At 46.2% G+C, this 51,753-nt stretch overlaps 1 long non-coding RNA gene across 1 annotated transcript; it reads right to left on the bottom strand.

Annotated features, from left to right (window-relative positions):
• Positions 1 to 26,056: 26,056 nt before the first annotated feature.
• LOC148430762 (uncharacterized) lies at positions 26,057 to 49,161 on the bottom strand. The gene is made up of 2 exons (XR_015877358.1): positions 49,073 to 49,161; positions 26,057 to 26,306 (listed from the first exon to the last, which is right to left on the bottom strand). It is a non-coding gene; the product is annotated as an uncharacterized LOC148430762 (long non-coding RNA).
• Between the last annotated feature and the right edge of the window lie 2,592 nt (positions 49,162 to 51,753).

The following is a 51,753-nucleotide window of genomic DNA, read 5'->3' as shown; positions in this document are numbered from 1 at the left end:
CTATACTATGTACCACTATACAGCTCTACACCATATTCTATACTATGTACCACTATACACCATATTCTATACAATGTACCACTATACACCACATTCTATACTATGTACCACTATACACCATATTCTATACTATGTACCTCTATACACCATATTCTATACTATGTACCACTATACACCATATTCTATACAATGTACCACTATACAACACATTCTATACTATGGACCACTGTACACCACATTCGATACTATGTACCACTATACACCACATTGTATAATATTTACCACTTTACAGCTATACACCACATTCTATACTATGTACCACTATATAGCTCTACACCACATTCTATACTATGTACCACTATACACCATTTTCTATACTATGTACCACTATACACCATATTCTATACTATGTACCACTATACACCATATTCTATACTATGTACCACTATACACCATATTCTATACATGTACCACTATACACCATATTCTATACTATGTACCACTATACACCATATTCTATACTATGTACCACTATACACCATATTCTATACTATGTACCTCTATACACCATATTCTATACTATGTACCACTATACACCATATTCTATACTATGTTCCACTATACAACATATTCTATTCTATGTACCACTATACACCATATTCTATACTATGCATCACTATACAGCTCTACACCATATTCTATACTATGTACCACTATACACCATATTCTATATTATGTACCACTATACACCACATTCTATACTATATACCAATATACACCACATTCTATACTATGTACCACTATACACCACATTCTATACTATGTACCTCTATACACCATATTCTATATTATGTACCTTTATACACCACATTCTATACTATGTACCGCTATACACCATATTCTATACTATGTACCGCTATACACCAGATTCTATACTATGTACCGCTATACACCACATTCTATACTATGTACCGCTATATACCACAATCTATACTATGTACCATTATACACCGCATTCTATACTATGTACCACTATACACCACATTCTATACTATGTACCACTATGCACCACATTCTATACTATGTACCTCTATACACCATATTCTATACTATGTACCTCTATACACCATATTCTATATTATGTACCACTATACATCATATTCTATACTATGTACCACTATACAGCTCTACACCATATTCTATACTATGTACCATTATACACCACATTCTATACTATGTACCTCTATACACCACATTCTATACTATGTACCGCTATACACCATATTCTATACTATGTACCACTATACACCATATTCTATACTATGTACCACTATACACCACAATCTATACTATGTACCACTATGCACCACATTCTATACTATGTACCACTATACACCATATTCTATAATATGTACCACTATACACCACATTCTATACTATGTACCACTATACACCACATTCTATACTATGTACCACTATACACCATATTCTATACTATGTACCACTATACACCATATTCTATACTGTGTACCACTTTACACCATATTCTATACTGTGTACCACTATACAGCTCTACACCATATTCTATACTATGTACCTCTATACACCATATTCTATACTATGTACCACTATACACCATATTCTATACTATGTACCACTATACACCATATTCTACACTATGTACCACTATACACCATATTCTATACTATGTACCACTATACACCATATTCTATACTATGTTCCACTATACAACATATTCTATACTATGTACCACTATACACCACATTCTATACTATGTACCACTATACACCATATTCTATACTGTGTACCACTATAAAGCTCTACGCCGTATTCTATACTATGTACCACTATACACCATCTTCTATACTATGTACCTCTATATACCATATTCTATACTATTTACCACTATACACCATATTCTATACTATGTACCACATTCTATACTATGTACCACTATACACCCCTACACCAGGTTCTATACTATGTACCACTATTCACCATATTCTATAGTATATACCACTATACACCATATTCTATACTATATACCACTATACACCCCTACACCACATTCTATACTATGTACCACTATACACCACATTCTATACTATGTACCACTATACACCATATTCTACACTATGTACCTCTATATACCATATTCTATACTATGTACCACTATGCACCATATTCTATACTATATACCACTATACACCACAATCTATACTATGTACCACTATACACCACATTGTATACTATGTACCTCTATACACCACAATCTATACTATATACCACTATACACCATATTCTATACTATGTACCACTATACACCATATTCTATGCTATGTACCACTATACACCATATTCTATACTATGTACCACTATACAAGCTCTACTCCATATTCTATACTATGTACCACTATACACCATATTCTATACTATGTACCACTATACACCATATTCTATACTATGTACCACTATACACCATATTCTACACTATGTACCACTATACACCATATTCTATACTATGTACCACTATACACCATATTCTATACTATATACCACTATACACCACAATCTATACTATGTACCACTATACACCACATTCTATACTATGTACCTCTATACACCACAATCTATACTATATACCACTATACACCATATTCTATACTATGTACCACTATACACCATATTCTATACTATGTACCACTATACAGCTCTACTCCATATTCTATACTATGTACCACTATACACCATATTCTATACTATGTACCACTATACACCATATTCTATACTATGTACCACTATACACCATATTCTACACCATGTACCACTATACACCATATTCTATACTATGTACCACTATACACCATATTCTATACTATGTACCTCTATACACCATATTCTATACTCTGTACCAGCATTGGAGTTACTGCTAACTGACATCTGTTACACAAACTTTAATACCTTAAAAGCAAATAAAAACATTTGATAGACAGAGAATCAGTAATGTAATATATATAGTTATATACATAGTAATATAGTAATATACACAGCAATATACACAGCAATATACATGGCAGAACACCTATATAATAATCCATCTCCAACATGTGTAATGGGAACCAACTCCCCCAACATCTCCCACCGCAGCAATGGGACAGACCACCCAGAGATGAAAGAACCATTGCACCAGGAACAGGGGGGTAATTACACTTTATAAAACTCACGGGCACACTTAAAACTTTACTACCACCAAGTAAATGTTTTTGAAATCGATGTACAGTCAGGTCCATAAATATTGGGACATTGACAGAATTTTCAGATTTTGGCCTCTTGTCACCACCACAATGGTTTTGAAATGAAACAAACAAGATGTGCTTTACCTGCAGACTTTCAGATTTAATTTGAGGGTAATTACATCCAAATCGGGTGAATGGTGTAGGAATTACAACAGTTTCAATATGTGCCTCCCACTTTTTAAGGGGCCAAAAGCAATGGGACTATCAACTCAAAAGCTATTTCATGGACAGGTGTGAGCTATTCCCTCGTTATTTCATTATCAATTAAGCAGGTAAAAGGTCTGGAGTTGATTCTAGGTGTGACATTTGCATTTGGAATCAGTTGCTATCAACTCTCAATATGAGATCCAAAGAGCTGTCACTATCAGTGAAGCAAGCCATCATTAGGCTGAAAAATCTAAAAAAAACCATCAAAGAGATAGCAAAAACATTAGGTGTGGCCAAATCAACTGTTTGGAACATTCTTAAAAAGAAAGAACGCACCAGAGAGCTCAGCAACACCAAAAGACCCGGAAGACCATGGAAAACAACTGTAGTGGATGACAAAATAATTATTTCCCTGGTGAAGAAAAACCCCTTCACAACAGTTGGCCAAATCAAGAACACTCTCCAGGAGGTAGATGTATATGTGTCAAAGTCAACAATCAAGAGAAGACTTCACAAGAGTGAATATAGAGGGTTCACCACAAGATGCAAACCATTGGTGAGCCACATAAACAGGAAGACCAGATTAGAGTTTGCCAAATAACATCTAAAAAAGCCATTACAGTTCTGGAACAACATCCTATGGACAGATGAGACAAAGATCAACTTGTACCAGAGTGATGGGAAGAGAAGAGAAGGAAAGGAACTGCTCATGATCCAAAACATACCACCTCATCAGTGAAGCATGGTGGTGGTAGTGTCATGGCGTGGGCATGTATGGCTGCCAATGGAACTGGTTCCCTTGTATTTATTGATGATGTGACTGCTGACAAAAGCAGCAGAATGAATTCTGAAGTGTTTCGGACAATATTATATGCTCATATTCAGTCAAATATTTCAGAACTCATTGGACGGCGCTTCACAGTGCAGATGGACAATGACCCGAAGAATACTGCAAAAGCAACCAAAGAGTTTTTTAAGGCTAAAAAGTGGAATGTTATGCAATGGCCAAGCCAATCCCCTGACCTGAATCTGATTGAGCATGCATTTCACTTGATGAAGACAAAACTGAAGGGAAAATGCCCCAAGAACAAGCAGGAACTGAAGACATTTGCAGTAGAGGCCTGGCAGAGCATCACCAGGGATGAAACCCAGCATCTGGTGATGTCTATGCGTTCCAGACTTCAGGCTGTAATTGCCTGCAAAGGATTTGCAACAAAGTATTAAAAAGTGAAAGTTAGATTTAGGATTGTTTAGTTTGTCCCATTACTTTTGGCCCCTTAAAAAGTGGGAGGCACATATAGAAACCGCTGTAATTCCTACACCGTTCACCTGATTTGGATGTAATTACCCTCAAATTAAATCTGAAAGTCTGCAGGTAAAGTACATCTTGTTTGTTTCATTTCAAAACCATTGTGGTGGTGAATAGAGGCCAAAATATGAAGATTCTGTCAATGTCCCAATATTTATGGACCTGACTATATAAACCTGTACTAATCGTATAGTAATAATTGTGCTTTTATATATATTATACATACAGGGCCGGCCCTAGCCCAATTTTTTTGGAAAGCGAGTACATTTTTTGGCGACCCCCTATGCAGTGCCCTTTTTACAGTGCCCCAGTAGTGGTCCCCCCTGTGCAGTGCCCCTTGTGCCCCCAGTTGTACGCCCCTTATATAGTGCCCCCAGTAGTACTCCCCCCTATGCAGTGCCCCCAATAGTGGAACCGCTTATGCAGGGCCCCAGTTGTAGTTCCCTCCCCCATGCAGTAACCCCAATATTGCCCTTTATATAGAGCCCCAGTAGATGCAGTGCCCCCAGTGGTACTCCCCCCCCCCCTTGCAGTGTCCCCAGTGGTAGTCCCCACCCTTGTAGTGGTCCCCCCCTTTGTAGTGCCCCCAGTGGACTTCCCCCCCCCCCCTATGCAGTGCAACAGTAGTAACAACCTTGTCACAGACAGGGCCGGTTCTACCATTATGCATGGTACACAGCTGAGTAGGGCACCACATAGTGGAGGGCGCCTCACCTGTGACCATGTGGCCCGCGGGCAGTTTGTGTGTTTGTTTTGATTAGCAGCCAATGAGAGTCAGTCAGGCTGCAGGAGGACGGACTGAGGAGCGGATGGCGGCAGCCGGAGAAGGGATTCAGGTAAGTGTTTTTATTTCTTTTACATGTGTGTCTACTCGAGGTAGGGTTGTTACTACTGGGGCACTGCACGGGGGGGAACCTCCACTGGGGGCACAAGGGGGAGGGGGCTGCTACAAGGGGGGGGGGGACTACTACTAGGAGCACTACAAGGGGGGGGGAGAGCACCACTGGGGGCACTATATAAAGGGCAATACTGGGGGTACTGCATAGGGGGGGAACTACACTGGGGCCCTGTTTCAAGTTCACTGCATAAGGGGTACCACTATTGGGGGCACTGCATAGGGGGGGGAACTACAACTGGGGGCACTATGTAGGGGGCACTGCACAGGGGGGACCACTACTTGGGGCACTATATAAGGGGCACTATATAAAGGGCTTACAACTGGGGGCACTACACAGGGGGGACCACTACTGGGGGTCTGTAAAAGGGGGCGCCAAAAAATATACTCGCTTACCAAAAAGGGCTGGCACTGGTCACAGCAGGGCCGAAACTAGGATATCTGTCATCTGATGCAAGGCTGGATTTTGTACTTGCTCCTCCATAAGGCAGTGCAGAAGTTAAATGTCCCTGGTACTGTATAGTGACTTACATTATTCCACACATCATAATGCCCATTACACATTATGCCAGACGCTGTAATGCTTATTTACCAAAGTGCCACTTACATATTTGCCCGACACCATTTAATGCCCCACAGTAAGGCTTCTAAATACTTTAAAATTACCTGCTCATTGTCATAGGTTTCATGCTCCTTGCCAGGGGGTTTCATGCTCCTTGCCAGGGGGTTTCATGCTCCTTGCCAGGGGGTTTCATGCTCCTTGCCAGGGGGTTTCATGCTCCTTGCCAGGGGGTTTCATGCTCCTTGCCAGGGGGTTTCATGCTCCTTGCCAGGGGGTTTCAAGCTCCTTGCTATGGGGTTGATGCTCAGGGGGTTTCACGGGAGAAGATGCAGCTTTCAGCATCTTCTCCCAGCACTTGCACTGACCTAACAGACACTAAAGGTCCAGTAGGCCCTCTAGTATCTGTCTCTTCATTGGCGATGGCCATTTTTGGATGGCTGTTTTCAGCAAAATCTGCTGAAAATGGCCATCCAAAAATGGATGACCTCTAGCATCTGTCTCCTCCTTGGCGGTGGCCATTTTTGGATGGCCGTTTTCTGAATCTGCAGCCCCCAAGCAACCGTAAGCCAGCCCTTTTTCAACCCCTGCATTCCGGCACCCGATGCATGTGCACCTCTAGCCCCCCCTAGTTGCGGCCCTGGTCACAGAGACACAGTCTGCCCACGGCCCGTATGGTCACAGCTGAGGCACCCTCCACTATGTGGTGCCCTACTCAGCTGCGCAACGTGCGTTATGGTAGAACTGGCCCTGTATACATAAATCGTGCATTAGCCTGGTGCCAGCCTCATGTATACCCAGATGATGGCGAATCTCCCTCACAGACCAGTTGGCTCCTCTAAAGCGACCTTCAGAGTTCTTCACAAGGTTTAGCAGAATCTTCGTAATTCACCCTTAAGCTATAATCGCTGGCAGGGTGCCACTTTATTTTTATCTTAAGGGTCCCATACACCAGGCGGCCATTTCCCCCAATTGACCGGAAACGCCCATTCATAATATCTGATCCATCTGGAAATCGGGGAAATTCTTCATGTTAAAAATGCCTGATTTGCCGATTCAGATAATTTAGCCGGCAAATCTGAGAAATAAAACATGTTGGATTTTACTGATGCCCCAACCTCAGCGTCTGGAGATCGAGTTATTGCAACAATCCAGTGCCAATGTTTGAGGGCCTTTAGTTTGGAGGCCGCACAAGTATCCTGTGTGTGTATACATACATACATACAAATATATAAAATACACACACACACACGTGTGTGAGAGAGAAACTGTGTCCAACATATTGGGATTATTGTGCTGCCTCCTACTGGTCAGAGCCACTTGTTCACACTAAATTTCTCCTTCAGTCCTTTGCGTCCCAGTAATATTTAGACATTAGGGAATGACTGTGTATAGGAATCTGCTCATCTATAGGTCATTACTATAATTAGACATTAGGGAATGATGGTGTATAGGTCATTACTATAATTAGACATTGGGGAATGACTGTGTATAGGAATCTGCTCATCTATAGGTCATTACTATAACTAGACATTAGGGAATGACGGTGTATAGGTCATTACTATAATTAGACATTGGGGAATGACGGTGTATAGGAATCTGCTCATCTATAGGTCATTACTATAATTAGACATTGGGGAATGACTGTGTATAGGAATCTGCTCATCTATAGGTCATTACTATAATTAGACATTAGGGAATGACGGTGTATAGGAATCTGCTCATCTATAGGTCATTACTATAATTAGACATTAGGGAATGACTGTGTATAGGAATCTGCTCATCTATAGGTCATTACTATACTTAGACATTAGGCAATGACTGTGTATAGGAATCTGCTCATCTATAGGTCATTACTATAATTAGACATTGGGGAATGACGGTGTATAGGAATCTGCTCATCTATAGGTCATTACTATAATTAGACATTAGGGAATGACTGTGTATAGGAATCTGCTCATCTATAGGTCATTACTATAATTAGACATTAGGCAATGACTGTGTATAGGAATCTGCTCATCTACAGGTCATTACTATAATTAGACATTGGGGAATGACGGTGTATAGGAATCTGCTCATCTATAGGTCATTACTATAATTAGACATTAGGGAATGACTGTGTATAGGAATCTGCTCATCTATAGGTCATTACTATAATTAGACATTAGGGAATGACGGTGTATAGGTCATTACTATAATTAGACATTGGGGAATGACGGTGTATAGGAATCTGCTCATCTATAGGTCATTACTATAATTAGACATTAGGGAATGACGGTGTATAGGAATCTGCTCATCTATAGGTCATTACTATAATTAGACATTAGGGAATGACGGTGTATAGGTCATTACTATAATTAGACATTAGGGAATGACTGTGTATAGGAATCTGCTCATCTATAGGTCATTACTATAACTAGACATTAGGGAATGACGGTGTATAGGTCATTACTATAATTAGACATTGGGGAATGACGGTGTATAGGTCATTACTATAATTAGACATTGGGGAATGACGGTGTATAGGAATCTGCTCATCTATAGGTCATTACTATAATTAGACATTGGGGAATGACGGTGTATAGGAATCTGCTCATCTATAGGTCATTACTATAATTAGACATTGGGGAATGACGGTGTATAGGAATCTGCTCATCTATAGGTCATTACTATAATTAGACATTGGGGAATGACGGTGTATAGGTCATTACTATAATTAGACATTGGGGAATGACGGTGTATAGGAATCTGCTCATCTATAGGTCATTACTATAATTAGACATTAGGGAATGACGGTGTATAGGTCATTACTATAATTAGACATTGGGGAATGACGGTGTATAGGAATCTGCTCATCTATAGGTCATTACTATAATTAGACATTGGGGAATGACGGTGTATAGGAATCTGCTCATCTATAGGTCATTACTATAATTAGACATTGGGGAATGACTGTGTATAGGAATCTGCTCATCTATAGGTCATTACTATAATTAGACATTGGGGAATGACTGTGTATAGGTCATTACTATAATTAGACATTGGGGAATGACTGTGTATAGGAATCTGCTCATCTATAGGTCATTACTATAATTAGACATTGGGGAATGACTGTGTATAGGAATCTGCTCATCTATAGGTCATTACTATAATTAGACATTGGGGAATGACGGTGTATAGGAATCTGCTCATCTATAGGTCATTACTATAATTAGACATTAGGGAATGACTAATTATAGTAATGACCTATAGATGAGCAGATTCCTATACACAGACATTAGGGAATGACTGTGTATAGGAATCTGCTCATCTATAGGTCATTACTATAATTAGACATTAGGGAATGATGGTGTATAGGTCATTACTATAATTAGACATTGGGGAATGACTGTGTATAGGAATCTGCTCATCTATAGGTCATTACTATAACTAGACATTAGGGAATGACGGTGTATAGGTCATTACTATAATTAGACATTGGGGAATGACGGTGTATAGGAATCTGCTCATCTATAGGTCATTACTATACTTAGACATTAGGGAATGACGGTGTATAGGAATCTGCTCATCTATAGGTCATTACTATAATTAGACATTAGGGAATGACTGTGTATAGGAATCTGCTCATCTATAGGTCATTACTATACTTAGACATTAGGCAATGACTGTGTATAGGAATCTGCTCATCTATAGGTCATTACTATAATTAGACATTGGGGAATGACGGTGTATAGGAATCTGCTCATCTATAGGTCATTACTATAATTAGACATTAGGGAATGACTGTGTATAGGAATCTGCTCATCTATAGGTCATTACTATAATTAGACATTAGGCAATGACTGTGTATAGGAATCTGCTCATCTACAGGTCATTACTATAATTAGACATTGGGGAATGACGGTGTATAGGAATCTGCTCATCTATAGGTCATTACTATAATTAGACATTAGGGAATGACTGTGTATAGGAATCTGCTCATCTATAGGTCATTACTATAATTAGACATTAGGGAATGACGGTGTATAGGTCATTACTATAATTAGACATTGGGGAATGACGGTGTATAGGAATCTGCTCATCTATAGGTCATTACTATAATTAGACATTAGGGAATGACGGTGTATAGGAATCTGCTCATCTATAGGTCATTACTATAATTAGACATTAGGGAATGACGGTGTATAGGTCATTACTATAATTAGACATTAGGGAATGACTGTGTATAGGAATCTGCTCATCTATAGGTCATTACTATAACTAGACATTAGGGAATGACGGTGTATAGGTCATTACTATAATTAGACATTGGGGAATGACGGTGTATAGGAATCTGCTCATCTATAGGTCATTACTATAATTAGACATTGGGGAATGACGGTGTATAGGAATCTGCTCATCTATAGGTCATTACTATAATTAGACATTAGGGAATGACGGTGTATAGGAATCTGCTCATCTATAGGTCATTACTATAATTAGACATTAGGGAATGACTGTGTATAGGAATCTGCTCATCTATAGGTCATTACTATAATTAGACATTGGGGAATGACTGTGTATAGGTCATTACTATAATTAGACATTGGGGAATGACTGTGTATAGGAATCTGCTCATCTATAGGTCATTACTATAATTAGACATTGGGGAATGACGGTGTATAGGAATCTGCTCATCTATAGGTCATTACTATAATTAGACATTAGGGAATGACTGTGTATAGGAATCTGCTCATCTATAGGTCATTACTATAATTAGACATTAGGTAATGACTGTGTATAGGAATCTGCTCATCTACAGGTCATTACTATAACTAGACATTAGGGAATGACGGTGTATAGGTCATTACTATAATTAGACATTGGGGAATGACGGTGTATAGGAATCTGCTCATCTATAGGTCATTACTATAATTAGACATTAGGGAATGACTGTGTATAGGAATCTGCTCATCTATAGGTCATTACTATAATTAGACATTGGGGAATGACTGTGTATAGGTCATTACTATAATTAGACATTAGGGAATGACGGTGTATAGGAATCTGCTCATCTATAGGTCATTACTATAATTAGACATTAGGTAATGACTGTGTATAGGAATCTGCTCATCTACAGGTCATTACTATAACTAGACATTAGGGAATGACGGTGTATAGGTCATTACTATAATTAGACATTAGGGAATGACGGTGTATAGGAATCTGCTCATCTATAGGTCATTACTATAATTAGACATTGGGGAATGACTGTGTATAGGTCATTACTATAATTAGACATTAGGGAATGATAGTGTATAGGAATCTGCTTATTACACTGATTTTGAGTTTACAAGCCCCTGATCTTTATCCAGCCATGAGGACTGAAGCCTCCCAGCCTCATATTTATCACTCTGTGCATCACGTTTGTGGCCTTAGAATCTCACTATTACTGCACCTTTTCCTTCATTAATAGCAGCCTACAAATGTTACCAGAAATCCACGAGGTGCAGTAACTGAGCCTCTGCCAGGACTACTTCAAACTTCTCCTCATCAACCTGGAGCACCATCTTCAAGATTCAACCAACCCTGTAGCTGTTCCGCTGAGGGGGGCACAATGAGCTGCAGTATCTAATACTCTCCTAATCTATAACCTCACTCACCATATGTCACCATATGTCACCATATGTCAAGCCTAAACAGTTTCACTAAGTCTCAGGCCTCCACCCTGGTAATCTCACCCAGCCGGACACCAGCCTAAGGGGCCTGTGTGCTGGGGGCAGGCCGCGACCGGGAGGGGGCAGGGGGCAGGCCGCGACCGGGAGGGGGCAGGGGGCAGGCCGCGACCGGGAGGGGGCAGGGGGCAGGCCGCGACCGGGAGGGGGCAGGGGGCAGGCCGCGACCGGGAGGGGGCAGGGGGCAGGCCGCGACCGGGAGGGGGCAGGGGGCAGGCCGCGACCGGGAGGGGGCAGGGGGCAGGCCGCGACCGGGAGGGGGCAGGCCGCGACCGGGAGGGGGCAGGCCGCAGGCCGCGACCGGGAGGGGGCAGGGGGCAGGCCGCGACCGTGAGGGGGCTGTAAGAGCGGACACTGGAACCAGACGGAGGCTGCAGGAGAGGGTTCGGAAGATCTCTCTCCTGTGAGTAAAGCTTCCATAGGATGGTGTAAACTAAAGGGGCCAAATTCTGAAAAGCTCGGCCTTTTGGTGGTACATAGGGGTGAGAGTCTTGTCCTCATTGATAATGGAGACTGATCGGCAGCGCTAATGAGCCTTTTGCAGGAGATTTCTGTGAAATGTTTTTGCATTCGGCAAGTAGTTCCCAAACTGAGAATTACTGACCCAGCTATACAAGATTATCACCTGTGCATGATTACAGACATCCAGAAGACATGGCCTGCTGATAGCGGAGTATATGATATTGGGTACAGTGAGGAGATTGCGGTGCTACGCTGCAGGGTTTGCAATGCTCCCATTTTGCTCTATAAACCCTTTGTCATATTGGCGATATGCTTGAAATAAAAAATATAAAACGATAATCCCAAATTGGCAACAAATCACAACCAGAGGCAAAGACTGACAATAGCATCATTTCCCTCTACACTGGGCATGTAATACCCCCTCCCCATAAATCTAGATACAGCGTCATACAGGTTACTGTGGTCTCATTATGGAGAAAGCGGAAAAGTTTGTGTAATACTTACTCAGACAGCAAATACAGAGCGCTCTGCCCAGCAGCATCTCTGACCATGGAGCGAAAGGTCCGTAACCCCAATATTAATGTACAGTATGTACTAACAACGCCCTCCTCTTCCTGCTCCTGTATAGAATGTGTAGTCCCAATATTAATGTACAGTATGTACTAACAACGCTCTCCTCTTCCTGCTCCTGTATAGGATGTGTAGTCCCAATGTGCGTGACAAAACCCTTTCCTACATCATTCACCATCCTACTTTGCATAACAAATCACTGGGAGGCCTGGTAACCAAATAGGGAGCAAGACTTCATGCACCTGAGTACACACATACACACACCGACTACACACACACACACCGACACACACACTACACACACACCGACTACACACACACACACACCGACACACACACTACACACACACCGACTACACACACACCGACTACACACACACACACACCGACTACACACACACACACACCGACTACACACACACACACACCGACTACACACACACACACACCGACTACACACACACACACCGACTACACACACACACCGACTACACACACCGGCTACACACACACACCGACTACACACACACACCGACTACACACACACCATGGTGAGGGGGGAGATGGCAGCACAGGAGTATAATACAGAATTACATAGCCCCCTAGTACACACACCATGGTGAGGGGGAGATGGCAGCACAGGAGTATAATACAGTATTACATAGCCCCCTAGTACACACCTACTGAGTACACACACCATGGTGAGGGGGGAGATGGCAGCACAGGGGTATAATACAGAATTACATAGCCCCCCTAGTACACACCTACTGAGTACACACACCATGGTGAGGGGGGAGATGGCAGCACAGGGGTATAATACAGAATTACATAGCCCCCCTAGTACACACCTACTGAGTACACACACCATGGTGAGGGGGAGATGGCAGCACAGGAGTATAATACAGAATTACATAGCCCCCTAGTACACACCTACTGAGTACACACATCATGGTGAGGGGGAGATGGCAGCACAGGGGTATAATACAGAATTACATAGCCCCCCTAGTACACACCTACTGAGTACACACATCATGGTGAGGGGAGATGGCAGCACAGGGGTATAATACAGAATTACATAGCCCCCTAGTACACACCTACTGAGTACACACACCATGGTGAGGGGGAGATGGCAGCACAGGAGTATAATACAGAATTACATAGCCCCCCTAGTACACAACTACTGAGTACACACACCATGGTGAGGGGGAGATGGCAGCACAGGAGTATAATACAGAATTACATAGCCCCCTAGTACACACCTACTGAGTACACACACCATGGTGAGGGGGGAGATGGCAGCACAGGAGTATAATACAGAATTACATAGCCCCCTAGTACACACCTACTGAGTACACACATCATGGTGAGGGGAAGATGGCAGCACAGGAGTATAATACAGAATTACATAGCCCCCCTAGTACACACCTACTGAGTACACACATCATGGTGAGGGGAGATGGCAGCACAGGGGTATAATACAGTATTACATAGCCCCCTAGTACACACCTACTGAGTACACACACCATGGTGAGGGGAGATGGCAGCACAGGAGTATAATACAGAATTACATATCCCCCCTAGTACACACCTACTGAGTACACACACCATGGTGAGGGGGAGATGGCAGCACAGGGGTATAATACAGAATTACATAGCCCCCTAGTACACACCTACTGAGTACACACACCATGGTGAGGGGGGAGATGGCAGCACAGGAGTATAATACAGAATTACATAGCCCCCCTAGTACACACCTACTGAGTACACACACCATGGTGAGGGGGAGATGGCAGCACAGGAGTATAATACAGAATTACATAGCCCCCCTAGTACACACCTACTGAGTACACACACCATGGTGAGGGGGGAGATGGCAGCACAGGAGTATAATACAGAATTACATAGCCCCCTAGTACACACATCATGGTGAGGGGGAGATGGCAGCACAGGAGTATAATATAGAATTACATAGCCCCCTAGCACACACCTACTGAGTACACATACCATGGTGAGGGGGAGATGGCAGCACAGGGGTATTATACAGAATTACATAGCCCCCCCTAGTACACACCTACTGAGTACACACACCATGGTGAGGGGAGATGGCAGCACAGGGGTATAATACAGTATTACATAGCCCCCCTAGTACACACCTACTGAGTACACACACCATGGTGAGGGGGAGATGGTAGTATAGGAGTATAATACAGAATTACATAGCCCCCTAGTACACATCTACTGAGTACACACACCATGGTGAGGAGGAGATGGCAGCACAGGGGTATAATACAGAATTACATAGCCCCCCAAGTACACACCTACTGAGTACATACACCATGGTGAGGGGGAGATGGCAGCACAGGGATATAATACAGTATTACATATCCCCCCTGGTACACACCTACTGAGTACACACACCATGGTGAGGGGGAGATGGCAGCACAGGGGTATAATACAGAATTACATATCCCCCATAGTACACACCTACTGAGTAAACACACTATGGGGAGGGGGAGATGGCAGAACAGGGGTATAATACAGAATTACATAGCCCCCCTAGTACACACCTACTGAGTACACACACCATGGTGAGGGGGAGATGGCAGCACAGGGGTATAATACAGAATTACATAGCCCCCCTAGTACACACCTACTGAGTACACACACCATGGTGAGGGGGAGATGGCAGCACAGGAGTATAATACAGAATTACATAGCCCCCCTAGTACACACCTACTGAGTACACACACCATGGTGAGGGGGGAGATGGCAGCACAGGAGTATAATACAGAATTACATAGCCCCCTAGTACACACCTACTGAGTACACACACCATGGTGAGGGGGAGATGGCAGCACAGGAGTATAATACAGAATTACATAGCCCCCCTAGTACACACCTACTGAGTACACACACCATGGTGAGGGGGAGATGGCAGCACAGGAGTATAATACAGAATTACATAGCCCCCCCTAGTACACACACCATGGTGAGGGGGAGATGGCAGAACAGGGGTATAATACAGAATTACATAGCCCCCCTAGTACACACCTACTGAGTACACACACCATGGTGATGGGGAGATGGCAGCACAGGGGTATAATACAGAATTACATAGCCCCCCTAGTACACCATGGTGAGGGGGAGATGGCAGCACAGGGGTATAATACAGAATTACATAGCCCCCCTAGTACACCATGGTGAGGGGGAGATGGCAGCACAGGGGTATAATACAGAATTACATAACCCCCTAGCACACACCTACTGAGTACACACACCATGGTGAGGAGGAGATGGCAACACAGGGATATAATACAGAATTACATAGTCCCCCCTAGTACACACCTACTGAGTACACACACCATGGAGAGGGGGAGATGGCAGAACAGGGGTATAATACAGTATTACATAGCCCCCTAGTACACACCTACTGAGTACACACATCATGGTGAGGGGGAGATGGCAGCACAGGGATATAATACAGTATTACATAGCCCCCCCCCCCCCTAGTACACACCTACTGAGTACACACACCATGGTGAAGGGGAGATGGCAGCACAGGGATATAATACAGTATTACATATCCCCCCTAGTACACACCTACTGAGTACACACACCATGGTGAGGGGAGATGGCAGCACAGGAGTATAATACAGAATTACATAGCCCCCCTAGTACACACCTACTGAGTACACACACCATGGTGAGGGGGAGATGGCAGAACAGGGGTATAATACAGTATTACATAGCCCCCCCCCTAGTACACACCTACTGAGTACACACACCATGGTGAGGGGGAGATGGCAGCACAGGAGTTTAATACAGAATTACATAGCGCCCCCTAGTACACACCTACTGAGTACACACACCATGGTGAGGGGGAGATGGTAGCATAGGAGTATAATACAGAATTACATAGCTCCCTAGTACACACCTACTGAGTACACACACCATGGTGAGGGGAGATGGCAGCACAGGGGTATAATACAGAATTACATAGCCCCCTAGTACACACCTACTGAGTACACACACCATGGTGAGGGGGAGATGGCAGCACAGGAGTATAATACAGAATTACATAGCCCCCTAGTACACACCTACTGAGTACACACACCATGGTGAGGGGGAGATGGCAGCACAGGGGTATAATACAGAATTACATAGCCCCCCTGGTACACACCTACTGAGTACACACATCATGGTGAGGGGAAGATGGCAGCACAGGAGTATAATACAGAATTACATAGCCCCCTAGTACACACCTACTGAGTACACACATCATGGTGAGGGGGAGATGGCAGCACAGGAGTATAATACAGAATTACATAGCCCCCTAGTACACACCTACTGAGTACACACACCATGGTGAGGGGGAGATGGCAGCACAGGGATATAATGCAGAATTACATAGCCCCCTAGCACACACCTACTGAGTACACACACCATGGTGAGGGGGAGATGGCAGCACAGGGGTATAATGCAGAATTACATAGCCCCCCAAGTACACACCTACTGAGTACATACACCATGGTGAGGGGGAGATGGCAGCACAGGGATATAATACAGTATTACATATCCCCCCTAGTACACACCTACTGAGTACACACACCATGGTGAGGGGGAGATGGCAGCACAGGGGTATAATACAGAATTACATAGCCCCATAGTACACACCTACTGAGTAAACACACTATGGTGAGGGGGAGATGGCAGCACAGGGGTATAATACAGAATTACATAGCCCCCCTAGTACACATCTACTGAGTACACACACCATGGTGAGGAGGAGATGGCAGCACAGAAGTATAATACAGAATTACATAGCCCCCCTAGTACACACCTACTGAGTACACACACCATGGTGAGGTGGAGATGGTAGCATAGGAGTATAATACAGTATTACATAGCCCCCTAGTACACACCTACTGAGTACACACACCATGGTGAGGGGGAGATGGCAGCACAGGAGTATAATACAGAATTACATAGCCCCCCTAGTACACACCTACTGAGTACACACACCATGGTGAGGGGGAGATGGCAGCACAGGAGTATAATACAGAATTACATAGCCCCCCCTAGTACACACACCATGGTGAGGGTGAGATGGCAGAACAGGGGTATAATACAGAATTACATAGCCCCCCTAGTACACACCTACTGAGTACACACACCATGGTGATGGGGAGATGGCAGCACAGGGGTATAATACAGAATTACATAGCCCCCCTAGTACACCATGGTGAGGGGGAGATGGCAGCACAGGGGTATAATACAGAATTACATAGCCCCCCTAGTACACCATGGTGAGGGGGAGATGGCAGCACAGGGGTATAATACAGAATTACATAACCCCCTAGCACACACCTACTGAGTACACACACCATGGTGAGGAGGAGATGGCAACACAGGGATATAATACAGAATTACATAGTCCCCCCTAGTACACACCTACTGAGTACACACACCATGGAGAGGGGGAGATGGCAGAACAGGGGTATAATACAGTATTACATAGCCCCCCCCCTAGTACACACCTACTGAGTACACACACCATGGTGAGGGGGAGATGGCAGCACAGGGATATAATACAGTATTACATATCCCCCCTAGTACACACCTACTGAGTACACACACCATGGTGAGGGGAGATGGCAGCACAGGAGTATAATACAGAATTACATAGCCCCCCTAGTACACACCTACTGAGTACATACACCATGGTGAGGGGGAGATGGCAGCACAGGGATATAATACAGTATTACATATCCCCCCTAGTACACACCTACTGAGTACACACACCATGGTGAGGGGAGATGGCAGCACAGGGGTATAATACAGAATTACATAGCTCCCTAGTACACACCTACTGAGTACACACACCATGGTGAGGGGGAGATGGCAGCACAGGAGTATAATACAGAATTACATAGCCCCCCTAGTACACACCTACTGAGTACACACATCATGGTGAGGGGGAGATGGCAGCACAGGGGTATAATACAGAATTACATAGCCCCCCTAGTACACACCTACTGAGTACACACACCATGGTGAGGGGGAGATGGCAGCACAGGGATATAATACAGTATTACATATCCCCCCTAGTACACACCTACTGAGTACACACACCATGGTGAGGGGAGATGGCAGCACAGGGGTATAATACAGAATTACATAGCCCCCTAGTACACACCTACTGAGTACACACACCATGGTGAGGGGAGATGGCAGCACAGGGGTATAATACAGAATTACATAGCTCCCTAGTACACACCTACTGAGTACACACATCATGGTGAGGGGGGAGATGGCAGCACAGGAGTATAATACAGAATTACATAGCCCCCTAGTACACACCTACTGAGTACACACATCATGGTGAGGGGGAGATGGCAGCACAGGAGTATAATACAGAATTACATAGCCCCCTAGTACACACCTACTGAGTACACACATCATGGTGAGGGGGAGATGGCAGAACAGGGGTATAATACAGTATTACATAGCCCCCTAGCACACACCTACTGAGTACACACATCATGGTGAGGGGGAGATGGCAGCACAGGAGTATAATACAGTATTACATATCCCCCCTAGTACACACCTACTGAGTACACACATCATGGTGAGGGGGAGATGGCAGCACAGGGGTATAATGCAGAATTACATAGCCCCCTAGCACACACCTACTGAGTACACACATCATGGTGAGGGGGAGATGGCAGCACAGGGGTATAATGCAGAATTACATAGCCCCCTAGCACACACCTACTGAGTACACACACCATGGTGAGGGGGAGATGGCAGCACAGGGGTATAATACAGAATTACATAGCCCCCCTAGTACACACCTACTGAGTACACACACCATGGTGAGGGGGAGATGGCAGCACAGGAGTATAATACAGAATTACATAGGCCCCTAGTACACACCTACTGAGTACACACACCATGGTGAGGGGAGATGGCAGCACAGGGGTATAATACAGAATTACATAGGCCCCTAGTACACACCTACTGAGTACACACACCATGGTGAGGGGGAGATGGCAGCACAGGGGTATAATACAGAATTACATAGCCCCCCCTAGTACACACCTACTGAGTATACACATCATGGTGAGGGGGAGATGGCAGCACAGGGGTATAATACAGAATTACATAGCCCCCTAGTACACACCTACTGAGTACACACACCATGGTGAGGGGGAGATGGCAGCACTGGAGTATAATACAGAATTACATAGCACCCTAGTACACACCTACTGAGTACACACACCATGATGAGGGGAGATGGCAGCACAGGGGTATAATACAGAATTACATAGCCCCCTAGTACACACCTACTGAGTACACACACCATGGTGAGGAGGAGATGGCAGCACAGGAGTATAATACAGAATTACATAGCCCCCCTAGTACACACCTACTGAGTACACACATCATGGTGAGGGGAGATGGCAGCACAGGAGTATAATACAGAATTACATAGCCCCCCCTAGTACACACCTACTGAGTACACACACCATGGTGAGGGGGAGATGGCAGCACAGGGGTATAATACAGAATTACATAGCCCCCCTAGTACACACACCATGGTGAGGGGGAGATGGCAGCACAGGGGTATAATACAGAATTACATAGCCCCCTAGTACACACCTACTGAGTATACACATCATGGTGAGGGGGAGATGGCAGCACAGGGGTATAATACAGAATTACATAGCCCCCCTAGTACACACACCATGGTGAGGGGAGATGGCAGCACAGGGGTATAATACAGATATAGATATAGTAGTTTCTTCATGTCCATTCATTTAAGTTATATCTCGGATATTTACTTTCTGCAACAAGGTCCTGATGTAAGTAGCTATGGGGACGACTTTCCGGTCTGACTGTGGGATGACGTCAGAGCCGTAAATAGACTTTTTGGTGCACTGTGCTAGAAAGAACATTGGCGCCCCCTCATTTTTCAAAGGGACATAACGCACCCAAAAAAGGGCTATGACTTCATGGGGAAGGGCCAGGGAAGAGATAGGAGAGGCCAGGAGATGCTGGCCATACATAGGGACATAATATAGCGCACCTGAGAGAGGGCCATGGCCTCATGGGGAAGGGCCAGGGAAGAGATAGGGGAGGCCAGGAGATGCTGGGGATAAATAGGGACATAATATAGCGCACCTGAGAGAGGGCCATGGCCTCATGGGGAAGGGCCAGGGTAGAGATAGGGGAGGCCAGGAGATGCCGGGGATAAATAGGGACATAATATAGTGCACCTGAGAGAGGGCCATGGCCTCATGGGGAAGGGCCAGGGAAGAGATAGGGGAGGCCAGGAGATGCTGGGGATAAATAGGGACATAATATAGCGCACCTGAGAGAGGGCCATGGCCTCATGGGGAAGGGCCAGGGAAGAGATAGGGGAGGCCAGGAGATGCCGGGGATAAATAGGGACATAATATAGTGCACCTGAGAGAGGGCCATGGCCTCATGGGGAAGGGCCAGGGATGAGATAGGGGAGGCCAGGAGATGACGGGGATAAATAGGGACATGATATATTGCACCTGAGAGAGGGCCATGGCCTCATGGGGAAGGGCCAGTGAAGAGATAGGGGGGGCCAGGAGATGCTGGGGATAAATAGGGACATGATATATTGCACCTGAGAGAGGGCCATGGCCTCATGGGGAAGGGCCAGGGAAGAGATAGGGGAGGCCAGGAGATGCTGGGGATAAATAGGGACATAGTATAGTGCACCTGAGAGAGGACCACGGCCTCATGAGGAAGGGCCAGGAAAGAGATAGGGGAGGCCAGGAGATGCTGGGGATATAGTGCACCTGAGAGAGGACCGTGGCCTCATGGGGAAGGGCCAGGGAAGAGATAGGGGAGGCCAGGAGATGCTGGGGATAAATAGGGACATATTATAGTGCACCTGAGAGAGGGCCGTGGCCTCATGGGGAAAGGCCAGGGAAGAGATAGGAGAGGCCAGCAGATGCTGGGGATAAATAGGGACATAATATAGTGCACCTGAGAGAGGGCCATGGCCTCATGGGGAAGGGCCAGGGAAGAGATAGGGGAGGCCAGGAGATGCTGGGGATAAATAGGGACATAATATAGTGCACCTGAGAGAGGACCATGGCCTCATGAGGAAGGGCCAGGAAAGAGATAGGGGAGGCCAGGAGATGCTGGGGATATAGTGCACCTGAGAGAGGACCGTGGCCTCATGGGGAAGGGCCAGGGAAGAGATAGGGGAGGCCAGGAGATGCTGGGGATAAATAGGGACATAATATAGTGCACCTGAGAGAGGGCCATGGCCTCATGGGGAAGGGCCAGGGAAGAGATAGGGGAGACCAGGAGATGCTGGGGATAAATAGGGACATAATATAGTGCACCTGAGAGAGGGCCATGGCCTCATGGGGAAGGGCCAGTGAAGAGATAGGGGAGGCCAGGAGATGCTGGGGATAAATAGGGACATGATATATTGCACCTGAGAGAGGGCCATGGCCTCATGGGGAAGGGCCAGGGAAGAGATAGGGGAGGCCAGGAGATGCTGGGTATAAATAGGGACATAGTATAGTGCACCTGAGAGAGGACCATGGCCTCATGGGGAAGGGCCAGGGAAGAGATAGGGGAGACCAGGAGATGCTGGGGATAAATAGGGACATAATATAGTGCACCTGAGAGAGGACCACGGCCTCATGAGGAAGGGCCAGGAAAGAGATAGGGGAGGCCAGGAGATGCTGGGGATATAGTGCACCTGAGAGAGGACCGTGGCCTCATGGGGAAGGGCCAGGGAAGAGATAGGGGAGGCCAGGAGATGCTGGGGATAAATAGGGACATAATATAGTGCACCTGAGGGCCATGGCCTCATGGGGAAGGGCCAGGGAAGAGATAGGGGAGGCCAGGAGATGCTGGGGATAAATAGGGACATAATATAGTGCACCTGAGAGAGGGCCATGGCCTCATGGGGAAGGGCCAGGGAAGAGATAGGGGAGACCAGGAGATGCTGGGGATGAAATAAGAGGAAGCTACAAGCAAGAATGATAATAAATAGAAATGTGACAGCCCAAACAGCGCCCCCTAACCTGTGGTGCCCTGTGCGATGGCACCGGCCGCACTACCCTAGCTACGGCCCTGGATGACGTTACCGGGCTGAGCCCCACATGAAGGATCTCCGGATTGCATTCTGCGTTACTCGCTGTACGTTTGTGTACCGTGACGCCTGTGCCGGACTAGACCAGCAGTGTTAGGGGTGACAGTGGGGTGCTAAGATGCATAGAGGCTTTCGGATGCAGAATGATGATTTGCACTAAGTATGATGTCATCGTGGGCGCTGTGATTATACTACTCCACTACAGTGACCCCACAGGTGATGACCCATTCATCAGAGACCGGGGTCATTGCTTGTGTAGGAAATTTACCAAATGGGTATCCGCAGAGTGATCACATTTCTCATGCAGATCCGTCACCATGGCGTCTATTTAGCAATAAATAGCGGCTTACACGTAGCGCACACATCTGAGACCCCACACAGCGTTGTTGTAGCGTTCAGCTGGGTCTCTGCAGGACAAGTTTTCTGATTGCATAATGCGCTCTCTCCATTTCCCTGTAACACATTAATCCCATGCATCAGTAATGCGATCGTTGGGCACAATGACTCCACAATACCACTGAATGCAATGTACGGCCCCCTCATCCCTATGCAGAGGGTGGGGGGGCCTAATGTTCTTTGGTCTTTCGATGCGATTATTACTGTACATGACTATTGGTTGTAGTAGATAGCTGGTCAGTACTGACTCTTTCCTGGGACTGACTTTCACAGAAATATGGAATTGTGCAATCTACGATCAGTGAAAGAACAAGAGAAAATCTCCAGTATAACAGATTGGGATATTATATAGGGGTCAGCTCACCTGCTATATAACAGATTGGGATATTATATAGGGGTCAGCTCACCTGCTATATAACAGATTGGGATATTATATAGGGGTCAGCTCACCTGCTATATAACCAGTATAACAGATTGGGATATTATATAGGGGTCAGCTCACCTGCTATATAACCAGTATATATTGTATAGGGGTCTGCTCACCTGCTATATAACCAGTATAACAGATTGGGATATTATATAGGGATCAGCTCACCTGCTATATAACAGATTGGGATATTATATAGGGGTCAGCTCACCTGCTATATAACAGATTGGGATATTATATAGGGGTCAGCTCACCTGCGATATAACCAGTATAACAGATTGGGATATTATATAGGGTTCAGCTCACCTGCTATATAACAGATTGGGATATTATGTAGGGTTCAGCTCACCTGCGATATAACCAGTATAACAGATTGGGATATTATATAGGGTTCAGCTCACCTGCTATATAACAGATTGGGATATTATGTAGGGTTCAGCTCACCTGCGATATAACCAGTATAACAGATTGGGATATTATATAGGATTCAGCTCACCTGCTATATAACCAGTATATATATTATATAGGGGTCAGCTCCCCTGCTATATAACCAGTATATATATTATATAGGGGTCAGCTCCCCTGCTATATAACCAGTATATATATTATATAGGGGTCAGCTCACCTGCTATATAACCAGTATATATTATATAGGGGCCAGCTCACCTGCTATATAACCAGTATATATTATATAGGGGCCAGCTCACCTGCTATATAACCAGTATATAGTATATAGGGGCCAGCTCCCCTGCTATATAACCAGTATATATTATACAGGGGTCAGCTCACCTGCTATATAACCAGTATATATTATATAGGGGCCAGCTCACCTGCTATATAACCAGTATATATTATATAGGGGCCAGCTCACCTGCTATATAACCAGTATATATATTATATAGGGGTCAGCTCCCCTGCTATATAACCAGTATATTATATAGGGGCCAGCTCACCTGCTATATAACCAGTATATATTACATAGGGGCCAGCTCACCTGCTATATAACCAGTATATAGTATATAGGGGCCAGCTCACCTGCTATATAACCAGTATATAGTATATAGGGGCCAGCTCACCTGCTATATAACCAGTATATAGTATATAGGGGCCAGCTCACCTGCTATATAACCAGTATATAGTATATAGGGGCCAGCTCACCTGCTATATAACCAGTATATATTATATAGGGGTCAGCTCCCCTGCTATATAACCAGTATATATATTATATAGGGGTCAGCTCCCCTGCTATGTAACCAGTATATATATTATATAGGGGTCAGCTCACCTGCTATATAACCAGTATATATATTATATAGGGGCCAGCTCCCCTGCTATATAACCAGTATATATTATATAGGGGCCAGCTCCCCTGCTATATAACCAGTATATATTATATAGGGGCCAGCTCCCCTGCTATATAACCAGTATATATATTATATAGGGGTCAGCTCCCCTGCTATATAACCAGTATATATATTATATAGGGGTCAACTCCCCTGCTATATAACCAGTATATATATTATATAGGGGTCAGCTCACCTGCTATATAACCAGTATATATTATATAGGGGCCAGCTCACCTGCTATATAACCAGTATATATTATATAGGGGCCAGCTCACCTGCTATATAACCAGTATATAGTATATAGGGGCCAGCTCCCCTGCTATATAACCAGTATATATTATACAGGGGTCAGCTCACCTGCTATATAACCAGTATATATTATATAGGGGCCAGCTCACCTGCTATATAACCAGTATATATTATATAGGGGCCAGCTCACCTGCTATATATCCAGTATATATTATATAGGGGCCAGCTCACCTGCTATATAACCATTTTATATTCTATAGGGGCCAGCTCCCCTGCTATATAACCAGTATATATTATACAGGGGTCAGCTCACCTGCTATATAACCAGTATATATTATACAGGGGCCAGCTCACCTGCTATATAACCAGTATATATTATATAGGGGCCAGCTCACCTGCTATATAACCAGTATATATTGTATAGGGTACAGTATAACCAGTATATATTATAAGGGGTACAGTATAACAGATTGGGATATTATATAGGGTACAGTATAACCAGTATAGACACAGAATTAAAGAGAACATTTTTATTAAAAAAAAAGAAAGAAAAAGAGGGTAGATTAATGGCAGTGATTGTTAGAAATGCTGGGCGGGCGAGGGGGCGAGCAGGCGGGCGTGCTGGGGCTGAAGCAGGTGAGATATGAAGAGACTGGCCTATTTATTGGGCCTTATTCTTATTCAGAGTCCAGCTCGTCTTTCACCAGCAGCTTCTTCCCTTTCTTGGGCTTAATCTCATCGCGGCATTTCCGGCATTTCAGAGTCCTGTAGGGGATAAAGAACCAGATAAAGACAATGAGTGGTCTGCGCAGGCTGAATGATGTACGAGACAGAGGACCCCCAGGGAGGTTAGACCACAGGGGATTATAGGACTCCAGGGGATATAGGACCCCTGGGGAGGTTAGATAACAGGGGATTATAGGACTCCGGAGAGTGTGGGAGAGGAAAGGGATATAGGACCCCCGGGGAGGTTAGATAACAGGGGATTATAGGACTCCGGAGAGTGTGGGAGAGGAAAGGGATATAGGACCCCCGGGGAGGTTAGATAACAGGGGATTATAGGACTCCGGAGAGTGTGGGAGAGGAAAGGGATATAGGACCCCCGGGGAGGTTAGATAACAGGGGATTATAGGACTCCGGAGAGTGTGGGAGAGGAAAGGGATATAGGACCCCCGGGGAGGTTAGATAACAGGGGATTATAGGACTCCGGAGAGTGTGGGAGAGGAAAGGGATATAGGACCCCCGGGGAGGTTAGATAACAGGGGATTATAGGACTCCGGAGAGTGTGGGAGAGGAAAGGGATATAGGACCCCTGGGGAGGTTAGATAACAGGGGATTATAGGACTCCGGGGAGTGTGGGAGGGGAAAGGGATATAGGACCCCTGGGGAGGTTAGATAACAGGGGATTATAGGACTCCGGGGAGTCCCAATAGTCTGAAATATCTCCCATCACCGCAGCAGGAACTGCATCCAGACTCTCCCCAAATCACCATCCAGCACCTCACAGACAGTCAGTCAGGATTTCCAATGTACCAGCACATCCCAATGACTTCATTACTAGATATATCTGACTACAACAGGAAAAGTCTGATAGGGATGTACAAGAATGGGAAACGTAGTGGCATAGTGGTTAGTATTCTGGCCTCACAGTACTAAGGTTATGAGCTCAATTCCCAGTCATGGTCAATCTGTTCAGAGTTTGTATATGCTCCCAGTGTACATGTGATATAGTCTGAAGTGAACTAATGAAATATTCTCTGCAGAATACGGGCGCTAAAATATAAGTTCATAAACCAATAAAAAAATGGCCGGAAATTCTCACCGCGAGACATTAATATTAACAGTTGTCACCGTCATTACACAGATACAGTACATTAGTAACACTGGCACACGTACAGTCATTACACAGATACAGTACATCAGTAACACTGGCACACGTACAGTCATTACACAGATACAGTACATCAGTAACACTGGCACACGTAAAGTCATTACACAGATACAGGATACTCATAACACTGGCACACGTACAGTCATTACACAGATACAGGACATTAGTAACACTGGCACACGTACAGTCATTACACAGATACAGGACATCAGTAACACTGGCACACGTACAGTCATTACACAGATACAGGATACTCATAACACTGGCACACGTACAGTCATTACACAGATACAGTACATCAGTAACACTGGCACACGTAAAGTCATTACACAGATACAGGATACTCATAACACTGGCACACGTACAGTCATTACACAGATACAGTACATCAGTAACACTGGCACACGTAAAGTCATTACACAGATACAGGACATCAGTAACACTGGCAAACGTACAGTCATTACACAGATACAGTACATCAGTAACACTGGCACACGTAAAGTCATTACACAGATACAGGATACTCATAACACTGGCACACGTACAGTCATTACACAGATACAGGACATTAGTAACACTGGCACACGTACAGTCATTACACAGATACAGTACATCAGTAACACTGGCACACGTAAAGTCATTACACAGATACAGGATACTCATAACACTGGCACACGTACAGTCATTACACAGATACAGGACATTAGTAACACTGGCACACGTACAGTCATTACACAGATACAGGACATCAGTAACACTGGCACACGTACAGTCATTACACAGATACAGGATACTCATAACACTGGCACACGTACAGTCATTACACAGATACAGTACATCAGTAACACTGGCACACGTAAAGTCATTACACAGATACAGGATACTCATAACACTGGCACACGTACAGTCATTACACAGATACAGTACATCAGTAACACTGGCACACGTAAAGTCATTACACAGATACAGGACATCAGTAACACTGGCACACGTACAGTCATTACACAGATACAGTACATCAGTAACACTGGCACACGTAAAGTCATTACACAGATACAGGATACTCATAACACTGGCACACGTACAGTCATTACACAGATACAGGACATTAGTAACACTAGCACACGTACAGTCATTACACAGATACAGTACATCAGTAACACTGGCACACGTACAGTCATTACACAGATACAGTACATCAGTAACACTGGCACACGTACAGTCATTACACACATACAGTACATCAGTAACACTGGCACACGTACAGTCATTACACAGATACAGTACATTAGTAACACTGGCACACGTACAGTCATTACACAGATACAGTACATCAGTAACACTGGCACACGTACAGTCATTACACAGATACAGTACATCAGTAACACTGGCAAACGTACAGTCATTACACAGATACAGGACATTAGTAACACTGGCAAACGTACAGTCATTACACAGATACAGGACATTAGTAACACTGGCACACGTACAGTCATTACACAGATACAGGATACTCATAACACTGGCACACGTACAGTCATTACACAGACACAGTACATCAGTAACACTGGCACACGTACAGATTATACATACATACGTACAGTCATTACACAGATACAGTACATTAGTAACACTGGCACACGTACAGTCATTACACAGATACAGTACATTAGTAACACTGGCAAACGTACAGTCATTACACAGATACAGTACATTAGTAACACTGGCACACGTACAGTCATTACACAGATACAGTACATCAGTAACACTGGCACACGTACAGTCATTACACAGATACAGTACATTAGTAACACTGGCACACGTACAGTCATTACACACATACAGTACATCAGTAACACTGGCACACGTACAGTCATTACACAGATACAGTACATCAGTAACACTGGCACACGTACAGTCATTACACAGATACAGTACATTAGTAACACTGGCACACGTACAGTCATTACACAGATACAGTACATCAGTAACACTGGCACACGTACAGTCATTACACAGATACAGTACATCAGTAACACTGGCAAACGTACAGTCATTACACAGATACAGTACATCAGTAACACTGGCAAACGTACAGTCATTACACAGATACAGGACATTAGTAACACTGGCAAACGTACAGTCATTACACAGATACAGGACATTAGTAACACTGGCACACGTACAGTCATTACACAGATACAGGATACTCATAACACTGGCACACGTACAGTCATTACACAGACACAGTACATCAGTAACACTGGCACACGTACAGATTATACATACATACGTACAGTCATTACACAGATACAGTACATTAGTAACACTGGCACACGTACAGTCATTACACAGATACAGTACATTAGTAACACTGGCAAACGTACAGTCATTACACAGATACAGTACATTAGTAACACTGGCACACGTACAGTCATTACACAGATACAGTACATTAGTAACACTGGCACACGTACAGTCATTACACAGATACAGTACATCAGTAACACTGGCACATGTACAGTCATTACACAGATACAGTACATTAGTAACACTGGCACACGTAAAGTCATTACACAGATACAGGATACTCATAACACTGGCACACGTACAGTCATTACACAGATACAGGACATTAGTAACACTGGCACACGTACAGTCATTACACAGATACAGTACATCAGTAACACTGGCACACGTACAGTCATTACACATATACAGTACATCAGTAACACTGGCACACGTACAGTCATTACACAGATACAGTACATTAGTAACACTGGCACACGTACAGTCATTACACAGATACAGTACATCAGTAACACTGGCACACGTACAGTCATTACACAGATACAGTACATCAGTAACACTGGCAAACGTACAGTCATTACACAGATACAGGACATTAGTAACACTGGCAAACGTACAGTCATTACACAGATACAGGACATTAGTAACACTGGCACACGTACAGTCATTACACAGATACAGGATACTCATAACACTGGCACACGTACAGTCATTACACAGACACAGTACATCAGTAACACTGGCACACGTACAGATTATACATACATACGTACAGTCATTACACAGATACAGTACATTAGTAACACTGGCACACGTACAGTCATTACACAGATACAGTACATTAGTAACACTGGCAAACGTACAGTCATTACACAGATACAGTACATTAGTAACACTGGCACACGTACAGTCATTACACAGATACAGTACATTAGTAACACTGGCACACGTACAGTCATTACACAGATACAGTACATCAGTAACACTGGCACACGTACAGTCATTACACAGATACAGTACATTAGTAACACTGGCACACGTAAAGTCATTACACAGATACAGGATACTCATAACACTGGCACACGTACAGTCATTACACAGATACAGGACATTAGTAACACTGGCACACGTACAGTCATTACACAGATACAGTACATCAGTAACACTGGCACACGTACAGTCATTACACATATACAGTACATCAGTAACACTGGCACACGTAAAGTCATTACACAGATACAGTACATTAGTAACACTGGCACACGTACAGTCATTACACAGATACAGTACATTAGTAACACTGGCACACGTACAGTCATTACACAGATACAGGATACTCATAACACTGGCACACGTACAGTCATTACACAGATACAGTACATCAGTAACACTGGCACACGTACAGTCATTACACAGATACAGGATACTCATAACACTGGCACACGTACAGTCATTACACAGATACAGTACATCAGTAACACTGGCACACGTACAGTCATTACACAGATACAGGATACTCATAACACTGGCACACGTACAGTCATTACACATATACAGTACATCAGTAACACTGGCACACGTACAGTCATTACACAGATACAGGACATTAGTAACACTGGCACACGTACAGTCATTACACAGATACAGTACATCAGTAACACTGGCACACGTACAGTCATTACACAGATACAGTACATCAGTAACACTGGCACACGTACAGTCATTACACAGATACAGTACATCAGTAACACTGGCACACGTACAGTCATTACACAGATACAGGATACTCATAACACTGGCACACGTACAGTCATTACACAGATACAGGACATTAGTAACACTGGCACACGTACAGTCATTACACAGATACAGTACATCAGTAACACTGGCACACGTACAGTCATTACACAGATACAGTACATCAGTAACACTGGCACACGTACAGTCATTACACAGATACAGTACATCAGTAACACTGGCACACGTACAGTCATTACACAGATACAGTACATCAGTAACACTGGCAAACGTACAGTCATTACACAGATACAGGACATTAGTAACACTGGCACACGTACAGTCATTACACAGATACAGGATACTCATAACACTGGCACACGTACAGTCATTACACAGACACAGTACATCAGTAACACTGGCACACGTACAGTCATTACACAGATACAGTACATTAGTAACACTGGCACACGTACAGTCATTACACAGATACAGTACATCAGTAACACTGGCACACGTACAGATTATACATACATACGTACAGTCATTACACAGATACAGTACATTAGTAACACTGGCACACGTACAGTCATTACACAGATACAGTACATTAGTAACACTGGCACACGTACAGTCATTACACAGATACAGTACATTAGTAACACTGGCACACGTACAGTCATTACACAGATACAGTACATCAGTAACACTGGCACACGTACAGATTATACATACATACGTACAGTCATTACACAGATACAGGATACTCATAACAATGGCACACGTACAGTCATTACACAGATACAGTACATCAGTAACACTGGCACACGTACAGTCATTACACAGATACAGTACATAAGTAACACTGGCACACGTACAGTCATTACACAGATACAGTACATCAGTAACACTGGCACACGTACAGATTATACATACACACGTACAGTCATTACACAGATACAGTACATTAGTAACACTGGCACACGTACAGTCATTACACAGTTACAGGATACTCATAACACTGGCACACGTACAGTCATTACACAGATACAGTACATTAGTAACACTGGCACACGTACAGTCATTACACAGTTACAGGATACTCATAACACTGGCACACGTACAGTCATTACACAGATACAGTACATTAGTAACACTGGCACACGTACAGTCATTACACAGATACAGTACATTAGTAACACTGGCACACATACAGTCATTACACAGATACAGTACATTAGTAACACTGGCACACGGTCATTACACAGATACAGTACATTAGTAACACTGGCACACGTACAGTCATTACACAGATACAGTACATTAGTCATTACTAGGGGTGTGCACCGGCCACTTTTCGTGTTTTGGTTTTGGATCTGGATCTTTCTTCGTGTTTTGGATCTGGATTGGTTTTGCCAAAACCACCCTTCCGTGTTTTGGGTTCTGGGTTTTGTGTTTTGGATCTGTATTTTTTTGAAAAAAAGCATAAAAACAGCTAAAATCACAGAATTTGTAGGTTTTTCTGCTCCTATGCTATTATTAACCTCAATAACCTTAATTTCCACTCATTTCCAGTCTATTCTGAACACCTCACACCTCACAATAGTGTTTTTATGTCCAAAAGGTTGCACCGAGGTAGCTGGATGACTATGCTAAGCGACACGAGTGGGCGGCACAAACACGTGACCCATCTAGGAGTGACACTGCAGTGGCAGGCAGGATGGCAGTTAGAAAAACTAGGCCCCAAACTGTACATAATGCAAAGAAAAAAAGAGGTGCAAGATGGAATTGTCCTTGGGCCCTCCCACCCACCCTTATGTTGTATAAACAGGACATGCACACTTTAACAAATCAATCATTTCAGCGCCAGGGTCTGCCACACAACTGTGGCTGAAATGATTGGTTCGTTTGGGCCCCCACAAAACAAGCTGGCAATTAATGTGTCCCTGCACAAACTGGCTCTACGGAGGCAAGATGTCATCCTCATCCTCCTCATCCACCGATTCCTCACCCTCTTCAGTGTGTACATCCTCATCCTCACAAAGTATTAACTCGTCCCCACTTGAATCCACCACCACAGGTCCCTCTGTACCTTCTGGAGGCTGGTCTCCCTGGAAGAGCTGATAATTCATTTTGATGAACATCATCTTCTCCACATTCTGTGGAAGCAACCTCCTACGCCTTTCGCTGACAAGGTTCCCGGCTGCACTAAACACTCTTTCGGAGTACACACTGGAGGGGGGGCAACTCAGGTAAAATAGAGCCAGTTTGTACAGGGGCCTCCAAATTGCCTCTTTTTCCTGCCAGTACAGGTATGGACTGTCTGACATGCCTACTTGGATGCTGTCACCGATGTAATCCTCCACCATTCTGTCAATGGTGACAGTATCATATGCAGTGACAGTAGACATGTCAGAAATTGTTGCCAGGTCCTTCAGTCCGGACCAGATGTCCAAACTTGGTCCTGCCTGCCCTGCATCACCGCCAGCGGGTTGCTTAGGATACCTAAGTTTTTTCCTGGCAGCCCCAGTTGCGGGAGAAAATGAAGAAGGAGCCGTTGACGTGTCACGTTCCGCTTCAGCTGACAGTGTGTTCACCAGCAGGTCTTTGCACCTCTGCAGGCTTGTGTCGGCCGGAAAGAGAGACACCACATAGGCTTTAAACCTAGGATCGAGCACGGTGGCCAAAATGTAGTGGTCTGATTTCAACAGATTGACCACCCTGGAATCCTGGCAAAGCGAATGAAGGGCTTCATCCACAAGTCCCACATGCCGAGCGGAATCGCTCCGTCTTAGCTCCTCCTTCACTTTCTCCAGCTGCTTCTGCAAAAGCCTGATGAGGGGAATGACCTGACTCAAGCTGGCAGTGTCTGAACTGACTTCACGTGTGGCAAGTTCGAAGGGCTGAAGAACCTTGCACAACACGGAAATCATTCTCCACTGCGCTTGAGTCAGGTGCATACCCCCTCCTTTGCCTATGTCATAGGTGGATGTATAGGCTTGTATGGCCTTTTGCTGCTCCTCCATCCTCTGAAGCATATAGAGGGTTGAGTTCCACCGCGTCACAACCTCTTGCTTCAGGTGATGGCGGGGCAGGTTCAAGAGTGTTTGCTGGCGCTCCAGTCTTCGGCACGCAGTCGCTGAATGGCGAAAGTGGCCAGAAATTTTTCGGGCCACCCAAAGCGTCTCCTGCACGCCCCTGTCGCTTTTCAGAAAATTCTGCACCACCAAGTTTATTGTGTGAGCAAAACATGGGACGTGCTGGAATTTGCCCAGATGTAATGCCCGCACAATATTGGTGGCGTTGTCAGATATCACAAATCCCCAGGAGAGTCTAAGTGGGGTAAGCCACTGGGCGATGATTTCCCTCAGTTTCTCTAAGAGGTTGTCGGCGGTGTGCCTCTTACTGAAACCGGTGATACACAGCGTAGCCTGCCTTGTAACGAGCTGGCGTTTCTGAGATGCTGCTACTGGTGACGCTGCTGCTGTTGCTGCGTAAGGTGATACATCTACCCAGTGGGCTGTCACAGTCATATAGTCCTTAGTCTGCCCTGTTCCACTTGTCCACATGTCCGTGGTTAAGTGGACATTGTGTACAACGGCATTTTTCAGGACACTGAGGACACTTTTTCTGACGTTTCTGTACAGTCTCGGTATCGCCTGCCTAGTGAAGTGGAATCTAGACGGGATTTGGAACCGGGGACACACTACCTCCATCAATTGTCTAAATCCCACTGCACTAATGGCGGATACCGGACGCACGTCTAACACCAACATAGCAGTCAAGGCCTCAGTTATACGTTTTGCTTCAGGATGACTGCTGTCGTACTTCATCCTCCTCGCTAAGGACTGTTGGAGGGTCAATTGTTTAGTAAAAGTAGTGGTGTTCCTACTTCCTCTCTGGGATGATGAACGACTCCCAGCAGCAACAGCAGCAGCGGCAGCAGTAGGCGTAGCAATGCAGGATCCTCCGGAGGAATCCCGGATAGGAGAGTCAGTCATGCCAGTGATATGGCCTGCAGGACTACTTCCGATCCTGACTAAGGAGGAAATTGACGAGGAGGGAGTTGACGGTGTGGTTTGCAGGCGCTTGGATACAACAGGACAACGGGATTTAGGTGTCCCTGGACTGCTTACGGTCTGAGCCAAAGTTTCTGAACTTGACAGTAACTTTTTATGAACGCGCTGCAGGTGCCGTATAAGGGAGGATGTTCCTAGGTGGTTGACGTCCCTACCCCTACTTATTTCACCTTTACATATGGTACATATGGCAAGACAGTTGTTGTCCGGATTTGGATAGAAATATTGCCAGACCAAAGAGGTGGAATGTTTGGTCTTCTGCCCAGGCATGACCGTGATGGGCTTTTTCATCCCACGGACAACAACTGTCTCCCCCGGAGCCTGATTTAAACAAACCACATCACCATCAGAATCCTCCTCGCCAACTTCCTCCTCAGCGCCAGCTACACCAGTATCCTCATCCTGTTGTACTTCAACAGTGACATCTTCAATTTGCATATCAGCAAGTGGACTGTGGGTGCTCCTTTCAGCACTTGCAGGGGGCGTGCAAATGGTGGAAAGAGCCACCTCTTCCCGTCCAGTGCTGGGAAGGTCAGGCATCGCAACCACCACCACACTTGGACTCTCTTTGGGGATTTGTGATATCTTCTTAGAAAGCACAGTTCTTCGCTGTGCTTTTGCCAGCTTAACTCTTTTGATTTTTTTAGTGGGAGGAGGGCTTCCATCGTCATGTGAAGCTGAACCACTAGTCATGAACATACTAGGGATCGACCTTAGCCGTTCCTTGCCACTCCGTGTCGTAAATGGCATATTGGCAAGTTTACGTTTCTCTTCAGCTGATTTAAATGTCTTTTTCAAGGTCATTTTCCTGAACTTTGCCATTTGGGATTGTATGTGCCCTCTACTATGACATTGGGCATCGGCCTTGGCAGACGACGTTGATGGCATGTTATCGTCTATGTCATGACTAGTGGCAGCAGCTTCAGCACTAGGAGGAAGTGGTTCTTGATCTTTCTCTATTTTATTTTTATCGGAGAAAGTTTGGTCCTCCATTTATGTTATATCGATTTGATATATACGTGCGGCTAAACACAGAAAATAAATTTTTTTTTGGTTCGGACTGGAGTGTACTTTGTGGGTTACAGCACCCTTTAACGGTCAAGCCAGCCGGCCCTTTACTTATGACACAGGCGCACTCTTGGCACTACTTTGTTGATGCACGTGCGGCTACTGCGCACACAATTCACAAACACAGAAAATAATTTTTTTTTAGGTTTGGACTGGAGTGTACTTTCGGGGGTTACAGCACCCTTAACGGTCAAGCCAGCCGGCCCTTTACTTATGACACAGGCGCACGCTTGGCACTACTTTGTTGATGCACGTGCGGCTACTGCGCACACAATTCACAAACACAGAAAATAATTTTTTTTTTGGTTTGGACTGGAGTGTACTTTCGGGGGTTACAGCACCCTTAACGGTCAAGCCAGCCGGCCCTTTACTTATGACACAGGCGCACTCTTGGCACTACTTTGTTGATGCACGTGCGGCTACTGCGCACACAATTCACAAACACAGAAAATAATTTTTTTTTGGTTAGGACTGGAGTGTACTTTCGGGGGTTACAGCACCCTTTAACGGTCAAGCCAGCCGGCCCTTTACTTATGACACAGGCGCACGCTTGGCACTACTTTGTTGATGCACGTGCGGCTACTGCGCACACAATTCACAAACACAGAAAATAATTTTTTTTTTGGTTTGGACTGGAGTGTACTTTCGGGGGTTACAGCACCCTTAACGGTCAAGCCAGCCGGCCCTTTACTTATGACACAGGCGCACGCTTGGCACTACTTTGTTGATGCACGTGCGGCTACTGCGCACACAATTCACAAACACAGAAAATAATTTTTTTTTTGGTTTGGACTGGAGTGTACTTTGGGGGTTACAGCACCCTTAACGGTCAAGCCAGCCGGCCCTTTACTTATGACACAGGCGCACTCTTGGCACTACTTTGTTGATGCACGTGCGGCTACTGCGCACACAATTCACAAACACAGAAAATAATTTTTTTTTGGTTAGGACTGGAGTGTACTTTCGGGGGTTACAGCACCCTTTAACGGTCAAGCCAGCCGGCCCTTTACTTATGACACAGGCGCACGCTTGGCACTACTTTGTTGATGCACGTGCGGCTACTGCGCACACAATTCACAAACACAGAAAATAATTTTTTTTTTGGTTTGGACTGGAGTGTACTTTCGGGGGTTACAGCACCCTTAACGGTCAAGCCAGCCGGCCCTTTACTTATGACACAGGCGCACGCTTGGCACTACTTTGTTGATGCACGTGCGGCTACTGCGCACACAATTCACAAACACAGAAAATAATTTTTTTTTTGGTTTGGACTGGAGTGTACTTTGGGGGTTACAGCACCCTTTAACGGTCAAGCCAGCCGGCCCTTTACTTATGACACAGGCGCACGCTTGGCACTACTTTGTTGATGCACGTGCGACTACTGCGCACACAATTCACAAACACAGAAAATAATTTTTTTTTTGGTTTGGACTGGAGTGTACTTTCGGGGGTTACAGCACCCTTAACGGTCAAGCCAGCCGGCCCTTTACTTATGACACAGGCGCACGCTTGGCACTACTTTGTTGATGCACGTGCGGCTACTGCGCACACAATTCACAAACACAGAAAATAATTTTTTTTTTGGTTTGGACTGGAGTGTACTTTCGGGGGTTACAGCACCCTTAACGGTCAAGCCAGCCGGCCCTTTACTTATGACACAGGCGCACGCTTGGCACTACTTTGTTGATGCACGTGCGGCTACTGCGCACACAATTCACAAACACAGAAAATAATTTTTTTTTTGGTTTGGACTGGAGTGTACTTTGGGGGTTACAGCACCCTTTAACGGTCAAGCCAGCCGGCCCTTTACTTATGACACAGGCGCACGCTTGGCACTACTTTGTTGATGCACGTGCGACTACTGCGCACACAATTCACAAACACAGAAAATAATATTTTTTTTGGTTTGGACTGGAGTGTACTTTCGGGGGTTACAGCACCCTTAACGGTCAAGCCAGCCGGCCCTTTACTTATGACACAGGCGCACGCTTGGCACTACTTTGTTGATGCACGTGCGGCTACTGCGCACACAATTCACAAACACAGAAAATAATTTTTTTTTTGGTTTGGACTGGAGTGTACTTTCGGGGGTTACAGCACCCTTAACGGTCAAGCCAGCCGGCCCTTTACTTATGACACAGGCGCACGCTTGGCACTACTTTGTTGATGCACGTGCGGCTACTGCGCACACAATTCACAAACACAGAAAATAATTTTTTTTTTGTTTGGACTGGAGTGTACTTTCGGGGGTTACAGCACCCTTAACGGTCAAGCCAGCCGGCCCTTTACTTATGACACAGGCGCACGCTTGGCACTACTTTGTTGATGCACGTGCGGCTACTGCGCACACAATTCACAAACACAGAAAATATATTATTTTTTTAGCACTTGGGGGGAGCACCCCTGATGGACAGAGCACCCCCTGGACAACACTACAGCACTCCTTTAGGACTGGGACACTGCACAGGACTTTGGAGTGGACACAGCCCCTATGGAGAACTGACTGCACAACACAGTCCAGCCAGCCCCTATGGACTTTGAAGTAGTGGACACAGCCCCTATTAACAACAGCAGCACAGCACAACACAGCCAGCCCCTATGGACTTTGAAGTAGTGGACAACAGCAGCACTACACTACACTACACTACACTACACAGCCCTAACTCCCACCCTCCCTCTTCACTGTCCACAGCCGAGTGAGAAAATGGCGCCGACGTGTGTACCTTATATAGGATCCAAAACCCGCGAGACTCGGAAGGCGGGAAGATGACGTTTTGCCTCGATTTCAGATCCGAGTCAGGCGGGAAAAGTCGAGCCTGACTCGGATCGGACTCGGATCGGGGGGGCTCGGGGGGGTTCGGATTTCAGAAATCCGAACCCGCTCACCCCTAGTCATTACACAGATAAAGTACATCAGTAACACTAGCACACGTACAGTCATTACACAGATACAGTACATCAGTAACACTGGCACACGTACAGTCATTACACAGATACAGTACATTAGTAACACTGGCACACGTACAGTCATTACACAGATACAGTACATTAGTAACACTGGCAAACGTACAGTCATTACACAGATACAGTACATTAGTAACACTGGCACACGTACAGTCATTACACAGATACAGTACATTAGTAACACTGGCAAACGTACAGTCATTACACAGATACAGGACATTAGTAACACTGGCACACATACAGTCATTACACAGATACAGTACATTAGTAACACTGGCACACGTACAGTCATTACACAGATACAGTACATTAGTAACACTGGCACACGTACAGTCATTACACAGATACAGTACATTAGTAACACTGGCACACGGTCATTACACAGATACAGTACATTAGTAACACTGGCACACGTACAGTCATTACACAGATACAGTACATTAGTCATTACACAGATAAAGTACATCAGTAACACTAGCACACGTACAGTCATTACACAGATACAGTACATCAGTAACACTGGCACACGTACAGTCATTACACAGATACAGTACATTAGTAACACTGGCACACGTACAGTCATTACACAGATACAGTACATCAGTAACACTGGCACACGTACAGTCATTACACAGATACAGTACATCAGTAACACTAGCACACGTACAGTCATTACACAGATACAGTACATTAGTAACACTGGCAAACGTACAGTCATTACACAGATACAGGACATTAGTAACACTGGCACACGTACAGTCATTACACAGATACAGTACATCAGTAACACTGGCACACGTACAGTCATTACACAGATACAGTACATAAGTAACACTGGCACACGTACAGTCATTACACAGACACAGTACATCAGTAACACTGGCACACGTACAGTCATTACACAGATACAGTACATCAGTAACACTGGCACACGTACAGTACATCAGTAACACTGGCACACGTACAGTCATTACACAGATACAGTACATCAGTAACACTGGCACACGTACAGTCATTACACAGATACAGTACATCAGTAACACTAGCACACGTACAGTCATTACACAGATACAGTACATTAGTAACACTGGCAAACGTACAGTCATTACACAGATACAGGACATTAGTAACACTGGCACACGTACAGTCATTACACAGATACAGTACATCAGTAACACTGGCACACGTACAGTCATTACACAGATACAGTACATAAGTAACACTGGCACACGTACAGTCATTACACAGACACAGTACATCAGTAACACTGGCACACGTACAGTCATTACACAGATACAGTACATCAGTAACACTGGCACACGTACAGATTATACATACATACGTACAGTCATTACACAGATACAGTACATTAGTAACACTGGCACACGTACAGTCATTACACAGATACAGTACATTAGTAACACTGGCACACGTACAGTCATTACACAGATACAGTACATTAGTAACACTGGCACACGTACAGTCATTACACAGATACAGTACATCAGTAACACTGGCACACGTACAGATTATACATACATACGTACAGTCATTACACAGATACAGGATACTCATAACAATGGCACACGTACAGTCATTACACAGATACAGTACATCAGTAACACTGGCACACGTACAGTCATTACACAGATACAGTACATCAGTAACACTGGCACACGTACAGTCATTACACAGATACAGTACATCAGTAACACTGGCACACGTACAGATTATACATACACACGTACAGTCATTACACAGATACAGTACATTAGTAACACTGGCACACGTACAGTCATTACACAGTTACAGGATACTCATAACACTGGCACACGTACAGTCATTACACAGATACAGTACATTAGTAACACTGGCACACGTACAGATTATACATACACACGTACAGTCATTACACAGATACAGTACATTAGTAACACTGGCACACGTACAGTCATTACACAGATACAGTACATTAGTAACACTGGCACACGTACAGTCATTACACAGTTACAGGATACTCATAACACTGGCACACGTACAGTCATTACACAGATACAGTACATTAGTAACACTGGCACACGTACAGATTATACATACACACGTACAGTCATTACACAGATACAGTACATTAGTAACACTGGCACACGTACAGTCATTACACAGATACAGTACATTAGTAACACTGGCACACGTACAGTCATTACACAGTTACAGGATACTCATAACACTGGCACACGTACAGTCATTACACAGATAACAAGATATATGGTAAGAACTTACCTTTGTTATCTCTGTTTCTACGAAGTCCATAGGGTCCACAGGGTTGACCTTGGGGTACAGCTGGATCTGGCTCCACGGGCACCACGCAGTTAAAGCTTTGCTGCTCCCAGGATGCTTTTGGGTCTGTCCTCCTCTATACCCCGCCCCCGAGCCACAGGCACATCAGTTGGTAAGCAGCCAAGGCCGGAGGAGGAGACTAAACAGAGAGAAGGAAGACTGGAACACACAAGAAACCATACTCACAGAAATGGGAGACGGAAAACCGGTGACCAACCACACAGCCCATATGAAGCCAGGTGCGTCAGGGCGGGCGCCCTGTGGACTTCGTAGAAACAAAGATAACAAAGGTAAGTTCTTACCATCTCTCTTGTTTTCTACTTCAGGGTCCATAGGGGTCCACAGGGTTGACCTTGGGGATGTCCCAAAGCAGTTCAACTAAGGGGACGCTCCTGTGCAGAAAGGAGAACCCGGCACCCAAAGGATGCATCCTGAGAGGCGAAGGTGTCAAACGCATAAAACCTCAAAAACGTCTGAATTGAAGACCAAGTGGCCGCCTTACACAGCTGAACAGCAGAGGCGCCACGTCTAGCAGCCCAAGAGGGACCCACAGAACGAGTGGAATGAGCCTTAACAGAGGCTGGCACAGGTAAACCCTCCTGTGCATAAGCCTCACAAATAACTGAACAAAGCCAACGGGCTAACGTTTGTTTGTTGGCAGGCCAATCCCTCTTGTGAAAACCGAAGAGGACAAACAATGAATCAGACTTCCTAACCGAAGCAGTCCGGTCCACATAGACTCTAAGTGCCCGGACTACATCTAAGGAAGTCTCACCAGCTGAAAGATCAGGTGACTGAAAAGCTGGCACAACAAGTTCCTGATTAATGTGAAACTTTGAGACCACTTTAGGCAAAAACTCAGGACGAGTGCGGAGCACCGCTCTGTCCTGGTGAAAAATCAGAAAAGGAGGGCGACAGGAAAGCGCCCCCAATTCTGACACCCTCCTGGCAGAAGCAATCGCCAGGAGAAAAACGGTCTTACACGTCAGCCACTTGAGTTCCACTAATTCAAGAGGCTCAAAAGGAGGACCCTGCAGGACCCGTAGCACCACCGCCAAGTCCCTAGGAGCCACAGGAGGCTGGATCCTGAGAACACCTTGGAAAAAGGTGGTAACATCTGGCAGTGTAGCAATCAGTCGTTGGAACCACACGGACAAAGCAGACACATGAACCTTCAGAGAGGCAAGGCGTATGACGAGGTCCAAACCTGATTGAGGAAATTCCAAGATTCAAGAAACTCGGAACACCTGAGGATCATAGCTTCTGGACTCGCACCACTGAAAGTAAGTGTGCCACACCCTGTGGTAAATCCGTGCGGAAGCAGGCTAGCGTGCCTGGGCATGGTACCAATAACCGAACTGGAGAAGCCCCGAGACCTCAAGACTGCTGTCTCAAGAGCCACGCCGTCATAGACAGCCGACCCAGATCCGGGTAAAGGCAGGGCCCTTGAGACAACAGGTCCTGACGCTAAGGAAGAAGGTACGGAGCGTCGATGGAGAGGCTCCGCAGATCGGAGTACCAAGGACGTCTGGGCCATGCCGGAGCCACCAGCACGAGCGTGCCGCCGTCCTGCTTGAATTTCCGCAGGACCCGAGGAAGTAGGGATATCGGAGGAAATAGATACGCCAGGTGAAACGTCCATTTCACCCACAGCGCGTCCACCAGACATGCGCCTGCGTCTCTTGTCCTTGACCCGTAAATGGGCAAATTGTGATTGTGACGGGAGGCCATCAAGTCCAGCTCCGGCAGCCCCCATCTGTCCACGTGTAGCTGAAACACCTCTGGGTGAAGCGACCATTCCCCGGGATGCACGTCGTGACGGCAGAGGAAGTCCGCCTCCCAATTGAGGACTCCGGGGATGAAGACCGCCGAGATCACTGGAATGTGGCACTCTGCCCAAGCAAGGATACGAGACACCACCGACATCGCTGCCCGCTGTTCCTCCTTGGTGGTTGATATATGCCACCGTGGTGGCGTTGTCGGACTGCACCTGAACCGTCCTTCCGTGAAGAGCGGGGCCGGACGACTGCAGGGCCCTGTATACTGCCCACAGTTCCAGGATGTTGATGGGGAGAAGTGCTTCTTCCGCGGACCAACGACCCTGAAACGACAATGAGCCGGTCACTGCCCCCCAACCCCGGAGACTGGCATCAGTCGTGAGCAGGACCCAGTCCGGGATCCAAAAGGGGCGCCCCTCGACCAGATGAGCTGTCTGAAGCCACCAAGCCAAAGACTGCCGAACCTCCGGGGACAACACCAGCATCTGAGAGCGGATCCGGTGAGGTAACCCATTCCATTCCGATAGAATCAGCCCCTGCAGGAGCCGGGAATGGAACTGGGCAAATTCCACCATGTCGAATGTCGACACCATGGACCCCAGAACTTTCATAGTCGAATGGACCGACAGGCGGCAACTGCTCAGGCAACGGTGTATCCGCAGCTGTAGGGAGGAGACCTTCTCCGGAGTCAGGAAGATCCTTTGCTGACGAGAATCCAGCAGGGCTCCCAAATGAACCATTCGCTGTGATGGAATCAGGGAGGACTTTCTCCAATTTATCAACCACCCGTGCGCTTGCAGGCAAGTGATCGTCAGGTTGAGATGTTGAAGCAGTACCTCCGGGGAGCTCGCCAGCAACAGGAGATCGTCCAGATACGTCAGCAGCCGTACATTCTGGTTCCGAAGATGTGCGGCCATGGCTGCCATAACCTTTGTGAATACCCTTGGTGCCGTGGAGAGGCCAAAGGGTAGCGCCCGGAACTGATAATGATGCTGAAGGATAGCGAACCTCAGATACCGCTGGTGCGAAGGTGCTATCGGAACATGGAGGTAGGCGTCCTCGATATCCAGGGACACCATGTAATCCCCAGGTTCCATCGCCAGATTGATGGAACGTAACGTTTCCATCCTGAATTTGGGAACTCTGAGGAACTTGTTCAGAGACTTCAAATTGAGGATAGGGCGACGAGAACCATTGGGTTTCTGCACCAGAAACAGAGTAGAATAGTACCCCGTCCCTCGTTGTGATTGAGGAACGGGAACAATGACCCCTGCTTTCAGCAAGGACTCTATAGCCTCCTGAATCTGTAAAGCCTTGGTCTTGTCCTGAGAAGGGCTCGTGCAGAAAAACTGGTGGGGCGGTCTGTGCCGAAAAGACAGTGCGTACCCCTGGGAGACCACTTTCTGAACCCAGGCATCCGTGGTGGTATTGTGCCAGCACTGGGCAAATAGAAGAAGTCGGCCTCCCACTCTGGGGTCCCCCAGAGGGAGGCCCGTCCCATCAGGCAGAAGGTTTATCTTCCTGTTTGGAAGAAGGGCGCCTGGCACTCCAGGCCTGATTCTTGGGCTTAGAGGCGGCCTTGGTCGCCGACTGCCTCGGGAAGGAATGACCTTTGGCATTGCCCTGAACCCGAAAGGACCGAAAGGCAGAGCTCTGTACCTTGGTAGGTGCAGAAGCCGAGGAGAGGAAGGCTGATTTAGACTTAGCCAGAGTATCCACTATTTTGTCCAAGTCTGGACCAAAAAGCAACTCTCCATTAAAAGGTAAGGCCTCCAGGCCCTTTTTGGAGTCTGCGTCAGCTCTCCAAGACCTCAGCCACAAGGACCGACGCGCCGACACAGCTGCAGCCGACACCCTAGAGGTCAGCAGGCTTGCATCCAACGATGCTTCCCTAATGTAGGAAGCCGCATCCCTCATTTGTCCTATCAACGCTCTCTGGATCTCCGGAGCATCTTCCGGAAAGGTATTCTCCAAAGCGTTGGCCCAGCTCTCGATGGCCTTAGCCACCCAAGAGATGGCCATGGACGGACGGGCCACAGCCCCACAGAGAGAGTAGATAGACTTTAAACAAGTCTCCACTTTCCTGTCCGTGGGATCCTTCAGTGAGGAGATAGACGGTAAAGGCAACGTAGCGCTTTTAATTAAGCGGGTGACATGGGAATCCACCGCAGGCGGAGTTTTCCATTTCCTGCAATGAGCCTCAGGAAAAGGATAGTTGGAAGCCCACCGTTTCTGCAAAGGATGACCCGCACCGCCCTAACCAATGCAGGCACATTAATGGAGGACTTAGCCTCCACCTCCTGGGCCCGGGATCCGAGTCAGAGTCCTCATGGATTTCTCCGTCATCCGAAGACACGGTCGTGTCCGTGAACTATGCCGCCAGTGAAGCCGGAACGGGTCGCTTGGACGCCTTTGGGGGCGAATCACTGTGCAACATTGACTGAAAAGCCGATGACGAGGCCGCCAGGCTCTGAACAGAGCTGGAGAGGACATCCACCCAGGGAGGGGGGTACCGTCTGAGGATACCCCTGAAAGGGTACCATTGACTGCTGCGTCACCGTGGGAGACTGCACGTATACAGGCAATCCCGCATAAGCACCCACAGTATGAGACCCGGGAGGAGACTGCACCAGATGCGTAACACCCGGGGAACAGGGGATGGTAGGCTGGGGCAACGCCCTAGAAGGGACCGCAGGCGGGACCGCAAGCCGGTCCGCGATCGACGCCAGCACTTGTGTAAACATCGCCCAAAGAGGATCCTGCGCCACCGGAGGTTTAGAGGGACCAGGTACCAGCTGGCACCGTCCGCACAGACCGTCCTGAGACAAATCCGCCCCGTCAACCCCTGCCGAACAGCGCCGGCAGGAAAGCAACACAGGAGCCTCGGAGCGCTCATTCTCCTCATCAGACATGACACAATAACTTTGCAATAAGAATGTATCACTGAAAAGAGGTAAGGCGTATAACACCTGCACACTCCCAAATATGCAACCCAAACAGCCCACAATATGGTACTGAGGAGCACACCGCAGTATGTGACGGACCTCACAAATACGCAGATCTATATAAGTGAGGTACACAGAAAGAACACCCCTCCCCCACGCACCTGCGGGCCGTAGGAGAAGGAAAGGGATAGGTATAAGCTGAGAGTAAGTAGAAATAAGCACAGACAGCAGCTCTAGCAATAGTCACATACCATGCAGAGAAGTTATACTCACTGCACCTTCAGCTACAATCACCCTCCCAGATTCAGTGTCTTGGAGGGCTATAGCGCTGCAAACACTGTCCTGATCAGGGGAGAGGTACGCAGGGGGACCGGTCCACTGTATACCGCCTGGGAGCTCTGCGATGCTGCCTGAGGAAGATGGCCGCCGGAGAGCTCTGAGGAGGAGTGGCAGAGAGATAACAGCCCAGTGGCGCCAGCACGCATGAGAGAAGGTGCGCTGGGCTGAGGGGAGGAGCCGCTAAACCAGGGAAGGCTGCCTCCCCTGGCTAGTGATTAACCCCAGGGACGCTGGTCCCTTCCAGCAATTATTCCCTGGTGGACCAGCGGTCATGTGGGGTATTCCATTGCAGGGGGAGCCCGCCGCTACTAGCGCCGCCGGTCTGTCGCCAGAGACCGGCGGCTGAAGACTACATTAGTTCCCCCGCGCAAAGCGCTGCACGCGGCTTACCTGGCCCCATGCATCCGGCAGCAGTCAGTGGGAGGTCCCGGAGCCACGCTAGTACTGACTCCGGGGTCCCGCTGCGATCCCCGGATCAGTACTGGCATCGCAGCGCCAGCGGGGGTGTAGGAGCGGCAGCGTGGACGTCCAGATGGACAGTCTGATGCTGCCGCTCTGAAGAGTAAAAATAAATAAAATCTTCTTTTAAAAATAAAAATAAAGCTTAGGGGCTGCTTATGCAGCCCCACTGCCCAGGGTGACCCGACTCCGGCCGGACACCAACTAAAACTGAGGTGCCTGTGGCTCGGGGGCGGGGTATAGAGGAGGACGGACCCAAGTGCATCCTGGGAGCAGCAAAAGCTTCAACTGCGTGGTGCCCGTGTATCCAGATCCAGCTATACCCCAAGGTCAACCCTGTGGACCCCCTATGGACCCTGAAGTAGAAACAGTACATTAGTAACACTGGCACACGTACAGTCATTACACATATACAGTACATTAGTAACACTGGCACACGTACAGTCATTACACAGATACAGGACATCAGTAACACTGGCACACGTACAGTCATTACACAGACAGTACATTAGTAACACTGGCACACGTACAGTCATTACACAGATACAGTACATTAGTAACACTGGCACACGTACAGTCATTACACAGACAGTACATTAGTAACACTGGCACACGTACAGTCATTACACAGATACAGTACATTAGTAACACTGGCACACGTACAGTCATTACACAGATACAGTACATTAGTAACAATGGCACACGTACAGTCATTACACAGATACAGTACATTAGTAACAATGGCACACGTACAGTCATTACACAGATACAGTACATTAGTAACACTGGCACACGTACAGTCATTACACAGATACAGTACATCAGTAACACTGGCACACGTACAGTCATTACACAGATACAGTACATTAGTAACACTGGCACACGTACAGTCATTACACAGATACAGTACATCAGTAACACTGGCACACGTACAGTCATTACACAGATACAGTACATTAGTAACACTGGCACACGTACAGTCATTACACAGATACAGTACATTAGTAACACTGGCACACGTACAGTCATTACACATATACAGTACATCAGTAACACTGGCACACGTACAGTCATTACACAGATACAGTACATCAGTAACACTAGCACACGTACAGTCATTACACAGATACAGGACATCAGTAACACTGGCACACGTACAGTCATTACACAGATACAGGACATCAGTAACACTGGCACACGTACAGTCATTACACAGATGCAGTACATTAGTAACACTGGCACACGTACAGTCATTACACAGATACAGTACATTAGTAACACTGGCACACGTACAGTCATTACACAGATACAGTACATTAGTAACACTGGCACACGTACAGTCATTACACATATACAGTACATCAGTAACACTGGCACACGTACAGTCATTACACAGATACAGTACATCAGTAACACTAGCACACGTACAGTCATTACACAGATACAGGACATCAGTAACACTGGCACACGTACAGTCATTACACAGATACAGGACATCAGTAACACTGGCACACGTACAGTCATTACACAGATGCAGTACATTAGTAACACTGGCAAACGTACAGATTATACATACATACGTACAGTCATTACACAGATAACAAGATATATGGTAAGAACTTACCTTTGTTATCTCTTTTTCTACGAAGGCCATAGGGTCCACAGGGTTGACCTTGGGGTATAGCTTGGATCTGGATCCACGGGCACCATACAGTCAAAGCTTTAGCTCCCAGGATGCACTTGTGTCCTCCTCTATACCCCGCCCCCGAGCCACAGTCACCTCAGTTGGTAAGTAGCCTAGGCCGAAGGAGGAGACTAAACAGAGAGAAGGAAGACTGGAACACACAAGAAACCATACTCAGAGAAATGGGAGACGGAAACACCAGTGACCAGCCACACAGCCCATTTGAAGCCAGGTGCGTCAGGGCGGGCGCCCTGTGGACCCTATGGACTTCGTAGAAACAAAGATAACAAAGGTAAGTTCTTACCATATCTCTTGTTTTCTACTTCAGGGTCCATAGGGGGTCCACAGGGTTGACCTTGGGGATGTCCCAAAGCAGTTCAACTAAGGGCGGGGACGCTCCTGTGCTGAAAGGAGAACCCGGCGCCCAAAGGATGCATCCTGAGAGGCAAAGGTGTCAATCGCATAAAACCTCAAAAATGTCTGAATTGAAGACCAAGTGGCTGCCTTACACAGCTGAACAGCGGAGGCACCACGTCTAGCAGCCCAAGAAGGGCCTACAGACCGAGTGGAATGAGCCTTAACCGAGGCTGGAACAGGCAAACGTTCCTGTATATAAGCCTCCCTAATAACAGAACAAAGCCAACAGGCTAAAGTTTGTTTGTTGGCAGGTCAACCCCTCTTATGGAAACCAAAGAGGATGAACAACGAATCGGACTTCCTAACAAAGGCCGTCTGTTCAACATAAATTCTGAGAGCCCGGACCACGTCCGGCGAAGCCTCGCCAGCCGGAAGACCCGGAGCCTGAAAAGCTGGTACCACAAGTTCCTGATTTATGTGGAACTTAGAAACCACTTTAGGCAAAAACTCAGGACGGGTGCGAAGCACAGCCCTGTCCTGACGAAAAATCAGGAAGGGGGGGCTACAGGAAAGTGCCCCCAACTCAGATACCCTCCTGGCCGAAGCAAGAGCCAGGAGAAACAGTCTTAAGTGTTAACCACTTGAGGTCAACCGACTGAAGAGGCTCAAAAGGAGGTCCCTGCAGGACCCAAAGAATCACCGCCAAGTCCCACGGAGCCACTGGAGGCACAAAGGGAGACTGGATCCTCAGCACACCTTGGAACAAGGTGTGAACGTCAGGCAGTGAGGCAATCCTTCGTTGGAACCACACTGACAGGGCCGATACATGAACTTTTAGGGAAGCAAGCCGTAAGCCCAGGTCAAGACCTGACTGCAGAAATGCCAAGATCCTAGAAACACTGAACACCTGAGGGTCATTGCTTCTAGACTCGCACCGTTGAAAGTAAGTGTGCCACACTCTGTGGTAAATCCGTGCAGAGGCAGGTCTACATGCCCTAAGCATGGTACTGTTGACAGAGCCTGAAAAGCCCCGGGACCTTAAGACGGCTGTCTCAAGAGCCATGCCGTCAAAGATAGTCGACCCAGATCCGGGTAAAGGCAGGGACCCTGAGACAGCAGATCCAGACATTGAAGCAGAAGGTACGGAGCGTCTCCAGACAGGCCCCTGAGATCGGAGTACCAAGGACATCCGGGCCACGCTGGAGCCACCAGCAGAAACGTGCCTCCGTCCCGTTTGATCTTTCTGAGTACCCAAGGGAGCAAGGAGATTGGAGGAAACAGATACGCTAGGTGAAACGACCATTTCACTGACAACGCATCCACTAGGCTTGCGCCCACGTCCCTTGTCCTTGAGCCGTATATGGGCAACTTGTAATTGTGACGAGAGGCCATCAGGTCCAATTCCGGCAGTCCCCACTTGTCCACGAGAAGTTGAAACACCTCTGGTTGAAGCAACCATTCCCCGGGATGCACGTCGTGACGGCTGAGGAAGTCTGCCTCCCAATTGAGGACTCCCGGGATGAAGACTGCCAATATTGCTGGAAGGTGGCACTCCACCCAAGTCAGGATTTGGGACACTTCCGACATCACAGCTCAACTGCGAGTTCCTCCCTGGTGATTTATGTATGCCACCGTGGTGGCGTTTTCAGATCGCACCTGAACTGCTCTTCCGAGAACGGTGCCCAACGCCAGAAGAACACGGTACACTGCCCGTACCTCTAGAATGTTTATGGGAAGTACGGCCTCCTCCGCCGACCAACGGCCCTGAAGAGACAACGAGCCGGTCACTGCCCCTCAACCCCGGAGACTGGCATCTGTCGTGAGCAGAACCCAGTCCGGAATCCAAAAGGGGCGACCCTGGCTGAGATGAGCTGACTGCAGCCACCACGCCAAGGACCGGCGCACATCCGGGGACAATATCAGCATCTGGGATCGGATCCGGCGGGACAACCCGTTCCATTCCACAAGAATCTGCCCCTGCAGGGGTCTGGAATGGAACTGGGCGAACTCCACCATGTCGAATGGGAATGGAACTGGGCGAACTCCACCATGTCGAATGCCGACACCATGGACCCCAGGACTCATTGCCGAATGTATTGACACCCTGCCACTGCTTAGGCAACCGTGTATCCTCAGTTGTAGGGAGGATACCTTTTCCAGAGTCAAGAAAATCCTTTGTTGACTGGAGTCCAGAAGTGCTCCCAGATGGACCATCCGTTGAGATGGGATCAGAGACTACTTCTTCCAAATTATTAACCACCCAT

The sequence above is a fragment of the Taudactylus pleione genome, unplaced genomic scaffold, assembly GCF_031769625.1.
Source record: "Taudactylus pleione unplaced genomic scaffold, aTauple2 ptg003256l, whole genome shotgun sequence".
Lineage (NCBI taxonomy): Eukaryota > Metazoa > Chordata > Amphibia > Anura > Myobatrachidae > Taudactylus > Taudactylus pleione.
This window is presented reverse-complemented; position numbering and strand designations above follow the sequence as displayed.